The sequence below is a fragment of the Lissotriton helveticus genome, chromosome 3_1 (genome assembly GCF_964261635.1).
Source record: "Lissotriton helveticus chromosome 3_1, aLisHel1.1, whole genome shotgun sequence".
In the NCBI taxonomy this organism is placed as follows: domain Eukaryota; kingdom Metazoa; phylum Chordata; class Amphibia; order Caudata; family Salamandridae; genus Lissotriton; species Lissotriton helveticus.
The window spans coordinates 1,833,123,616-1,833,195,704 of record NC_136061.1 but is presented as its reverse complement, the minus strand read 5'-3'; positions in this window follow the sequence as shown (position 1 = coordinate 1,833,195,704).

The window sequence follows — 72,089 nt, the reverse complement described above, 5'->3', positions numbered from 1 at the left end:
GCTCCTGCTCTGGCACGAAACTGGACAAAGGACATGGGAGTAACCTCCCCACTGTCCTGACCCTCCCCTGGGAGGTCCCCATAATCTGTTCAACCCTCTCATGTGAGTAGAAAAGGGCTTACCTGACAGTAGGACCCTAGATTTGATGTGGACAAGATTCTCAAATATAAACCACTGAGCTTCGACCGTCTGGACACTGGACTTCGCAAGAATTCGACTGGGCCCGACTTAGTCTCCCTCTCCGTCCAAAGCATCACCTGTGCCTGTGCACCATACAGGCTCCATGCAGGACCTCTTGAGCATCAAGGACAACTGAAGTATCTCCCTTGGTGTGAAGGAGCCACTCCCCTGCATTTGCAGGCACCGTTACTCAACTGACCGGTCTGCTGATTCTGAGCTCCTGTGGACTCCGAAGGATCCAGCAACACAAAATGTGGGTTCCTACATTTCTTGAGGTTGAGCTGCCCTCTTAACAAGTCTGAGGCCAGTATTCCTCATGGGGACCACATAACTCGAACCCCTGTGCACATGATTGTTGGTGTTCCCCAACTAAGTGCATAGGGCTAATAATAGCCCCAACCTATGTGCATATTTCATACAAAGGACTTTGGCCTCCTCACACTCTGTGCCCTGCAAGCTGTGACTTTGTGAAAGTGCTAGAGGTCCCCTCACGACTCCTGTGCCTTCAGCGTGTGGGTCCACTTGAGGGACAACACTGCTTTTCTTGGGCTCCCCTGGAAGCTCCAGGCCTGCCCTGACTCCCCTTGCTGTGGTGAGTCCCCTGGTCCTTACTGGGCCAGACCGTAACCTTCTTTGACCTTGGCTTGCCGCTGCCAAGGCTTGTTGATGCTCCCACCAGACACCAACCCCTCAGTACTCGACATCCTTTGTGGGACAGCTCGTATCCGGCTACTGGTTCTTCACATCTGAAGCACCCGACATCAGTGGGCATTCGCCTACCAAGCCCCTGGTCACTTTTGAGTGACTCAGACCCTGTCCTTTCTTTTTTCAGGTTCCTTCCATCAAGAATCCACCTGTGGGTTCCACCGGACACTTTTCTTCTTACCAGCAGTGGCATTCCTTTGAAGGCTGCAATTGAGAACGACAGCGGTTTTCAATGCCACTTCAACCCTATGCACCCGTTTCCCTGGAATAGGTAACTCTCATACTTCTGTATCCACAGATGGGGTGACTCTCCAACCTTCTAAATTCCACGGGGTTTCTTTAAAGTCCACTCAGAAGGGTCCTTAAACTTAAAAACTGCAACCACGACTCTCCCATTGAATTGTACGTAGAACGCAGTCGTGTTCTCACACTGCACCCGTCCTCCGTGGGGTCCCTACTTACTCACCTTGGGGTCCTATTAATTCTACATCCTCTAGACTTTGTCTTGACTCAAGACGTGGTTCTTATACCACTATTTTAATATATGGTTTGGTCTCTCTCTGGAGTCCACTGTGTATTTGTGCTACTTACGATTGTTTCTGTGCTGCAGCATTGTGTGATTTGTGTTTATCTGTGTGTAGCAGATTCTGTGAGTATTTTAAGGTGTGTTAGAATATTAAATACATATTTTTATAACAACTGTGTGGTTCTCCTTTCATTTAACCAATACTATAAGGTTGCATTCTGGAAAAACAAGCTGCTTAACATTCCTTCAAGACTAAGCCTGAAGGCTGCTCTCCAAAGCTACCACTTGGATAGCTTTCTAATGTTATCTTTAACCTCTTAAATTACCATAAGGGTTGTTTGGACTGGTGCAAGGTGCCCACTTTAATTAGTGGACATCATATACCAGGCCAACGTCTCACAATACTCATCAATGAGTCCCTGCTCCAGCCAGATCTTCAAGTTGTAGTTCATCATACCTTTAATTTGTTTCATAGGATTAAAGTTGAGACACTGATAGCATTCTTTGTCCCTGAGATGTCTGTTCGCTTCTTGGATATAATCATTTTTGTTTAGAATTAGAATATTTCCACCCTTATCTACTGTTTTTATCTCTATGAAGTCATCCTCCTGAAGTTGTTGTAAAGCCTTTCTTTCCTTTGATGATAAATTGTCACTGTGTTTTGTGTTTTCCAGTTTTGTATAAGTCATGAATGATTGCTTCATGGAAGACATCTATTTTATTTCCGGGTCGTAAATTGGAGTAATTGTAGGATTTAGGTTTTATCCCACGTATTCCTGCACCTAAAGTGGGTGAGTCAGTCTCCAGATTTTCCAATTCCTATTCCCTTGATTCGTCCCCCATGGTCATTAGAATAATAAAAGTTGATTTATCTTCTGCCAATAATTCACTTCCGAGTTATGTTTTAATTTGATCTTTTTCTTGTGTTTACTCTGAAAAGATTTTAGCCAGCTTGATTTTCCGAATGTACTTATATAGATCAATTCGAGTTGGTGCTATTTCCAGGTGCACAATAGGACAGAAATGTAGGCCGTCCTTTTATGAATTTCTTTCCTCATCCATTATTGTGCTATCTGATAGATTTTTCACATCGACCTCATGAGTTGAATCTCTGCTTTTTTCCTGATCTGTTTTGATCTGCCCCTGGTTTGCACTCCAGGATTTGATTCTTCCTTGTCCCCCTTGGCCTCTCCTTATCTTTCTGAGGTGCCTATTCCCCATTCTCTTCCTGAGTGTTTTGTTTTGTTCCAATGTTGCTGTTGACGGGCCCTGCGCATATCTAACAAAAAAAGTCGTTTTCTGCTGTTGCTTACAAGGGCTGAAGCTACCCCTTCGTTTTCACTTAAATCTGTGTCCGTGAGGGATTCATAAGTGGAGTATACCCTGCCTGTTGTGTCCAGTTGTTCTTTTTCTTCTTGGTGCATCAAACCTTCTCGCAAATGTAAATTTCCTTTGTTTTTCATAATCTATCTGATGTCTCTGGAATTTAAATTGTTTTCTTTGTTTCACTCCTTCCTCATATTTTTCCAAATTTCTGATTATTTCTTCCTTTAACTTTTTTAGTTCTTCAGATAATTCAATTTTTCTAATGCCTCTTCTAACTCCTTTAGCTGTTGTTGAATTAGATTTAATGCATTTTCAGTGTGTTTTATCAGAATCACAATCCATTGAGGCACTAAGATGTCTTCTCCCCATTCTTGTAACAGCTCTCCACTTGTGTCATAATGACTGGGAATTAAGTGCGACTATTGCAACATCTTCGCGAATACTGGTGGAAATATAAAAAAAGTATTAGTTTGTACACACTCGCCGGTCACTGTCACATACTCATGTACGCACTCACAAACTCACTCGGACACTGATGCACCCATTCACAAATCCACTCACACACTTATACATACAGTCATATACCCATTCAGATACTCATGCATCTATTTACAGACTCACTCAGAGAGTGATGTGTCCATGTGCAGACCCTCTCTGAGACTCATGGACCTACTTAGAGACCCACTCATGCACACAGCCTCATACCCACTTAGAGACTCTTACACCCACTCAGACCCACCAGGGCACTCATGCACCCACTCACAGGCCCATTCAGATATTCATGGACCTACTTATAGATTCATTCACAGTCACATACCCATGTGCAGACCTACTCAGACTCATGCATCCACTTACAGATCCACTCACACACTGAATTATGTACTCACAGACCCACTGAGACACTCACAGACCCACTGAGGCACTCATACACCCACTAACAGATCCAATCACTCATACACCCAGTCACACACCCAGCCACCCACACACTCAGTCACAGACCCTCTCAGAGACATGCAATCACTCACTCATACACTAAAAACTCACACACCCACTCACATACTCACTCAGATATACACACTCCCACTCACACACACACTCATTGACTAACACAGACACGTGCCCTCCCAGTCACAGACCCACTCAGCCACTTATGCAGCCATTCACTCGCTCACAGACCCTTGAAGACACTCATACAACCAATTACAGACCCACTCAGACACACACACACCCATACAGTCACTCACACACCCACTCAGAGACGTACATACCCAGTCACTCATACACTCAGAGTCTCATGACCCACTCACTGTCCCACTCAGACACCCACAGACCCACTCACAGAACCACTCAGATGCTCATGCTTCCAGTCATAGACCCACTGAGACTCATACACTCACAGAACTACTCTGACACTCAGACACCCACTCAGACACCCACTTAGACACTAATGTATGCACTCGCAGATCCAGTCATACAGTCATATACTTACAAATATACAAAGGCACTCATGCACCTACTCACAGTTCGTCTTACAGATTCATGCAACCTATCGGACCGCTTGAGACACTGACTCATCCACTCAGATGCACTAAGACAGTCACCCAGTTCATTACAGAACCATTGATAGCCTGATGCACCATCTCACAGACTCACTCAAATGCTTATACAGTGAATGAGAGACTTAATGATACAGTGATGCATACAGTCACAGATTGTACTGTCGAAGAGCCAGGTCTTGAGAGATCCTTCTTGAATTGGTTCAGCAACAGGGGGTTTGCCTGAGGTGGAGGGGCAGGGTGTTTCAGGTCAGGAGCCCTGGGGCACTCCGCAGCTGATCTCTGTAGGTTCTGTGAGGAATGGGGGTGGTCTGCCTCTCTATGTTTGGTCAGTAAGGAAGAAGTGGATGCAGTCCAATGTCTTGTCGTGAATGCTTGTGTCGTGGAGTCTTGTGATTTAGGGTTCCGGTGGTAGATGCTGTTGAAGGGTGCCGAGAGGTCCAGTAGGATGAGGGCTGCGGTTTCACCCTAGTCATGGAGGGAACAGATGTCGTTGGTGGTAGCGAGGAGTGTGGCCTCAGTGCTGTGCTGTGGCTGCTTTGGAAGCCAGATTGGGTGGTGTCAAGGACGTGGTTTTCTTCGATGAACTCTGAGGGTTGGGTGTTGATGGCCTTTTCGATTACCTTGCCTGGGAAGGGGAGGAAAGAGATTAGTATGAAGTTCTTGAGGTCTGTTGAGTCGGCGGACCGCTTCTTCAGCAGGGGGTGATCTTGGTGTGTTTCCATTCGTCAGGGAAGGTGGCGGTTTCGATGGAGCAATTAATGTTGTGGCGAAGCTCGGGCGATTGAGGCGGCTGCTCTATGGAAGATATGATACAGGCAGGGATCCGATGGGGCTCCAGAGTGAATCTTCTTCACTGTCTTGAGTGTGTCATCAGCTGTGAGTGGAGTCCAGTTGAGCATTATCTGTTAGGGTGCGGCGTGGTTGCGTGCGGGAGTGGCAGACGATGTGGCAAGGTCTTGGGTTTTGAAGCTGTCGTAGATCTGCCTGATCTTGCAGTGGAGTAAGGTGCCAGGCTTCGTCCATAGGTCTTGGGAGGGTGGAACATCTGTGGTCTCGAAGTTGGGCCTGATGAACTCCTTGAACATGGAAAAGAGTTCTTTGCTGTTGTGTGAGTTGGTGCTGATTCTGTCATTGAGGGCAGTTTGCTTTGTGGTTTTTAGGAGTAGGTGGTGTGCGTTGATGGGGATATTGAAGGTTTATGGGTTTCCCGGGTTTTATTTTTCCACCATCCCTTCTTGAGTCATCTACAAGTGCCTCTGGACTCGTGGAGGGTGGGAGTGAAAGAGCTGTATTTCTTGGTGTATTGGTTTTCTGGTGTCTTCTTGAGGGGTGCCAGAGTGTCAGTGCAGTTGGAGATCCATTGGCGAAGGTTGTGTGCTGTGGTGTTGGCATCTGTTGATGTTGGTGGTGTGGTCGTACTGAGGAAGTTGACTAGAAGCTCTATGGTTAGTGTGTTCCAGCTATGATGGGGCGGTGAGGGCAGTGGTGAATGGTGGGAGTGACAAAGGCTAAATTCACGCATAGGTGGCTGCTCCAGAGGAGTTTGGTGGTGTAGCTGTAGGTGATGTATCCACTGGCAGAGAAGACGGGGTTGAGCGTGTGTCCAGCTGTGTGGGTCGGTGCAGTGACTAACTGCTTGAGTCTGATGTTGGCGAGGTTCTCCAATAAGGAGGCAGTGTTCTGGTCACTGGGGTTGTCCTGGTAGAAGTTGAGGTCTCCGAATAGGATGTAATTGGTGGATGCCAGAGCCTCGGGTGTGATGAGGTCTACAATGGAGTCTGTGAAGGGTGGGTGGGGGCTGAGGGGTCTCTAGAAGAGGGTACCATGTAGGGTGGTGTTGGCATTGGTCTGGTTCTCGATCTGGAAGTAGAGGTGTTCTATGGTTGTTGTTTGATCTTTCGAGTAAGTAGTCAGAGGGTGTTCTTGTGGCCGATGGCGATATCTCCTACTGTTTGGTCGGCGCGGTCCTTGTGGGTGATTTTGTAGCCGGCGGGGATGACGGTGGAAATGTCCGGTCCAGAGCAGAGGTTGGTACAAGTTTCCGTGAAGAAGGTGATGTCAGGAGAGGCAACATTGAGGAGGTCCTAGATTTCTGTGGCGTGTTTGTGGAGGGAGAGCGTGTTCAGGGGGATGTGGTTGAGCCAGTCAGTGCGCTGTTGGTTTGCAATTCTATGGCAGGACTGGAGGCTTCGGATTATGCCTTCTTCCTTCGCTTTATTTTCCATACAGCAGCGAAAAAACATCATTACAAAACTACATTTCCCATGAACACTTGGGAAAAAAAGAGTTTTAATGTGAGTCCTTCCAATATGTCTGCACTCCTGCCAGCTCCCATAATGCCTCAACGCTGGTTTCTCTTCCTCTTTCTTCGCTGCTCAGCAGCAAGATAAGTAGTTGTTCTTCTTTCTCCTGGGCTTTGGGGTTTCTGATGTGCTTTTGTCTGTGGCGATTTGGCGCTTGTACAGATCTTTGTTTCAGATTCCCTTGACGGTCGCGGGCCGCGTGTGTGCACGCCTAACGCGACTTTAGCCCGGTTTTTTAACGCGGTGTGGTGTGGTCCTCCCTCCGCCAGGGGGCAGTCTTTTGGCTCTATGGTTCGCGTGAGTGGGTGCCCTGACCGATGGAATTTCAGGCGCGCTTATCACAGACTGTTTGCTGCCCGTTTGTTACCCAGTGTGACAACCGGAGGGGTAGTGTACGCCCGGGTGGGTCTGTATTTCTGCTTTGACACCCTGCTGGGTCGTAATTCAGGTACCTTCTTGTGGTGCTGTGGGAATACTGTCCCGGGTGGCTGGCCCGTAAATAGTTGGGCTGGAGTGTTCTCCCCCAGGGCTCTGCCAGTGTATTGTGTGCCTCAGCGCCACCCATATAGGTCTGGGCCCCCTCCCAGCTTGAAATTAAGCCTGTTGGGCGTACTTAACTACTGCTGCCAGACGCTCTTGTACCCCTGCTGAGCCTAATTTCATTCATTATGCAGGAGGAGCGTGTCAAGTACGACGAGGAGGATCCTTTTAATTTCATCCCTTTGGATGATGATTTCTATCAGGCAGTAGACGATTCCATTTATAGGGCGGTAGATCAGGCCATGGCTCCCATTGAGCAGCGCCTCACAGCAAAGATGGAGGAGGCCTTTACCAAACTAGCAGCCCTTGTTCCTCAGGCCCCTCTCCCTACTCCCCTTCCGCGTCCCCCCTGCCAAGAAGCCCTGTACCGAGGGGGTGGACGCTGAAGCGTTTGCGCGTTTAAAACACGCGTTTTCGGCGACGGAGCCGTCCCAGCCCCCCCAGTTACCCCCAGTAGAGGATTATCCCTCCCAATGACTTCAAAGAAGTGGACCCTCCCCGTATGGTTGTAAGTAATCCATTTTGGAACTGTTTCGCATTGTTTACTGTTGATGCATTGTGATGGCATTCTTTGGTGTTTTGGAAATGGTGTAAGGAGGTTCAGTCATTGACACTCCCTATTTTGCAGGAAATGATGGTCCCAAACAGGATGCATGAAAACTGTTCAACGTGTGCTTTGCGTGAAGAAAGAGGAAGAGGAACCAGCGTTTAGGCATTATGGGAGCTGGCAGGAGTGCAAAAATAGTGAAAAGACTCACACTAAAACTCTTTCTTTACCAAGTGTTCATGGGAAATGTAGTTTTGTATTGTTGTTTTTTCGCTGCTGTATGGAAAATAAAGGTAAGGAAGAAGGCATAATCCTCACCTCCGAGTCCTTAATAGAATTGAAACTTACCAGCACGAAGGCTAGGCAAATTTTCATTACTGCTCTGAAATCTATTTAACCAATATTACGAAAACTATTAAATATACTATTCCCACACTAGTTTATGCGGCAGCAGGGAAAGTGTTAGACTTTGGAGGGGTGTTAGATTTTCTATTTCTACTCCACTCAGTGCAACAGTTGGAAAACCTTTGAACTTCAGGGAGGGGAAATTACCTATTCTCAGTAGGGAAAATATTGGATTTCGAAAAGGGTGAAATTTAGTATTTCCACTGCAGTCACCACAACAGTAGTGAAAGTGTTGAATTTTGGAGGGGTAAAATGTATTATTCCTACTACAGGCTCTGCAACAGCAGGGAAAATGTTGGATTTCAGATGGGTGAAATTCAACATTCCCATTACAGTCAGTGCAACAGTAGGGAAAATGGTGGACTTTGGATGGGTAATTACTATTCCTAATGCAGTCTAAGCAAGAGTAGAGAAAATGCTTCACTTCAAAAACATTACATATATGAATAACACCATGAATGTAGAAAGAATATTAAACTCCAAATACAAAAAATAATATATATACACCCACACAAAAAAAACTAAAAAATGAATCAGTTTACATAATTACTAGTCATTAATAGGTATTTAATTATTAGTTAACTTCCCATCCTGTGCCCGTACAAACCTAGCAGTGCTCACCTTATAGCACCACTATTCCAGAACAAATTTAAAATAAATCTAATAATTTACAATTAATAATTAATTGATAATTATGTATTGGTTAATTAGCTTTCCACCCTAGACCCCTACAAACCTATCATCCAGCAAATAAAATAACATTAAAGTAAGTATTTCACAATTTACCTATTTAAATCTCAATTAAATAATGAATTTGCAATTAATAATAGTTAAATATGTACCGATTAACTTCTCACCATGTAGCCCTACATGCCTAGAATCCTGCAACTAAACTATAACTAAAATAAATACGTTTTTTTACATTTACAGAATTAAAAATCATTTAAATGATTAATTAACAATTAATAATAAATTCGTAAATAATGATCGCTTAATTAACTTGTGACCATACACTCCTATAAACGTAGCAGCTCAAAACTAAAATATAAGTAAAATAAATAAGTATTCTGTAAATTACATAATTAAAACGAATGAAATTATGAATTAAAGATTATTTCTTAATTAATGCCCTGCAATATAGCCCTGCAAATCTTGTAGCCCACAAATAATGTGTAACAAAATTAAATCAGTAATTCATAAATTGCTTGGATATAAATCATATATGTAAATAAATGTATTAAATAAATGTATTAACTAATTCCTATTTGTTGCCTACTTAACATCCCACCCTATCCCCTTATAAATCCTACAAACTGCTACTTCAATATAGGTTACTATTAGAAATTAATTCAAATTTTGAATCTCATTAAATTACAAGGTATGTTTTAAAAACAATAACATTTATATAAAAAATAGTAACATAAAATTAATATATCAACTAAAACATATTAAAAAAATCAAAAAACAATATTTTTAACCACTATATTAGTGAAAACAATTTCAAAAACAGATATTGACAAAGATATTACTTACATCAAAAAACGATATTCTCGTCAACAAAATACTCCATTGGGACATTTGTGGGGCACGATATTTAATTTCTGTGCCTAATATTTTTTAATTTATATTTTGTCCACTCACCCTTAGGAAGGACTAATCAGCATTCACCTCTATAGAGGTCCTCGTAGATTTACAATGAGTAGCCCTGTCTCCATTCTCTTTCGCTTCAGTGTCTAGTTAGCCAACCATCAACTCCAGGAATGCAGGCGATACAATTCCTGTGAGGAGGAACTGTAGTTCATCTTCCTTCTTGTGGCATGTCAAACCAGGAGTGAATCAGAATGGTCCTCACTGACCGAGCAATGGAACTTTCAGCACTTCACGGAGTATTGCTACCATCTACATATTACAAACATACACTCGACATGAACATTTACATGCAATGTCTGCGCTTAGTTCTAGTTGTCACACCTAAGCAAAACTATACATTAGTGGTGCTGGTAAACTGCACTCCTTCTGAAACTGAAAAAAAGGTTGTTTAGTATCATTATCCGACAAATATCATCAAGCTGCCAGCTCTGCTTCATTTCAACATTCCAGGATGTGGCCAATAGTCTCATATCAGAAAAGAGAACATGATTGGTGTGCCTTCCCATATCGCAGAACAGTCTCTGGGGCTTAGAATCACTTAGGAAACACCTAGCTCTCAGTGCTATGAAATTTACATGCAGGTGGGTCACTCAGAGTAGGGGTACAGGTCTGTTTACTATGAAGGGAGAATTCCCATCCCAACAGTCTTTCTTACTCAACAGTGCTGGAAGGAGCCACCACTAACAGTCTTGGCAAATGGTGTGGACCTCGCTGGAGAAGGAGAGCATCACTGATCCATGTATAGGTCACATGTTAAATGGTACAATTTTTCAGAGTTGAGTTTCAATCATGGAATAGATTCTGTCGACAGATAGGAAAACAATGTGGTCAAAAAGACAGGTTAACAGACATTAGCTATTTCTTTTACCAATTGCACTTTAATGTTGGATTCATGATCTACTATACAGTACAGCAAACAATCAATTTAGTGAACATAATGACAGTTTAAACCTAGTAATCAAAATGCATGAATTTCAAACAGCATCATTGTTTATTTATAGAACTGGTAGCACAAAACACCCCACCATTGCCTCGGGATCCCATATGACTGACCATGTGACCAATAGCAGCCCTTTCCTGGCCACCCAGGGACATACAAGGGGAGTCTCATGGTGCATGTTTGTAAATGAGCTGGTGTTAAGTATGCAGTGTAAATTATGGAACTGCATAAGCCTAAAACATTTATTGAGATCGGGTGCACTTGTAAGGTCAGTTTTGTTCTGAGTTCCCCATCTAAATGTTCCTCCCATTTAACTTTAAGAGAAGTCAAGGTTTTGGATTTAGTGAATAATATAGATCTGTATGTCAGAATGATGAAGTGATAGCAATTTCCCATTTTCCACAGCATCTTGCCCACAGATCATGTATTAGTGTGCCCATCAATGACTTGGTTCTGCCACAACCCCAGGAAAGGGCATCGGACATGATAAACGCCACATTGGGCACAAATTAGGCAGAGGGCAGGTCATATGCACGAGCCAGTTCTTCGAAAGGCATGCGGAATCCAGAGTTGTATAGATCATCCAATGAGGTTATCTCTGCTTGAGACCACTGCGACTTGTCCACCCTCCTGGACAGTTAGGTAAAGTGTGGGAGCACCCACAAGGACACCTCAGCAGTCTACAGCATCCCACCGGGCCTCCTGCATAAATACTGATGTCAATTTCAGAGTGTTGCTTGCTAAAGGAGAGATAGCTAGGACCTTGACCCTCTTGTCCAGTACATATTCACAAGCATCTTATTTGCCTTGCAGGAATGCAAGATCAAAGGACACCCCTGGGGCAGACCATCTGGCCACAATCTGGAGTTGAGCATCCAGATAATAAGATTCAAGGTCTAGAAACACCAGAACTCCACCGTCTAACGGAAGGTATAAAGTGCCTAGCGCTACCACTTCTCCTGTTCATCCCGCATACTAACTCCATCAGTAGAGAGGAGAGTTTTTGAAATTAATGCAAATTAAGTTGGAGTGTAATGTGTGAGAAAAAGTAAAGCAGCCTAGGTAAAAGCCCAATTTTGGTGAGAGCAACCAGGCCAATGACCGACAGTGGTAGTTCAGTTTACATCAGAAGGCAATCAAGGCTCTCGCTGTCATCAGCACCTGTTCAAACTTACTCTGAAGCACATATTTCTGGTCTCTGAAAACTCAGAATCCTAAATATGTATGTGTGTTACAGTCCACTGGAAGACCCTCAGTCAATTGGGAGGTCATTCACACAGCTTCCCTCGCTGTCAGCAGTTATGGACAAATTTGGCCTTGTACATGTGGATATCAGAGTGTGCCCAAATCAACTAATCTCAGCAGACCGCTGGTGTAGTCAAGCATTAATATTAGGATGTCATCTTCATATAGTGAGATGAAGTGTGGGACAAGCAATAGAAACCGCCAACATCCTCGCTGTATTACAGATATCACACACCAAGGGCTCCATGGCCTGTGCGAACAGCGGAAGAGAAAAGCAACACTCCTTCACTTAGTCGGCCCTGGCACTCCAATATGCTCCCTCAGTGCGGCCTACCTGCTGGTGGCGATCCCCCGCCACAGTGACTGTGAGAGATGGACTGATAAGCTGCTGGAGCCTGGCTGCTGTGGTGTGGTGTGGTGTGCTGAATATGGGCCCACAGTGGCTGTGCTTGCTATTGGTGTGAGTGCCTGGCCCACTGATAAGAGCCTGAAGAAGCTGTGTACTGCCATTGGTTGGCCAATTCATCCATTCACTCGCCGTCCCCTACACTTGTGTGAGCTCGGACTCTCATGGGACGCCTATTAATTTTTTTCTCCCCCCCTATGAGGACAGGGGGCAGGAAAACCCACTGATTGGTGTGCCTGACTCCCCACTGCTCTCTGATTCTGACCCACCTTGCTGTGGTTCGGTGAGCAATTGTCGAGCCCTGCCTGGGCCTGTGGCGGCTGCAGTGCTTACAGTGCCCAGGTTGGCCCACTCATAATTTGGGGGACGCTTCGCCTCTTGTTGCCTCTGGCGGAGGTTCTGTAAGTCCCAGGGCTGCTGGTCTGAGGTTAAGGCTGCTGTCTGGAATATCATAGAGTGAACATGAATTGCAGGTTGGCCTCTGTCAGATACTGGTGCCCCCAGATGGCAGTGGAATCACCAATTTGGGCAGCAGAAGGCGCAACTGTGGCTGTACAAGTATCAGGCTCACTAAAGGTTATAAACCGCAGTGGTTCCCTGCTTCGATTCACACGCTGGAAGAGAACTGGTCCCACCGTCACCCATGTCCGTGGGTGCTATAGCACCTCCACCTATTTGCTTCTCCTGCCAAACAGCATCCCTATTGCACTACTGGTTGCTTTCCAACGTTTCTCCATTTTTGGAGCTATCACTGCGTTCAATATGAGAACTATGACTTAAAACAAGCAAAGCTTCATTTTGACAAGAGGCCCTCCATGGTGCAGGCAGAGGGTCATGATGTCACATCCCTTGCCACTCAGGATATGAACATTGCAGCAATACGGTAGGAAATGAAAGAAAGTTTGCACTCCATTGATTGTGAAATCGATACCCTTACTTCTAGAATAGACAGATACAAGGAGTAGGTTGATAAATATGACACCAGGTTAACAGAAGTAGAGGTGAAGGTCCCAGGTGTGGAGGGCTCCCAACAACAAGCAGAGGTCACGCAGGCTTTGTTTACGCACAATTTGAAAACTATAAAATCCAAAAATGAAGATTTGGAAGGCAGATCCAGCTGCAATAACATACAGATGATAGGTATCCCTGAATCTGCTACAATTGGAAACAGAACTATTTGTAGAAGAACTGTTGGGTAAGTTGTTCAGTCAGCAAACATTTTCTGACATCCTTATAGTAGAGAGGGCACACCGCACCCTGGCACCCTAGCATAAGCCCTGGCAAGATGGTTATTGTTGCCTGCACACTAGATGGCCTACTGTTTCTACTTGCTCACTTTGTCACTGGATTCAAACTAGCCTGGCTGATATGGGGTGTTACCCAGAAACTGGTCCAAGGATGCTTATTTCCGGTTCAGGGAAGACGTGGCTTGGCCGTTCGGGCTGGACTGTTCCCATGAGGCACAGGGTCAAGACTGATTTGCATATCGCTGGGTCTGAACTGAGGTGGCGAAGTGAGCTAAAGAACAATGATAGATTCAATCCAGATCTGTGACTGGGGGATGAGTGTCTGAAAAGTTTCAGCTCTCCGTCCATCATCTCCTTGTGTTTTCTTTTTGGATATATATGGCCACAATTTAGACTCCCCTGCCTTCTTTGACAAACTAGTACAGTTATGCTACAAAGCTGGCCGATGATATGGGGTGTAGATTTTACTTTAAAATTTTCTGACCCATTAGATGGAGCTTCTGAGCAGAAAAAGACGCACATTGGCACTTACCCGAAAAATTCAGCTGTGCAACTTAGTGGATGCTTGGAAGGTCCACATACAGGCCATTATCACTGTTAAATACGTATAATAATATCCTTGCCAAGTATTGGCACAATACCTCTAACCACTCATGCGCTGACTGGCACTGCTGGAGCAATCAAATTTATTCCCCAGAGATCCACAGCTTTATAACTAAGAACGCTTATGGTGGTCCTCCTTAGAGTGGATCCAGACCTCCCAGCTGAAGCGGTGCTCCTAGATGCTGAAAAACTGTTTGAAATGCAGGAATGGCCATTCATGAGGTAAGTCTTGTGCCATCTGGGGATAGCGAGCTACTTCCAGTCACTGAGAAATCTTTTGCGCACCTACCAAAGGCTGTAATCAGGATTAATAAGTTGCACTCTGATTCCTTCTTTCTCCGATGATATTTGAGCTCACCCTTGAGCTGTTGGCATGGTTGGTAAGAGGCATGCGGCCCGGGAACCACTGATACATTATTTTGCTATAAGTGGATGATGTGATCTTGTACATCCAGAGGCCTGAAGAGAATTGATCTCCCATTATTCAGGAAGACATGCATTTTTGAGGTTTCATGAACGCATACCAATTGACCCAAATCTGAAGTTTTCTCTCTTACCGACTTCTCCACGGCCCGACCATGGGCTGTCCTTTGCAATGGAGCTCGGAGGGAGTCAGGTACCTAGGCATCTGGGTCACCCAAAACTGCAATGAGCTTATAAGGGATAACTTTGACACAGCCATAGAAAGGCTGAAGACCTGCGCTGAGAGATGGATTCATCTACATCTCAGCATGATATGGCAAATATTTCTCATTACAATGGAAGTACTACCTAATTGTTTATATTTATTTGCTAATATACTGGTTTGCCTCTTCATGAGTGCAACAGTTCCTTCTGCTGCTTATACGTGTTCAGCTAAGACACTGGAATTTCTGTCTCAAATTTCTATTTATATTGTCTAGTAGAGCAGGCACACTATAACAAATCTTGGACCACATCCCAGAAAACTGCTGTGCATATCAGAGTCAAACGTGAAGTTGTTTGCTCCCAGTTACTGTTGCAGAATGTGTGCATCCAGCTGAGTCTGGTGCAGGAGGACGTGCACACTGTACTTATAACCTGTTGAGTCTGGTGGGACTTAGTTTCACGGACGGTGCTCGACATGCCATACTTCCCTCTATTACTTCTTACTCCTGCTACTCCCTCCTACAAATTTCTGAGACTGAGATGGACACTCGCCACCAGCACTGCTATCAAAGATTGAACTAAGTGGGCAAAGTTGGGTTTGCTACCTTTCCCTATATACCTCCCGAAATGCCAATACTGTCTATATACTCGGAGCTGATATGGCCCATTCAATTCCTAGTTATACTCCACAGTTTGGCCATGTTCCATTGACTCCCTCCGAGGTGCTAGATATGGATGGGAAGACTCCTCGAGTTACCTACTCTTATACAAATCCTGGGTGTCAAGGATGTGCTGTTCAACTACAATGTAAAATGATACATTTCAAATACATACATCAATACAAGTAACCTCCTGAATGACTGGTGGCAGAGTTGCTTATAAATGTTATGGCTTGGTAAATGCTAACTTTGAGTACGTCTTGGAACTATCTGAATGTGTTCTGTATTGGCAGGATATGTCTGACATACTAAGTAATATGCTTGAAACCCCAACTGACCCTTCTCCTCAGATTACTTTGTTGGTAGACATATCAGTTATTTCCACTACTATCTGACAGTTCGCTTTCATGGTTCTGGTGCCTGTCAAGAGATGTGTTGCACTGGTCTGTATGCTAAAGAGATTGCCCACGACAGATCACTAGCAGAAAGATATGTCATATTTAGCAACATTATTGAAAACTTTGAGGCAGAAGATCATTGTGTAACCCATCCAAAAGACATTCAGGACTCATTTTTCTCCTACTTACTGTGTTCCGCTAGCTAGCCCAGAATCCTAACCCCAGAAATTGCGTCCCCCTGGGTAGGTGCCCTGTGATGAACACTCGCCTAAGTCAATTTGTTACTCTAAGTTCCTTGATTGAATATCAACTTCCACACTGGTGCCATGTATCTATATGCAGGCAATATAACCTCTGACATGATGTGATGGAATGCTGTACACTGTGTGTGTATCATGAAAGGATAAATATAACACACAAATAAAATTGGAGTCGGGGAAGCTATGGTATACTTGAAATGTCTTGTAAAACTCCAAGGGCAACCCATGGCTGTCCAGTGTTTTACTAGTCTTCTGTTAAAATAGGTAGCTCTAACTCCACTCATTGCTCAGGAGACAGCTGAGGCAAGGACACCTCTTGTATGCATTGGTCCACCATTGCCCCATTTTGTATGTGATGCATATAGACCACAATAGTATGATGGAACAGAGTTGTTTATGTCTGTCATGAGGCAATATGTACATCATCGTTGTGCTAAAGTGAAATAGCCGGTCCTGGCACTTTAGCCTTAAACAATTGTGCCAACAAGCAAACAATCTTGTCTAGTTGTCACCTTCAGAATAAGTGCAAGCTAGGTATTTTTGGTTATCGTAGAGGCATAGTCTTTTCCTTAGTTCTTTGTGAGAGTGCTGTTGTTGCGCTAGCTTCTACAAGAAGTTCAGTTAATGTCATAGTCAATGTCTGTGAGCTAGGCATGCAACGCCTTGTGCACCACGGTCTTGGGTTTCAAGAATATCCCTCTGATGTATACATTGAAGGTGTCCCACAATAAAAAGGGATTATCTATAAGATCCAGTATTAGCTTTGAGGAAGTGGGTTATTTTGTCCTTGTCTGAACATTGTGTCCTCCAGCACTCTGGCTTGCTGTCTCCATGTCGATATCCTTGTGGTATACCTGCCCAATTTAGAGTCAGTATTAATTGGTTGTGATCAGACAAGATCTAACCTAAATGTTCTAACACCCCCCACCGGATGTGTGTCATCAGGGTTATCATGGTAAGGAACATGCCCATATGAGTGTAGCGCACCTGTAATGTAAGAAAGTATGAATATTCTAATTTTAGTGAGTTAAGCCCTCTCCAACAGTCTGCCAGTTCCCACCCTCTCACCCAAAGTGTCAGTCCTTCAGCTAATTTCTTGACTGGTGTGCATTGTGTTTGTGGGTGTCCATTTCAATATTAAGATCTCCAGCGATGATAAATTGATCTTGCAACAAGCGAGGAGTGCTCCCATCCTTTTAAAGTTTGCCATCTGTCTGCATCAGAGGCATGCAGACTGTTCATGTGTAGTGCTCCGACGTCCATTCTGCCATAAAGATAGACAATTTTCCCCTTATTATCAGTCTTGTGTTCATTTATGTGGTAGGGGACCACTGTGCGTACCATATGCAGAGAAGGCAGTACCATGTAACTGTCTCTTCCAAAATGTGAGGTAAATCTCCTGTAACAACGCCACATGTACTTTCCGTCATTTAAATCAAATCTGCACTGTGTGTCTCTTACCTGGGTTTCCCAAGCCTTGGATATTTGAAGCTATAAAAGTGTAGCTGCTGGGTCTCTGTTTTCCCAACCACTGTTAGCCCAGGTGGTCATGTTCCCTATCTTGATAGGGAAATCATAGATTATCAGCTATAGAGTACCAGTCTACAGTCGCAGCCATTTCTCCTATGGGATGTAATATGTAGAGGGAAAACCCCATTTATTGTACCTCCAACAAGCCCCAACTTGAACTTCCCACAAATAGCTGATTGTAGAACTGACCTGTGCTCATTGATGTTAATAAAAAATGGTCATCCTGCAGTACTTGCCCACTGGGCAATAAACAGTCATAGAACCATGGTTATTTTCAGGCAGGACTTCTCCATTCCCCCAAGTGGGGGAAAGCAAATGTGTACCTGACCACTGCCAATGCAGGTCACCCTACTGGGATGTCAAGGATCCAGAAATTGATGAACATATGAATCAGCTGAAACGTTCATAGGAAGATGTTTGGTGAGAGAAACAACTGTGCTGCATAAGGCCCACAAGGAGGGCACAAGGATGGAAATCAGTAAGTAGAAAAGAGCAGGAATCAGTGTCAGGGACAGTATCGGACCAAAGGAGAAAGAAATTCCTTGAAGAGGTTCCACCAGGATTGGCTGGAGCCTTAAGATGAACAAATGTGTGGCCGGTCATTAAGGGTTGCAGTAATTGGAGCAGCCAACGTCCTCGAATTAGGGCATCCCACGGAGGCGTTGGTACAAAGTATCACACGTACCAAAAACGGTGCCAGAAGTATAATTAACGAAGGCTGTTGAAAAAACATAACCAGCGGCTAGGGTAACAGGTGTCTAGCAACGTCCGCAGTAGCAGGGGAAAATAGTGTTCCCCTGGCAGCAGCTGGAACAAGGATCAGGAGCGGCGTGTGTCCGTGCTGCTCCGTTTGGCCCGGATCCCTCCATCTGTCTACTCACAGATTACTATCCTTGTGGCCTTCTGGTGGGCCTCATGCAGCACTTCGATTAAACTGAAACCTGGTCCTGATGATGACCTGTATTGATATCAGGTCAAAACGTCGTTGACTCCCTAGCCCAATTTATCAGGAGCATCTGTGTTTTGGTTTTTTCAATCCTGTGAATTGGTTCCTAATTATTGTTAAAAGAGATTCGACCATTACTAATGTTTTTTGTATATCTTATATCATTGTTTTTAGCACCGTTCCTCGCTGCTTCACACTTGTCACTTTGCGTCGTTCACTTTTTCACGAGCACAAACTTGCCCAAATGATACAGGTTGCATGCCATTAAATGTAATACAGAACTTTTTTCCTTGTTTTCATCTAGTTCTGAACATAAAACCCATTCTCAGCAATTCTTGCATAACCATTGATGTCTCCCTGCTTTCTTATCACCTTCTGTTTCTCTACAACTATTGTGTGCATATTTAACTTGCCTTTAATTGATACCTGTTGAGACATTATTTGTGGCATATAATACATCGAATACAGTTTTGCTATTAAAAGAATGTTCTACCAACCTGCAATGGCAAACTGGGAGTCTTGTTTTGTCATGTGGTGGCACACCAAGTGTGGCTGTCCACGAGAGACACATATTACAGGCCCTAGGTACCCTTGATACCATATACTAGGGCTTTGCAAGTAAGTTAGGTTATGCCAGCTGTGGATAAACCAATGAGAGCCATTCGTTTTGAGAGTCAGACCACTGGTGCACAGGTTTGGGCAGACTTTTTTATGTGCCTTTGGGAGTTGAAAAATCAGCAGCCTATGGTAAATAGGTGGGGGCAAAAGGTAGAGTTGAACTTGCATAAAGCCATTGTTTTACATAATCCTTCTGTGCCCAAAGCTCCTTTAATCCATTTCTCTAAGAAGGCTGCGGGGTACCTTCCTGAGCCTTCTTTTGGTACAACCACAAACCACAGACTACTGCACATGCTGTAGGCATCTTCAACTCTAAACTCAAGTATTCAAACCCTCACTAATATTTTAGAGGTCAATGCTTTCAGTTTGGCCACTGCAAGCTAAAGCACAGCAATGCTGGTTTCACTCCCAGTCACTCTGTCAGCGCATTTATTCTCTCAGCTCTTGGTTTCAAGGGCTGGTTTGGTATCCATCAATCTAGTAAACGTATCTAAACATGTTAATCCTTATGGTGCTGAGGTTGAGGCCTGTGAAAGGTTCAAGCTCTCTTGCGAGTACTCAGTTAATAAGACTGGGCATGTCAAGCATGTACCTTGCCTTTCTTGCCTTCAGTCTCACCCTCATGGGTCCCAGCACGGCTTGAGGAGAAAAATATGTATGTGCTCTAGCACCAGTTAGATATGGGTAGAGAAACAGGTTCTGAGTGTGGCTACTTCTTTATGCAATGTTGCACATGCAGGTTTTGTAGTCCAGGAGACCTTGATCGACTCTCAAGTCAATTCACATCGCTGTCTGCCCCCACTGATTGATGTCATCCCATTTACTTGTGAGTATCAGAGAGTCAGGGCTCCAAGTGCTTCGTGACACTCTAGCAGGAAGTGGTACGCCTTTCTTACCTCTGGGCATGCAGAATGGCTCCAGCGAAATATAAAATGCATCACATTGTCTCATGTTGGAAGGGGTTAGAGCTACTCACTATGACACCTTACTTCCTTTTGTGGCTGTCGCACCTATGGCGACTGGTCAGACAGGCCCTGCAGGCCTCTGCATCAACTAGAGGCAACCAGTCCTGTTTCGCATTCCGCTCGGAGCCCTCATGGGTGGGCAATGCAGCCAAACTCTTGGGGCCACGCTTGAAAATCCCTCTGTCTGGCTTCATCGCAGACTCTCCCAGCTCTCTCAGCTGCCTAGCCTGTCCAACATCTGGGTTGGATCTTCCTATCCTGGATTTGGGTATGTTGTTAAGCTGCCGTTGTTTGAGGAGACCTGCTTTGCTAAAGTAGTGATACTGATCCCATTTTGAGATGTTGAATTCAGGGTTTCTGAAGTGTACACCACCTCAGGGCAGTGCCTTCAATTCTCTGTTTCCAGGCCCAGCCTCACTAAACTTCGGAAGGGTTTCAGGCAACAGTCGTTAGTTATTACAATAACTTTGACTGCCATAATACGCGATTCCCAGTACCTGTTCGAGGTACAGTAACTGGCTGAAGACAATGTGATTATTGTTGCTTCACAAAGTCTTATCACCCCCTTTTTTGTGCTGCTGGGTTTGCACTTGAACACTGTTAATCAGGACCCAGTGAATGTCGTCTGACCCCTAAAGCATGTGAAAATTGGATCATTCCTCTGGACATGCTGTCCCTAGAACATCTGCATAATAATGAGGTGACCAAATTAGGTGGATTGGAGAAGCTGTTAACCTCAAAATCTGAGGCAATTTGTCCCAGAGAATAGATTTAAATAGCATTTCAAAAATACAATCAATAAGAAAAGACTGACTCAAAAAAAGGAGTTTGAGATAGGAACGTTTGAAAAACCATGAAGGCTTATTACAAATTAAAAAGGCAGAAAATGGTAAAAAGCAGATGCAGTCTTGATCTCATTAAAATATATAGAAGAAATTTGCCATGAAGGTTTTCAAATACATAATAATGCATTCATGTGTAAAAATAGGGAAAGGGTAAGTTCAGTGTGCTGCAAATTAGGCAGCATCTCTAGGGGCTTAGAAAGGAGTCTTAAAATATCTGGCTCATCCCTAAATAAAGGGATTTGTAAGGCTAATTCCAGCATAGACAATCATAGAAATCGCAAAGCAAGCATGATGTGCGCATTGAGGTAACAAACTAATTCATGTTTCTCAAACCTCACATGACCCTGGCATCTTAGCACAAACCGATTACATATCAAATCATCCCCTCTGACCTAATGTTATCTGGAGGTGCACCTTCCTGCACACAAACAATCACAAGAGGCATTTCCATCATTCTAGGTGTGCTGCAGAATGAGGCAAACGTGGAAAGAGGCAAATATTAGGAAATATGTAAACATTTCTCCTTTTAGTGCCCACTCTAGGGAGGAGCAAGGTTTTGGCGCTGCCCCAAGTTTACATGATGTAAATCTGGGGCACGAGTGGATTCCATGGATGTTGAGTTGGTACCCCCACAGTGACACTCAACTAACGCCTCTTTCATGCAGAGTAAGTCCAGGCAGGGACTTTGTTTACTCCGTATGTATGTGGCCATAAAGAGCCACACAAAGTGGCTTTTTGTGGCCTCGTAGATATTGGTCTGCAAACTGTGCCTCTGGAGCATCATAAAAGTGACACTCCAGCAGCGGAAATGTGCTGCAAGGGGCTTGTATTTAAGCCCCCAAGTATGATGATTAAAATCTTGACCCAGTGAAGGCATTGAGAGTATCCAACTGGCAAGAGGAAATCCCTGGGTGTGAAAATCAAATATTCAAGCCGTAGATTCCCCTCCAAAACTAAAGGCTTCATTTGAACCTTGTCCAATGCCTATCTGATGTCATGGGGTCCCCCCTTGGATAAAGTCTGCTGCCTTGCCCTGCTGAAGGATTTTGACATCCAGAACAAAGACAAAGTGCTTAGGCAAAACATCTGACAGGTTCAAATCAGACTGATGTATCTAACCTGTGCTCCATCGTGGTCAGCCTAAGAATGCACCAGGTAAGTTGTAGTGGGATTTGTATTGTGTTATGTTATTGACTTTAACAGTTTTTGTCGTACTAAATGCTTTACACACTTTCTAGAAGTTAAGCCTGCCTGTTCTGTGCCGAAACTACCAGGGGGTTGAACTCAGAGCCAATAAAATATTTCATTGATTAAATCTAACAGGAGTGCGCCTTTATTATTTGTGGTGCTTGTCCATCCACTTCAACTAATAAATTACTTTCTCACACCTTTCAATTTATTTAATTGATTTTTATTTGCATCCTTGATTCAAATTGCCATTCTTCAGTTTCTTTAGACACAACAGTTCTTTCATCACTACCCCTAATGTTCCTGTTAAATGTCCCTGTTCTGATAATTTCCAGTACATTTTTTTTATCACAACCAGTTCCTCACTTATCGCTATAGTCTGTTGATTAGAATAGTTGGTGTATTACAATATCTATGGGCCATATTATCAAGAAAGGGCAATACATTATCGCCGCTTTTATCGGCATAATGGGCTTGATAATATGCCCCTGTGAATTCTCATAGAAGCCCAGGTTAACACCAGAACCTAGGCTTCTATGAGAATTCACAAGGGCATATTATCAAGCCCATTGTCGCTGCTTTAACGGCAGTTTCCTGCCGATAAAAGCGACGATAATGTATCGCCCTTTCTTGATAATATGGCCCCATGTTCTTCGATTTTTGGGATAATAATACATTATCTCCTATTATATTTTTGTGTACTCGTGCATACAACTAACTTTCTGAAAGGCAAGCAAGCAGAAGTGGTCTTTAGTGCAGTTTGAGTACCAAAGCACACAGGATGGCTGCCACACCACAGTCTCACAAGAGGGCCCATAATCTCACTGTGTTCACTCAATACTTCCACAATCTACCGCTGGTTCTTAGGCAATACTGAAGCGTGCTGCCATTGTTGCCCATCTCAGAGAGGAGAAAGTCACTAGACGTTTGCCATCTCTTGGTTGTAAAGGAGATGAAGGTGGACATAAAACTACTGATGGGTTTCCTATGAGGTTTTAACTTAGCTGTCAGGATGGAAGACATTCCTCACACATGGATTTCTCCCAGACAAACATCACACATGTATTGCTCTTGTTGTTTTCCTTAGGGGTAGAGATGGGCTCTTTGCTACTCAGGTGTGTTGTGACCGTTACACATATGAATATGTGATTTTGTAAATGTGACACAGAGTAAAGGAGGAACTAAGCTCACCTTCAACAGAGAGTGCAGAGGTACCCAGAAAGAATTAAATGATCAGTTAAAAAAATTGCAAGAGGGGCCCATTAATATTTCTTATTTGGTAAGTGATAGGTAACAGGTGGAGTTAATGATGTGGCAAGAAAAATAGGTGATGCATGAGCATACCTCCATTGTTTAATGAACTTGCAAATGTTGCGTGACCTAGACTGTCAGGCGCCAGAGAGTGCAAAGATGCACATTTGGAGACAAAATCATGCTGTGTGCAAACTGTGGTACTCAAAGTAGTCTGGCTAGGCAGACATATTATTAGCTATTGTCTTCATTTGTACATTGTAGTTTACCTCTTGGCAAATAAAATAACTTCAGATTCTGGTCTGAAGTGTTAAAAAAAAATATATATCTGAAGGTCACTTATAATTAAAAAATCACTACAGCCACAAATAATATGCCTCCCACCCTTCGCTCATTAGATGCAATCTTTCACTTTCTATCTTTGAACGAATCAATTAAAGAAAGACAATTTGTAGAGCAAACAGCTAACTTAACAGAGTGCTTTGGCACTGATTTAATTATTAATAATCGGATGGTAATGATTCAACTGAATGATGATAATCTAGCTCAATTCGATTTTAAGGTATGACAGATTAACATTATGCAAATCTCCTTTATTGCCAGCTCACGGCAGCAACAATTTAAGAATATAAAACGTCAATAACATTCTAATAAGCTAGAAATTGCCCCCACATGCAGCCTTCTTCCTTCTTTGTTGCTGATGCTCAAATGATAAGTGCCATGTATTTTTTTCCTATACTAAATTCTCTTTTCTCTGTGATCCATATATATACGGATAGGTATTCCTACCTTTCTACTACCTCCAATTTCTATAATTGGGTGTCGGGGAGGTCTCCCCCCCTTTTCTTTCTACTTGTACTATGTCAATAGGGGTGTATGTACTAGGTTTACCCATACAATTATGGACCGGCATTCTCTGAAAGCCGGTTCCATAATACTCTTACCATAGACAGAGGCATTTACTGACCGCACTCGAGCTGCTCACAGACGGCACCAGCGGCTTTGCTTCCTCGTTACTATAGCAGCGGGAGACTCGTGAGCGACTTCAGTGTTCAACACGGCCTCTCCCCCCCTGCTATACACAGCTTAAACTTCATTCTCCTTCCATGACGGTGCGGCGCAACGCGACCGCACCGCTGAACATGTAAACAAAACAAAAAAAGGCCATAAAAACAAAAGACAGGAAACACTGGGCTACAGCTGTTTAACGAAAGACCCTCAGGATCAGGGGCGGCTGGTGACAGTTGAAAGTGGTGTGGCGTAAACTAATTTGCATATTGCACCGCAGCGAGCGAGCCCGAACCACCTTGCATTCATCCATACATCATTCATGCATCCACCCATCCATCCATCCACCCACCCACCCATCCATCCACCAATGCTGCATCCATCCTGCATCCATCATTCATTCATGCATCCACCCATCCATCCAGCATCCATCATTCATTCATGCATTCACCCATCCATCCTGCATCCATCATTCATTCATGCATCCACCCATCCATCCATCCACCCATCCTGCATCCATCATTCATTCATGCACCCATCCATCCACCCTGCATCCATCCTGCATCCATCATTCATTCATCTACCTATCCTGCATCCATCCTGCATCCATCATTCATGCATCCACCCATCCATTCATCCACCCATCATTCATCCTGCATCCATTCATGCATCCACCCATCCTGCATCCATCATTCATGTATTTTTATGACCATATAACTTGCACACAGCTTGTCAGTGTTTAATACCAGTCTCGAACCTTGTACTCCAGCACCAATGATACATGATTAATATTAATTGTTTTTAAAAACATGTATTTATTCGACACCAATTTCACACCTTAGTCGGAACATCATTTTTATTTGTTTTTTAAAATATCTATTTATTTAACACCAAAGTAAGTCATGTATACATTTTTATGGTTCGATAAGAGGCTCGAACCTGGTTTCCCAGCACCAAAGTCGGCCGTGCTATCCGTCAGGGGTTATGTAACCGGGCTATGCAGTGACCAGCCAATCCTGCGCCAGGATTGGCTGGGGGGGCACCATGACTCCTCGCCCAGTCGCCCTGTGTAACCCCGGGGGCTGCGGCCCGCCCCCTGGTCCTCTCTCTAAGGGGGAATTCACAAGAAAACGATCTGCGCATGCGCGGGCATGTTTGTGCCCAAAAATACACTTGCGCAGCTGCAGCAGCCCGATCCTTCTCCCCCACCCCCCTCTTGCGCACTCCGGGAAGGTCGGATGTCTCCCGGTTTCCCGGCCGGCAGATAGCGCGATTTTTAAAAATAATTGTGTTTGGCTTCTAGTGACGACGTGGTGGGTCCATGGGGCTTAGTGGGGCTTCGCCCCTACGCCCCAATGGACGCACCGCGCCTGCTCAGGATGCGGTCTGCCATTTTAACTAATTGGGAATTTGGAATCCAATATGAAGATGGCAGCCATTTTAGCCTGTTGGTCACTGCATTGAACAAATTCTGGCACTGTTCTAAATAGCGGATTTCTCAGGTTCCCAAATTCACTATCTTTCTTTAAGGGGCAAATTATTTTAATTCCTGGCAATTATTCATTGGATTTCTGCTTATTCCTAACCCATACACTCATGTCTGGAGTACCATTAGAGGTTAATAAGGAGGATACATTGGAGCAATTCGTAAATAAGGCACTGGATACATTAATAGTGTCTCTAGATGGGACCATAAATAAAAGTTTGGGAACCCTCTCTAAAAAGGGATGGGCCGTTGCAGGCGCTCACCAGTCTGAAGGAACAGATGGGGCAACTAAGGCCAGAGAAAGAGAGCTGCAGTAGGAACCCTGCCATAAGGAGCATAAAAGACAATAAACACCAAGAAGGGCTTACCACACATTTTAGGCGGTGACAAGATTGGTGCCTTGGGCACCACTGATAGGCAAGAAACAGGCACTGAAATTCCCATCCCCGTTGGGAGCGATGAGGCCCTTGAACTGAAGTTTGAACTTTCCTGCTCCTCTGAGTTTGATACAGATATTGAGGAGGTGGAAGTAAGGAGGATGTAAACCTCTGACGAAGCATGTAAAGCCTCAGGGTCTAAAATGGGAATTATTGACCCCTTCAGAGATGATATGTTCAACCCTTTACTCAAACACCCCCTGTCCCCAGAGTGGACACCATCTCAGCACGGTGCTGAGTACCTCTTGTTCTGGCTGAGGAAAGAGATCCCAAAGGAGGTCAGATCTTGCTTACAATCAGAATGCCAAAGACCCTCCCTTCCTCACAAGTTTTTGATGACCCTGGAGCTAGACCCAAGGTGGTAGCATTCATTGCGGAGGGTGGCAAGGACCCTAGAAAAGGGCCTCAAGTCTTGCCAGGACTGTCTGGTTCAAATCACTGGAGCCCTAACCAAAATCTTTGAGATGGCGGAGGTAGCCTACCTTGGAGACACATCAATTGACTCCAAGGAGTTACACAAATAGGTTCAAAGGACCATTTGTCTCCTAGGAAATGCAAACACTGATTTCGAATGAGAGAAGAATGGGCATTCTCCCTAAAATAGACCCCAAACTAGTCTAGCTGGCCAACAAGGATGGGGACCCCGTCTCGCTAGGGCTCTTCTTTAGAGAAGACTTCATAAGGGAAATGGCCAAATATGTAGGGGTGTTTTGCTCCATTTAGAAGTCTCAAAAGGACATTAAAAAAGTGTTGCTAGATAGGGTTTCAGGCAGGGCCAGGAAAATAAGGGGTTGGTTCCTCGGCTGTGACCAAACTTTAGCAAGACACTTCTTGGTCTGTGGCGCAAGATTCTCCCACCTAAACTTTGGCAGCCACCTAAACTTCTATACACAAAGGCAATGATTGCTTGGGAGATCCATCAGAGGTGATTGAAAGCAGAAAGGATTGGTAAGGATTTTGAAAGACCTTTCAGGTACCCCTATAAATGTGGGAGGCAGGCTGGCTCAATTGTGTGGGAATTGGAATTTAGCGACACAGGACCCTTCCGTTCTGAACACGGTCAAAGTATACAAGATAGAGTTTGTGAACACTCCTATCCAAGTGTAGGTACCCTGGGAAATGGTGTTCTCACAGGAGGACAAAAGCTTAGTGTCACAGGAGGTAGAAGACTTGCTAGCCAAGGAGGCAATCAGAGAAGGATCAGGTTTTGTCAGCAATATCTTTTTTTTAGAGAAGAAGGACAAAGGTTTAAGACCAGTGGTAACCCTGGTAGATCTAAACGATTGGGCAGTTTATAACCATTTCAAGATGGAAGGGGTTAACCTTCTAAGGGATGTGATGAGAAAAGGGGACTGGTTGACAAGGCTAGACCTCAAGGTTGCTTATTTCACCATTCCAATTCGTGCCCCACATCAGAAATGTCTCCAATGTATTTGGGAGGGCAAACTGGCAGTTTTAAAGACTGCCCTTTAAACTCTTGTTGGCTCCTTGGTGCTTTACCAAGGTCCTTTGACTGGTAGCAGCCTGGCTCCAGGAAAGGGAGTAAGAATTATAATATACCTGGACAATACTCTGTTAATTGCTCTGTCCAGGACTGTGGTCTCCTATCATACAGATCTCACCATACACATACTACAACACCTGGGTTTTGTCATAAACAAGTTAAAATCATGCTTGGTGCCGAGCCAGGAAACACAGTTCCTGTGCTTTGTTGTAGATAAAGTAAGGGCAGTACTAAAATTACCAGTGGAGAAGTTAGGAAAGCTTAGCAAGGAGTTGCGGAAAATACTAGGAAAAAATGAATTGTTTAGCACCGATCCTGGGTCTCTTTACTCAAAGATTCAAGCAATTTCCCCAGATCCCTTGTATTAACGGGCCCTCCAAAGACTCAAAGCAAGGACATTGAGAGCAACACAGTCTTATTCCCAAATGTTGTCTTTTGACCAGTTATCAAGGAAGGAACTTCTATGGTGGCTCAAGAATGCAGAAACATAATGACAGAACCATTTTTGGGGAAAAGCTGGAGATAATAATTGAATCGGATGCCAGTTTAGAAGTATGGGGTGCGAGATGTGGCAACTCAACAACAGGGGGACTCTGGACATATCAAGAGAAGTGGTTGCATATCAACTGCTGGGAATCATCAGCAGGTTCATTTTCAATTTGTTTCTTTACCCAGAAATTGATGAAGTGCTGAGTGATGCTGCGCACGGACTACGTATCAGCATTGAGGTGTGTCAACAAGTTTGGAGGCCCTCATTCCACGGGCTTGCAGATCCAGCAAAGGGTATCTGGGGCTATTGCTTGAGTAAAGGACGGTTGGTTGTAGCGGAACATATTCCTGGTTTAAGCAATGGCGTGGCAGATTGGTTTTCCAGGACTCCAGCAATTGGAGGTTAGACACTGACATATTCCTTATTAATCAAATGAAACTGGGTCCCTCTGAGCACGCAGCCAATGAGTTTCTTCAGCTGGAGACCGGACCCTCAGGCTCGAGGGGGGTAGATGCCTTCCTCCAATATTGGAGGGATTTAGCACCTTATGCTTTCTCTCTATTTGCTATGCTGCCAAGTCTACTGCGGCATGTACACCGGTGCAAGTTCTTGTAAGTCTGCACTACATTTACTGCTTTTACCATTTTTATTGTAACTCAGCATTTTTAAATCAAAATTTTAGCATTACTATTTGCCCTTTGCTCCACCTACCTGCACTGAGCTCCTCACTCTCCGGTCTGCCTCAGTGTTTCTGACTGAGCTGAGAGAGTGTCTCTTTTTTTCTTGTGATTGAGCTGTGACGGTTGCCATTTTTGTGGTTATTAATTCCCAGTCTCTACTTAAGCATAGGCTAGATATCGCTGAGTTGATTGAGGCTCAGCGATTAGATTTATTCTTTATTACCGAAACTTGAGGTGACAAGGCGGCACGTCAGGATTTCTGGTTGGCTGTTCCTCAAGGTTTTAAGGTATTTAGGCATGACATAACAGAAAAAAAGGGTGGATCTGCAATGATCTGCCGTGACACCTTAAAAGTATCCTGCAAGCCCATACCTAGCCCAGATTGTGAAGCTTTCTCTTTTAATTTAATAATAGTCAACTGCTTTGATTTTAAAGGGATCTTAAGCTATCGGCAACCAGGAAGTAAAACAGGATGTTGAAATACAATTGAATCTCTGCTTGAATCGTGCGCGCAAGAGAACCCAAAACATCTCTTCGTGATTTTAACTTTCATCTCGAAGATAGCTCGGACCCAAACACGGTCACCCTAATTGAACTCATGACAATTGCAGGTTTAAAACAAATAGTTAGAGGCCCTACACATTAAGCTGGGCATACCCTTGATGGCATCTTTACTAATAATGAATTCATTTCAGTCAAGGAGATTTTGCCTTAAACATGGACGATCACTCCGCTATTATTTTTGAGCTGCATAACCCTTCCACTGACAAAGTCACCTGTCCGAAGCACCTATGACCTACCGTAGATGGAAATGGGTTGTCGGTAATATGCTTAATGGTCAACTGTCGAAATGTCAAAATAAGCTTTCAGAAGATGTGGAAGCAGCCTCACAATAATTGGATGACTGTCTCTTACACGTGGCCGACAAGTTAGCCCCTTATAAAAAAACACAGACAAAAGAAAATCACCAACCAATCCATGGTTTTTGGAATCACTCAGGGCTTAGAAACAGGAATATAGGCAACAGGAAAGATGCTGGAGAAAGAATTATAACCCCAGCAAATTTTCCACCTACAAATCTCTATTGGCTGAATATAAAAGCCTGATCATGACAGAAAAGCGCTCCTACTTCACTAAACAAGTTGAGGAGGCAAAAAACTCTACCAGGGACCTCCTTCAAGTAATTTCGAAATTGACATGCCCTCTAGAAATAAATACAATTGAGCCATCACAAGAGTTTTGTGATTCCTTAGAGCAACACTTTTTGAAGAAAGTAGAGCAAATATATGTCATATTTGACACTAATAATTGCTCAGACAAATGTATTTCAGCCAATGTTGGCTCTTCTGATGTCTCGACCTTCTCCAAATTTGAACTAATCACAAACAAGAAGATCACCACTCTTATTCAGCAGGTCAAATCAGGCTCTCCCCATTATCCTCTTCCCCCCACAACAAGCTCCTGAGATGCTGGCTCCCAGTCGTACCATCATCTTTAGTGCCATGTTTTCTCAGGGTATATTTTCCACCATTTGGAAAATGGTATCCATCTTTCCACTACTGAAAAAACATAACCTCGATCCCACTGAACCTAATAATTACAGACCAATGTCGCGTCTTACTCTACCTACAAAATTGCTGGATGAAGTTATGAATGAATAGCTAACTCACTATCTGCAGAACACCAACTGTCTAAATGAAGCACAGTTTGGATTTAGGGCAGAACACAGTACAGAATCAGCCCTAATTAAAGCCACAGACGAAATCATAACAACTCTGGATACAGGGGAAGCTGCTGTTTTGATTTTGCTTGATTTATCTGCAGCTTTTGACACAGTCGATCATAATATCTTACTAAATCGTCTGAAATACATTGGCCTCTCTGACAAAGTGCTCACACTGGTTTCGTCCTTCCTGTCAGGCAGAATGCAATCAGTATCTTTGAGCAGCAACGAGTCTCCTCCCTTTGTCCTTCCGTGTGGAGTCCCACAGTCCTCATCTTTGAGACTCACACTCTTTAATATTTATATATTCATACTGGCGAAACTTAAAAGATCCTACAGACTGGCTCTAACATCTTATGCAGATGATACACAAATTATTGTGTCGGTATCAAAAAATACTTTACCATAAATTCAAAACTTTAAGGACTGCATGCTGGCGGTCAGCTCCAGAATAAGCTCTCATTGTCGCAGACTGAATTCAGACAATACTGAAGTAGTCATTTACGGCAAAGTTTCGCCATTCTGGTCACAGAGTTGGTGGCCTGACTAACGTGGGACGGCACCTATTCCAGTTAACAAGGCTAAGAACCCAGGCGTGATTATTGATAAAAAACTAAACTTCGAGGCACAGGTTAATGCTGTTTCATCAAGTTTTTTCTGCCTAAAACAATCAAAAAATACGACCTTTTATTCCCACGGATAAGAGGAAAACAGTTATTTCTTCTTTGATTCTTGCAAAACTAGACTACTGTAATCGTCTCTATCTTGACATGTCTGAGTAGCAACTTAACAAATTGCGAATGATTCAAAATGCGCCTGCTAGGCTTCTGTTGGGAATCCCTAGGCACCTTTCAGTTCCAGAACATTTGCATGAGCTGCATTGACTCCTGGTTAAGAACCGTATCATCATTAAGGCCCTCTGCATTACCTACAGAGCACTTCATGATTCCAGCCCCAAGTTCCTGAGACGCCAACTTTATTGGTATGTACCCAAAAAGGCATCTGCGCTCTGAAGGAGCTACACTGCTAGCAATTCGGAGATTTTTCAAATCTATCTGGGGTGGCAGAAGCTTTAGGGCAGCAGCCCCCAAGCTCTGGAATGCACTCCCTTTCTTCATTAGAACACATCCAAACGTATATGCTTTTAGGTAGGCCTTGAAAACTTGGCTGTTTAATAGATAGAGACCTGTGCCTTAAATGATCCTGCTTACTCCAACCCTCAATATCTGGTCTACTCAGATTTATCAGATTCTTAAAAAATATTGGTTCATGCTTACCTCAGATCCCTCCCTAAAAGAACATATACTATCCCACCCTTCGATTACCTACCGTAGGGGTGTAACAATTAGAAATATGATCAGTCCCAGTTACCCCAAAATCAATCACAAACCATCATGGTTGGATAACCTGAATAAGGGTTCTTTCAGATGTGGGAACTGTAGCATGTGCAGACTGTCCCTTCATGGCACCCGTTCATTTGAATACAATGACTCTGGTACTTATTATATCAGAACACACATAGATTGTAACACCACCTATGTTATTTATGCTATCCTATGTAAATGTGGCGAGGTTTACATAGGAAGTACCATCAGGAGACTTAAGGACAGGGTTGCCGAACACTTTAGAGCTCTAAAAAATAGGGATGATAGGGTCCCTATAGCAGCACATGCTTTAAAATGTATATCACAGACTGACCATTTATCAATGACATTTCATGGCATAGACATGGTTCCTAGGGATGACAGGGGTGGCAATCGTGAGTTGAAATTAAGGCAACAGGAAGCACGCTGGATCATGCGGGTTCATGCGGTGGAGAGGGGATTAAATTTTGATGAGGAAATGCAGTTTTTTCTAGGCTGATGAATCATCTGAATGCTTTCACAGGTTATTACTGATATCTGATGTCTAGCTAATGAAACCCTGTGGGTATATATAAATATGATTTTTTGTTTATTTACAGTCACCGAACAAATGCCATCTTGTTGTGTACTGTTTACCAAGGGACTGACCCTGTATTAACCAAATAATTGATATTTCCGAAGGATTGTATAAAATATTTTTTTATGCCAGGATGTACTAGACAAGTAACCTTGTTTTCTTTTGTAAATGCTTAATTGCTCAGATCAATAACATGCACTTAATGCCCTCTTACAGGTGGGGGGAACACCATTGGGATTTCTTTTCTTTCTTCTTGGTCTCTGATTTAGTTATTTAGGGATAACATGTTGCAATTTACCACATTGTTCTATTGTCTTTCCCTTCCAACCCAAGTATATTGGTTGTTTGGTTTTACACTGAACTTATATTATTATGGTATCTCAGACAGAATTTAGAGCCTTTATTATTGGCACGTTTTCTTGAATGGTTAGGATACCACGGGACTCCTTCAAAGAATCTAATACTGAAACAGGAGCGACTGTAATATTTTTTCTAGGTTTCTGAATCACGATAGTGATATGGCTGGCATGCATCTCAATTCTTATTTTTTAGCGAGTTTTTTAAATTTATAAATATTTTGACACAAATAGAAATTGTTTTTTAATTCATTTTCTATTTTTATTCTTACATTTGCCTTTAGTCGAATACTACATTATGTTACACTCTACAGGATATAATACTGATATACGGCACTAATACTGACTTTGACATCCACACTATAAGATGGTGGTTATATTAACTCAACATGCCGTGACCGACGGTTAGGGATAATGTTAGTCCGTCCTTCATGTCGACTATTCTGTCAACCTGAATAAAGAAGCTTTTCAGTATGGCGCGGATGTAAACCGCCGATAATTGCAGAGGAGTAATTGGCCCGTTCCCCGTACTCGGAGGTGAGTTATTTTCCTTTTAATAGTTGTTACTGCGCGGTATTTCTAAACTGGGATATTTATCCTGTTCTCGATATTTAACTGTTTGCCTCAGTAATATGGCTTACGTTATTTGTGCATTTTCTACCAGTTAAAATTGGAAGGTGACATCGTTATCGTGGGTGTCGGTCTTAAATCTTGTCTTGGGAGTATAATAATTGTTACCCTTTACGTAATTATTTGGAATTTAACTCCGGATCATGTAATAGCGATATATAAATACACGAGAACAACTGATATTGTGTGTCTTTATAGGTTGCTGGCCATACAGATTTTACACAGAACGCCTTTACACTAGGAGGCTGATGTTTAAATACATTATAGCATGGAAATATGAAGACCGTCATAACATATTGAAAGAATACTGACCCCTTATATCAAACTTGGAGTTTACATTTTAACAGTGAGTTCATTTTTTCTTATATTTACACTGATTTGAGATGGCTTTTATGGAGAATTGGCAGGCTCAGGATCCGTGAGGATAGATGTAATTTAGATTTGTTTTTGCATTCCTTTTGCTTTAGTCCGTTTTGTTACTTGGCGTGAACTTAAGAAGGCCCACCGTTTTTGTATCTCAACTCACTGAATCTAGCCTTAGGTGAGCCCTTCTTCTTCTTCATTATTTCTTTTTTCTTTTCTTTTTCTTTATTCTTTCTTCACTGGTTTCAACTTATTACGTGGTTTGAATTACTATCTGTACACTTAGCACCTCCTAATTTTGAATATTGAAAGTGTCTTCTCACATATCTTAGGGGTCTATGGTATTACTATCTTTATTTATTCACGTTGGTGGTTTGTGCACCACGTTAATAAATTCTGCATGTTGTTTTTGGTCACATTACTCAGGAATTTCTATATTTTTTTCACTTGGCCTCACACTTTGGCGTTCCGTTACGTAAATTGGCAATTGTACGAGTATAACTGCTTTATAGACTTAATATTTTATGCATTTGTGAGATATTATTGTTCTCTATAAATATGCCAATTCAATTAATGCTGATGCATTACTGATTGCTTAAACTGTATTACCAACTGGGTTATAAGGTAACAGTATGATCAGCTAATATTTTGTCCTCAAACTCAGGCCACTTTGTTTCTTGACGAAATTCAGTTTATGGGCACTTTGGTTTCACCTGTAACTTGCACTTTTTAGCAAATTTGACTCTAAATGAACAATTATTGTTTGGTTTTATACCTTTATGATCATGTGTATTGTAACTTTCTAGCCCTGAAGAAGTCTTTTGGTTACCATACCAGGACGAAACACGTGTTGGCAGCTAGTGTTTGTTCGTTTGAAGAGGATTGAAATAAACCAAGATGAAATTAGGACTAATCGTCTGATTTAATTGAATTGATGGACTCTAATACTTGGCTTGAAGCTCAGGATATACCCCTTGTTTTTTCTACTCCAACCCTCAGTGCCAAGACACCTTCGGGTATTCGTGCACTTAATACATTTATTAACAAAACATAACAGAGACCATGGTGGTGATAACACCCCTCTGGAAGTCACAGGCCTGGTTGCCAGTCAAGCTAGAAATGACCATAGATTTTTTCATCTTAATACCGTCATTCAAGAAAGTAACACCCTCTTGTAGAAAAAGGGCTACTAGTACTGATGGCCTGGAAGACTTCAGGAAACTGTGGCAAATCCCAGGCCTTTCGCCAGATGCTTTCTGACTCATATCAGAATCATGGGAATTTGGAACAAGGAAAGCATGTCGACTGGCTTGCAACAAATAGTTTTGTTGGAGTGTTCAACTGAATTATGATCCCATTTCAAATGATAAGGTTCATGTGGTCAATTACCTATCAGAATTATTCACCTCAGGTCTGTCCTATAGAACAGGTAATGTTTACAGATCAGCTATAGCTGCAGGACAGTGTCTCTGTAGGCCAGAGCTTATTGACTAAGAAAATAATAAGAAGTATGTGGGTACTGAACCCAGCTACTGAAAAATAGACTGCTTTATGGGATGTAAGAGGTTTCCTATAAATCCTAGTTTGTTGGGGTGATATCTCAGGCCAGTCACTCAAACATATCTCTTATAAACTTAGTGTTACTCTGCCTGGTGTCTTTTAGGTGTACTTTGGACGTGAAAGCCTTATATGTCACTAGCAGGGCCTATCAACCTGAAGGAGTTTGGTTTTACCTCAAAAAGAGGGCAAATACTATGTCATCTTCTGTTTTTTATCTGTTCTTTTCACAGAATGAAAGACTTTCTGCTGGGAAATGCTTTATGAAGAAGAAGAGGAGAACTGAATGTTTGAGAGGAAATGCAGCACAACTGTTAATTTCCCATAGATGGCCTCACAGGCCTGTCTCTTCATCCACCTTAGCGAGATGGGTAAAAGAGGTTATGAGTGAGGACGGTGTGGATGCCTCTATGTTTGGTGCACACTCCCTTTTAGGTGTGTCTGCTGCAGATTGGTCAAATGAAAATATATTAAAACATTGTACCTTAAGACTGATTGAAAATGCATTTGACAACATGTTTAATACACTTTAAACTTGCATAATGTTAGCCTTAGTGTCATGCAATAAAATATAGATTTTTCAGACTGGTGACCACAGAAGACACATAGGCTAAAATTATCCCTCCACGTTGATACAAATACACACCCTAGTGGAATTAGTTCTCACTTAGCTCAAATTTCTTGTTCTTTCTTTCTGAATAAGAAGTTGCCTCTGCTTGGGTTTTCTGTTGGCGAAATGTAGTGTACCAAAGAGTAGGTTTTTTTGGAGTTATCTTGTTCACAGCGCCGTAAGAAGACTGCATGTGGGGGACTTAGTAGCTTGTTAGAATGTTCTTGAAGTTCTATATTCTTCAATTGTTGCTACTGCGAGCTGGCCATAAAGGATATTTGCATAATCACAGCACCTGTGTGTTTGAAAAAAACAGATTTTCTGCCCAAGAGGTCGTTAAAAATCAAACTTTTCCGACTCTCTAAAAAGCCCTGGATAAATTATCCTTTATTTACCCTCTGCTCTGCTTGTCATCTCTGTTCTCTCTATACCCTCATCTGTTTACTATTCTTGCCTTCCTGTTCCTTCCCCACTTCCTACTCCCTTCCTGGTGGTTTGAAGGGTCACCACATGACTCCTGCTACACTGGCTTATGCCTCCTCTACCTTTGGCAATATTAACCATAATCCACTTAATTTCTCTTCAGCCATTTGTTCTCCATCCTTCATATTTGTACCAACCATCAGAAAAATCTCCCTGGCTTGATCTCAGCCATATTTATCTGAGCCCATCCAGCCTTCATCAAAAATAGTTTGCTCCTCTTTCTTTATCAAAATGTCCTCTGTTCTCCCTATATCTTCTCTCCAACAACAAAGGCCCCATGGGTTATTTCTGATACCCTATTTTGGTACTTTCTCTGGAGATCATTGCCTTCCTGTTCTAGCTTACTTGTATTTAACTAAATTAATTCCATCCTCCCAGGATTGTCAACAGCTCAGATTTTGTTGGATATCATCAAACCATCTGCCATAGTCCTTCAGATGTATCAGATCATGGGAAGCATGTTTTTCAGCAATGGCTCAAAGTTTGTTGGATGTCAATCAATCGCCTGATATTTTAAATCTTTAACATGCACTAGATCTATTTAAAGATGCAAGGAACTATCCTCTGAGTAGTCAAAGCCCTTCGCTATCAGATCCCGGGCCTAATAACCCTAACTTCCGGGCACTAACTAATCAACCCCTTCCCTCTGAGGAAACCTCTTCTGCTTACAATTTAAGGAATCATGGTTCGATTTATAATTTGTTAGTTTGTCTGTTTGTCTCTGTTTGTCCTTTGTGATGGAGGTTTCAATCCATCCACCATACTGGTGGACTTTCCTTCCTCCAAATATACAAATCGGGCAGCAGAATTCCATCAGCCTGCTCCATTGGCAGTACATACTCGTCTGCTGTCAGACATTACTCTTTCAGCATTGGAGTGGTGTTTCTTATTTTCTGATGAATTAACAGTCATGGTAGACAAGATTTTTAGGCTATAGCAACAATTGTTCCTGTGTTTTCATCCAGAATACCCTTGAGAATAACAAGGACCCCCTGATTATGAATCAAATTCCTGGGTCAGGGTAAGACAATTTATGTAAAGTAGCGAACCCAGGCAAATTATAGAAAAAGGCAAAGTAAACAAAAAAGGGAATACAAACTATGCACTTAAGATAACAAGAATATTCAGTTTAATAAATTCAATAAAAATTGATAAAAATGCCTTGTCATGTGTTTAAAATACATAGAATTAAGAGATTCTTTAAGTCAATGATCAGATACAACTTAATCAAACATATTGACGATAACCCAATTAATGTGGGACAAGAAATGGTTTCTTCGACGCGTTTCGACACAATCGTATCTTCATCAGGCAAATACCATCTCTGAGAATCAATCTAAAAATAAGCGAACAATTTTTTTAAAATAAATGTATATATCAAATATAAAGTGCATAGATACAGAACAAATTGTTCTATAATACATTGCCTTTAGACTGGATAAAATAACCTGATATACCGCTATTCAAGTTACTCTACAATGTCATGCCTATTGAGAAACCATACAATCATGCAGGAAGTAAAGTTCCATGTGCATATATTTGTATCAAAATAACACAATCATTATTCACTTCATCTACAGTAAAGTGAGGTGCAAAAGAGGAGCGAAAAAATAAAAACAAGGATGAAATAAGAGATATAATAGGTGTTAAAAGTGAGTCACTTATAAATAGTATGTTTTAAAGGAAGCAAGATAGACAAAAAAGGTAAATTGAGGAAATAGCAAAATGTAAAGAAATAAATTTGGCATATGTAGTCATAAGTTGTATGTGTGCATAGAGAAAGTGAAACATGGCCTGTTTATGAATTATTTACTGGCACAGAAATAAATAAAGACATGCCTGACTACGAATCATTTTTATTTAGAATTATCCGCAATGTGTCCTACTTCACAATAAATTACTAGTTATAGGTAAAGATGTTGAATCTGGATCATAAATCACAGTAAGGTGACCGGTCAGGATTTAGATTGCACCAACTGTGGATTTGTTTTTTTTTTATGCCAAACTCATTCATTGTGACCCCCAGGTCACATTGAATGAGTTTGGCATAAAAAACAAACAAATCCAACGTTTTATTCAAATTGAAAGAGACATAAACCTGTAAAACTTGTTTTGTCTTGATATTTTGTTTCATTCTATTTATGTGTTTTTTCACTGGGACCGTTATGTTGATGGGTGTTTGAGACTTGAGAGAGGATTGGATGGTGTTGGCGAAAGGTGTGAGACATGACAATTGTGTTAATGTGTTGGTTGTAAATGTGATGTATATATTTGCTTTGTATATAAACTGTTTGGTATATATTTTGTATGGAGTACTATGCACAAAAAAATCAAGTTTTTTGCAAAAGGAATAAAAGCAAAAAAGTTGAATAAAGCATTAGATGATGCAATTAAAAAAGCAGACTTTCATGTTTTGTTCATAAAGTTGGTGTAGAAGAATTTCGAGGAGTTTTTCTCAGTTCTGGCAATCGTTTTGTTCTATTAGTATTTGGCTCAGCCTGACTGAGTTAGAGTCACAGCCCTTTGCTGTTTTCCATATATTAGCAAGGCATCCAAGAACCACTTAATTTATCTATGTGAGAGTAAAAAAAACCACCAGCTTAGACCTATTGGAAAGTATTAACCCTGGCCGTAGTGGGCGTAGTGGGGCTATGCGAAGCACCACGAAGTGGGGGGAAATCTACACCCACCCACACACTTCGCGTAGCCCCACTACACGCCGCCCGCCTCCCTCCCACCCTCTTCTAAATGCCCAACATCAATTAAAACATTGTAAAACTAATTAAAATGACTTACCTGAGATGCGGCGTCCCGGGGCTCCCTTCCTAGTTTCTCGACGACTTCTTCCTGACAAATGCGCATGCGCCCGGGCATTTGTCAGGAAGAAGTCGGCGAGAAACCAGGAAGAGGGAGCTTCGGGACGCCGCATCTCAGGTAAGTTGTTTTAATTAGTTTTATATGTTTTAAATGATGTTGGGCATTTAGAAGAGGACGGGAGGGAGGCGGGTGGCAGGCAACTTCGCTCCGCCATGGCGTGTGTGTGGTGTTGCCTACTACGCCTACTTTGCGAATTGCGAAGTAGGCAACACTACGCACACTCCGTGGACGGAGCGGAGCGCTATGTCCATCCTTACAAGTATAAAAGGAACGTTTTGGTGAACTGACAAGAGTAATATGTCACACAATCCCAAGCAGCCAAGGAAGTCTGTGTTCATTTACTAAATTCTGAGGAAAAGAGAAAAACAACACAGACATACCCTGAATCCTTACATCTGTGTATTCCTAATCTGAAGTCCCTCAAGAAAAAAGGAAATGTTCTACACTTTACTCATAGATTTTATATTGCTTGTACAGGACTGCAGACACTTCTAAAATGATTTCTCTCAATAAAAGCACCTTCATTGTACGCTTAGGACCATGCTCTCATGTTATAGGAGCAACAGGAAAATCTAAAACTGATAATTTAACATAGATTACATTTTCTCCAGCAGACCATGTTGTGACAAACAATATTTTCTTCAAAGATGTTTGCTAAGGATCACATGGGCATCTTCCCTGCATTCTACTTTTCACAATCCAAACTACGCAACATCTGCTCTAATAAGGACTGCCAGTTTATTTACACAGGCTAGCTAATAGAAAACTAGCAATGCCCTTGCAAAACTAGGTAGCATGAGAATAACATACAATAATGGTGTTATCACCTAAGAATTGTAGAACTAAAACTACCCACATCTAGTTCCCTTTAAAGATCAAATAAGGGAACAGCAATCTCGACTACTCATCCTTTCATAATTTCATCAAACAGGATGGGCAATACCATAGCATATTTATATATTCATTTTACTAACAATGTTTAAAACAGTATTACTGAATAGCCAATTAAATGTCTAATTTCTATGTCATAGACAGCTTAGTCAGGCTAAAAAAATTGAGAAAAAGAGAGAGAAAACATAAATTTGCCTACCCTTAATTTGTAGAGGAGCTAGTCTCCTTCCCCCATTTTGACAGTAGGAAACCTGAAACAGGTTTCATTCTGTCAACACTATCAACCCCTATTTGTGGCAACTAGGGATAAACAAATTCTGAGGAGGTAAATAGTACATTGAACTAGCTAAAGAACATGAATACCCAACCACCAATACCCTTAACAAGTATACTAGTTTTAACATGAGGGCACATGAAGTCAAAATAAATCCCAGTGCCTCAGCCCTTGTACAGTAATCTTCAAACTAAAAGCATTAGTGCAGTATATATGACAACACTATCTGTTAATCAAAGCTCACATATACAATTATATTGCTGTTTTATCATATGAGTGCTTAACACCTTGCTTTTGCCAACAAAAAAGTTAAGCAAAACTTCTCCTTCTTTCCCTGCGATGCCATCTTGTCTTTCAAAAAATTTCAGAGGTCAAAATGTCAAAGAAAATCTTGCTCTGGGCCCTGCTAGGCTTCTAAATGTGGACCTTGACCTTTAACCCTTTACCAGCTGTCCTATTTTGTGTGCAATGCTTTCCATACTGCTTTTCCCCAACTCAAAGTGATCCTGGTGACTGATAGCTGACAAGCAAACCCACTCCATTCCTATCTACCAGCAATTCAGAGGTAAGCTTAATAACTTCTGCTGGTTTTGAAATATATTTTCAATTGTAAGCAGTGTGCGGTATAGTTTTCTAGCAGTATAGAGGTCAGCTATTTGTGTTATACCTAAATGTGTGCATTTACTGAAACCTGAGAGCATTATAAAAGCTGCTCTGAATGGCAGAACTGCTTTCAAATAGTGAATTTTACCCAATTTCAACTTTGATGTTTGGGGCACTTACAAATGAATATCCTACAATGTTTTTGCATACAAATAATCATCCCCAGAATGTCCCCTACACATTCCAGAGATGGTGCATCAGAAATATATAATGTATACCCTCATGAAAATGAGTTTTGTATGCCTGCGCAGAGTGACATTTCACATTTAAGTTTCCTCATGTTGACGTACAGCACTGCTTAAATTCAATTTTAATGCTAGGAGTCCACAGTATAAATATTAGGCTTTATAACATTTTAAAAACGAATTTAAAAGCACTTATTTTCAATAATATTTTTTTTTACATATAATAAAAAAATATTTTTAATAAAACCAATCATTTTGATAATTCCACATATGAAAAGCAAGCTTCATCCCTTGCCTTTCATATTTAGATGCATTCATTTATAACCCTAAGCACAGAAGCCTAACTTGATACATGAAAAATCTATGCCACTTTTTAAAGGACAGTCTTTATTTAACATCAGAACCACGGATGTGCTTAGGTAAAAAGGCATTAAGAGAGGAAATCCCTACTGTCAATCTGTTCTGTGCTATCCAAAATAATGGAACTGTATTTCCAACTTTTAAAACAGCAATGTGAAATACAGGGTTTTATACAGTGTTTGCACTGACTTAAGATTTAGTTGACTTCAGCAGTTTTTCTGTGGCCATGCAAACAGAAATAGCCAGATGCTATTCATGCAGCTGTTGGTTGAGCAGCAGGCGTCAAATTTTCACGCCTTTCTCAGAAGAGAAACCCCTTTTTCTGTATTTCTAATGTCTTGACAAAGTGTAATCTCCATTGGTTTATGTCAGACAGCTGCTTTTCAGTGAAACAGTTAAACACAGCTGTTGGAAAGCCTCTGTTTTTAGTGTTGAAATGTAAGCACGGTGACAGTCTATTTAAAACTGAGGCATTTCAATGCAGTCAAATCTATCATTCTATAATGTGTGTTTGGTTCAGCAACAACCAAACTCACTCATATGATGTGAATGCCTTTAAATATCTAATACAAATTATCTAAGGAAAATCCTGTAACATTTTGTATGTTAATCATAATTATTACAAAATACACAATTTCGTTTTTGAGGCCTATTTTATTCCTATTGAATGTAAATTCTAATTTTATCTTTAGCATTGTGGCAATTTGCACATGTATAGTTTCTGACTTTGTCAATTTAATAGTAACATGTAGCTATGTAGCATATGTTATATAATTAATTTCTGTATTTTTGATTTAATATTAATTAAATACCATTTTGCATAACAGACTGATGACAGCAAAAAACACAAACAAACACATTGAGCTCATTCCAGACATTTACGGAAGGGGGTCATTTTTTTTTTTTTCATTTTTTTAAAAAGTTTTATATAGCGCGAACTTGATCTCGAAGGATTTTAGAGTGCTTTACAATTTGAGGCAAAGGTAACAAATCAGAACATTAGTCTAACATTGGGAATCTCAATATATCTCAATATAACCTGATGATGTGGAGAGAGCATGTGGTATGTCTAACTGATGGGGAGAGAGCATGTGGTGTGTGTTATCAGATGATGTGGAGAGAGCATGTGGTATGTCTAACTGATGTGGAGAGAGCATGTGGTGTGTGTTATCAGATGATGTGGAGAGAGCATGTGGTATGTCTAACTGATGCGGAGAGAGCATGTGGTATGTCTAACTGATGTGGAGTGAGCATGTGGCGTGTGTTATCAGATGATGTGGAGAGAGCATGCGGTGTGTGTTATCAGATGATGTGGAGAGAGCATGTGGTGTGTGTTAATAGATGATGTGGAGAGAGCATGTGGTGTGTCTAACTGATGTGGAGAGAGCATGTGGTGTGCGTTATCAGATAATGTGGAGAGAGCATGTGGTGTGTGTTATCAGAAGAGGTGGAGAGAGCATGTGGCATGTCTAACTGATGTGAAGAGAGCATGTGGTATGTCTAACTGATGTGGAGAGAGCATGTGGTATGTCTAACTGATGTGAAGAGAGCATGTGGTGTGTGTTATCATATGTGGAGAGAGCATGTGGTATGTCTAACTGATGTGGAGAGAGCATGTTGTATGTCTAACTGATGTGGAGAGAGTATGTGGTATGTCTAACTGATGTGGAGAGAGCATGTGGTGTGTCTAACTGATATGGAGAGAGCATGTGGTATGTCTAACTGATGTGGAGAGAGCATGTGATGTGTGTTATCAGATGATGTGGAGAGAGCATGTGGTGTGTGCTATCAGATGATGTGGAGAGAGCATGTGGTGTGTGTTATCACATGATGTGGAGAGAGCATGTGGTGTTTGTTATCAGATTATGTGGAGAGAGCATGTGGTGTGTGTAATAAGATCATATGGAGAGAGCATATGGTGTGTGTTATCAGATGATGTGGAGAGAGCATGTGTTGTGTGTTAATAGATGATGTGGAGAGAGCATGTGGTGTGTGTTATCAGATGATGTGGAGGGAGCATTTGGTGTCTGTTATCAGATGATGTGGAGAGAGCATGTGGTATGTCTAACTGATGTGGAGAGAGCATGTGGTATGTCTAACTGATGTGGAGTGAGCATGTGGTGTGTGTTATCAGATGATGTGGAGAGAGCATGTGGTATGTCTAACTGATGTGGAGAGAGCATGTGGTGTGCGTTATCAGATGATGTGAAGAGGGCATGTGGTATATCTAACTGATGTGGAGAGAGCATGTGGTATGTCTAACTGATGTGGAGAGAGCATGTGGTGTGTCTGATGAGGAGAGAGCATGTGGTGTGTGTTATCAGATGATATGGAGAGAGCATGTGGTGTGTGTTATCAGATGATGTGGAGCGAGCAAGTGGTGTGTCTAACTGATGTGGAGAGAGCATGTGGTGTGTGTTATCAGATGATATGGAAAGAGCATGTGGTGTATCTAACTGATATGGAGAGAGCGGTATGTGTTAAGATGATGTGGAGAGAGCATGTGGTATGTCTAACTGATGTGGAGAGAGCATGTGGCGTGTGTTATCAGATGATGTGGATAGAGCATGTGGTGTGTGTTATCAGATGATGTGGAGAGAGCATGTGGTGTGTGTTAATAGATGATGTGGAGAGAGCATGTGGTGTGTCTAACTGATGTGGAGAGAGCATGTGGTGTGCGTTATCAGATAATGTGGAGAGAGCATGTGGTGTGTGTTATCAGAAGAGGTGGAGAGAGCATGTGGCATGTCTAACCGATGTGAAGAGAGCATGTGGTATGTCTAACTGATGTGGAGAGAGCATGTGGTATGTCTAACTGATGTGAAGAGAGCATGTGGTGTGTGTTATCATATGTGGAGAGAGCATGTGGTATGTCTAACTGATGTGGAGAGAGCATGTTGTATGTCTAACTGATGTGGAGAGAGTATGTGGTATGTCTAACTGATGTGGAGAGAGCATGTGGTGTGTCTAACTGATGTGGAGAGAGCATGTGGTATGTCTAACTGATGTGGAGAGAGCATGTGGTGTGTGTTATCAGATGATGTGGAGAGAGCATGTGGTGTGTGCTATCAGATGATGTGGAGAGAGCATGTGGTGTGTGTTATCACATGATGTGGAGAGAGCATGTGGTGTTTGTTATCAGATTATGTGGAGAGAGCATGTGGTGTGTGTAATAAGATCATATGGAGAGAGCATATGGTGTGTGTTATCAGATGATGTGGAGAGAGTATGTGCTGTGTGTTATCAGATTTGGAGAGAACATGTGGTTTGTCTAACTGATGTGGAGTCATTCTCCTCACATTGAAGGTTGGGGGGTTGTTTAGCCTCCTGAAGTCTACAATCAGAGTTGGGCTTCAGGCTGAAGGGAGGTGTCCATCCATAAGTAAATTTGAATAGAGCGCATCTCCTGCTCATCTCCATTAACCCCTTCGACGCTCATGACGAGCCCAGCTCGTCATGGAGTTTCCATTGATTTCAATGGAAATTGCATTAATGATCCAAAACAGCCTTAGCATCCAAGTGGTTAAACTACTTCCAGCATGCTGAGAAATCGCTACTGCTGCTTGTGAAGACTATCATATGTGTCTAGCTTTGGATTGGATGCCCTATCCCGCATGAGACAGTTGGAGACTGATGCGATTTATCTTTGGACCCATAGAGAATCTCAGGGAAACCTAATAGCTCGCTTAAGGCTAGCCATTCTTACACAAAGAGCACAATCGCTATTTACTCACACAAATACCACCAATGTGAAACCGCAAACCACATAGACATTTAAAAACACATTTAACCCACAGATCAACACTTAGGACAGAAACAAAGGACAGCCCACAGACTGTACTTAAACCAAACCATTTGTAAATACTAGTTGTAAGTCATATTTACAAGAAGAGCTTCTCAATAGTATTCCAAAAGACTGCACAAAAAACAGCCCAAAGATTGTTCCATTTTGAAGAAGCCAAAATACACCAAATTCACTAGTTTTGGCTGACAGAACACCCCCCAAAAAATTCTGCATATATCCATTTATAAAAGTGCGCAAAATAGGATCAATCAATCAATCATGACACTTGTATAGCGCGCTACTCACCCGGAAGGGTCTCAAGGCGCTGGGGTGGGGAGGGGTACGTTACTGCTCGAAGAGCCAGGTCTTGAGTTGCTTCCTGAAGAAGAGATGGTCCTGGGTTAGCCGGAGGTAGATGGGGAGGGAGTTCCATGTCTTGGCTGCCAGGTAGGAGAAGGATCTTCCACCGGCGGTGGCTCTGCGGATGCGTGGAACGGCGGCGAGGGTGAGGCTGGTCGACCGTGGCTGGCGGGTGGGCATGAAGAAGGTCAGGCGGTTGTTGAGGTAATTGGGGCCCAGGTTGTGGAGAGCCTTGTGTGCGTGGGTGAGGAGTCTGAACGTGATCCTCTTGCTGATGGGGAGCCAGTGCAGATCTCTCAGGTGGTCGGAGATGTGGCTGTGTCGGGGGATGTCCAGGACGAGTCGTGCGGAGGCATTCTGGATGCGTTGGAGTCTTTTCTGAAGTTTGGGTGTGGTTCCGCGTAGAGGGTGTTTCCGTAGTCCAGTCCGCTGGTGACGAGCGCCTGGGTGACCGTCTTCCTAGTTTCGGTGGGGATCCATCGGAAGATCTTCCGGAGCATGCGCAGGGTGTTGAAGCACGATGATGAGACGGCGTTGACTTGTCTGGTCATCGAGAGGGAGGAATCCAGGATGAAGCCCAGGTTACGTGCGTGGTCCGTTGGCTTGGGAGTGGTGCTCAGGGCAGGGGGCCACCAGGAGTCGTCCCAGGCGGAGGGGGATGATCCTAGGATGAGAACATCCGTCTTGTCTGAGTTCAGTTTCAGGCGGCTGTTCTTCATACACTCGGCGACGTCTTTCATCCCTTCGTGTAGGCTGGTTCCGGCGGTGGCTGGGTCGTTGGTGAGGGAGAGGATCAGCTGTGTGTCGTCGGCATAGGAGATGATGTCGAGGTTGTGTTTGCGTGCGATGGCTGCGAGGGGGCTCATGTAGACGTTGAAGAGGGTGGGGCTGAGTGATGATCCCTGTGGTACGCCGCAGATGACTTCGGTGGCCTTGGATCTGAACGGGGGGAGGTGGACTCTCTGGGTTCTTCCGGTGAGGAACGAGATGATCCACTCCAGTGCCTTCTCTTGGATTCCGATGTTGCTGAGGCGTTGCACTAGGGTGCGGTGGCAGACAGTGTCGAACGCTGCGGAGAGGTCCAGGAGGATGAGGGCCGCTGTTTCCCCGTTGTCGAGCAGGGATCTGATGTCGTCAGTGGCTGCGATGCGGGCGGTCTCGGTGCTGTGGTTGGCGCGGAAGTCGGATTGCGAGTGGTCGAGGGATCCGTTCGTCTCGAGGAAGGCGGCAAGCTGTCTGTTGACGGTCTTCTCGATGACTTTGGCAGGAAAGGGGAGGAGCGGGATGGGGCGGAAGTTCTTGAGGTCGGTGGGGTCCACTGTTGGTTTCTTCAGGAGGACGCTGAGCTCGGCCTGCTTCCAGCTTTCCGGGAAGGTGGCGGTGTTGAAGGATGCGTTGATGATGTCCCGGAGATGGGGTGCGATGATGGAGTCGGCCTTGTTGAAGACGTGGTGGGGGCAGGGGTCGTTTGGGGATCCGGAGTGGATGGTGTTCATCGTGCGGGTGGTGTCTTCAGTGCTGATCGGGGTCCAGGCGCAGAGGGTGGTGGTGGGGGGCGTGGGTTCGGTGGTTGGGTGCGTGGTTGTTGCGCCGAAGCTGTTGTGTATTTCGGCGATCTTGCGGTGGAAGAACGAGGCGAGGGAGTCGCAGAGGTCTTGCGAGGGAGTGATGTCGTTGTTCCCGGCGCTGGGGTTAGAGAGCTCTTTGATGATGCTGAAGAGTTCCTTGCTGTTGTGGGCGTTGTTGTCCAGTCGTTCTTTGAATGCTGTCTTCTTGGTGGAGCGGATCAGCTGGTGGTGTTTGCGGGTGGTGTGCTTGAGGGCAGTCATGTTGTCTGTGGTTTGGTTGTTGCGCCAGGCTTTCTTGAGGGTGCGGCAGTTTTTCTTGGAGTTCTTGAGTTCGTCAGTGAACCAAGAGGCTTTCTTGCTGCTGTGTTTGCTGGGAGGGGTCTTCAGTGGTGCGAGGTCATCTGCGCAGTTGGTGACCCATTGTGTGAGGTTGCTGGCTGCTTCGTTGGGGGTCCGTTGTGCTGGCGGGAGGGTTCTGGCTGAGGGAGGTGGTGAGCTGGTCGGCGGTGATTTTGTTCCAGTTCCTGCGAGGAGCCATTTGCGGGTGGTGGTGGGTCGTGTTTTTTCTGAAGCTGAAGTGGGCGCAGCTGTGGTCAGTCCAATGAAGTCCAGTGGAGTGGCTGAAGGAGATGTACTTGCTGGAGGAGAAGACTGGGTCCAGCGTGTGGCCGGCGTAGTGGGTGGGGGTGTTCACCAGTTGCTTGAGCCCGAGGTTGGCGAGGTTGTCCTGCAGGGTGGTGGTGTTGCTGTCCTTAGTACTGCTTTTGGCCGCCATAAGTGTGGCAGGGTATGCTCAGACGTGAGTCCCTTGCTCACTTTGCCACTGGATTCAAGCAAGCCGGGCTGAAGACAGCTGGAATGCCAGAAACCGGTCCTCGGAAGCTTGTTTCCGGTCCAGGGATGACATGGCGTGGCTGTTCAGGCTGGACTGTTCCCATGTGGCACAGGGTCAGACTGATTTGCATACAGCCATGTCTGAACTGGGGTGGCAGAGTGGGCTAAAGAACGGTGATGGATTAAACCCAGATCTTTTGACTGGGTGTGAGTGTTTGATTGATTCAGATGCTCCGTCCATCACCACCCCCTTTTGTACTCCTTTTGGCCACCATAAGTGTGGCAGGGTATGCTCAGACATGAGTCCCTTGCTCACTTTGCCACTGGATTCAAGCATGCCGGGCTGAAGACGGCTGAAATGCCAGAAACCGGTCCTCGGAAGCTTGTTTCCGGTCCAGGGAAGACATGGCTTGGCAGTTCGGGCTGGACTGTTCCCATGAGGCACAGGGTCAGACTGATTTGCATATAGCCATGTCTGAACTGGGGTGGCAGAGTGGGCTAAAGAACAGTGATGGATTAAACCCAGATCTTTTGACTGGGTGTGAGTGTTTGATTGATTCAGATGCTCCGTCCATCACCACCCCCTTTTATACTGCTTTTGGCCGCCATAAGTGTGGCAGGGTATGCTCAGACGTGAGTCCCTTGCTCACTTTGCCACTGGATTCAAGCAAACCGGGCTGAAGATGACTGGAATGCCAGAAACCGGTCCTCGGAAGCTTGTTTCTGGTCCAGGGAAGACATGGCTTGGCAGTTCGGGGTGGACTGTTCCCATGAGGCACAGGGTCAGACTGATTTGCATATAGCCATGTCTGAACTGGGGTGGCAGAGTGGGCTAAAGAACGGTGATGAATTAAACCCAGATCTTTTGACTGGGTGTGAGTGTTTGATTGATTCAGATGCTCCGTCTATCACCACCCCCTTTTGTACTGCTTTTGGCTGCCATAAGTGTGGCAGGGTATGCTCAGACGTGAGTCCCTTGCTCACTTTGCCCCTGGATTCAAGCAAAGGGCTGAAGACGGCTGGAATGCCAGAAACCGGTCCTCGGAAGCTTGTTTCCGGTCCAGGGAAGACATGGCTTGGCAGCTCGGGCTGGACTGTTCCCATGAGGCACAGGGTCAGACTGATTTGCATATAGCAATGTCTGAACTGGGGTGGCGGAGTGGGCTAAAGAACGGTGATGGATTAAACCCAGATCTTTTGACTGGGTGTGAGTGTTTGATTGATTCAGATGCTCCGTCCATCACCACCCCCTTTTGTACTGTCCTTGTTGTTCTCCAGGTGGAAGTTGAGGTCCCCTAGGAGGATGTAGTCAGAGGGGAGGGCGTGCGGGCTGATGAAGTCTGTGATGTCTAAGCTGAATTGCGCGAGTGGTCCCGGGGGTCTGTAGATGAGGGTGCCTCTGAGGGTGGTCTTGGGGTTGGTGTGTATCGGAGGCGGTGAAGGTGTTGGTGGAGCTGGTCGTGATGCGGATGGTGTTCCTGTGGACGATGGTGATGCCACCTCCAGTCTGGTTGAGGCGGTCCCTCCAGGTGATCTTGTATCCGTCCGGGATGGCGATGTCGGGTGCTGAGGAGGCGTTCATCCAGGTTTCCGTGAGGAAGGCGACGTCTGGTGATGTTGTGTCGAGCAGGTTCCAGAGTTCGACGGCGTGTCTGTGGATGTAGCGGGTGTTGAGCAGGTTGCACTTGAGGTGGTTGCTGCTGGTGCTCGACCTGGTGGGTGCGGTGCGGGTCCGGAGGCAGGTGTATTTGCAGGCTTGGCAGGTGAAGGGTCCGTGGGTGCGCCTCGGGGTGGCTTGGTAGCAGGCGGGGGTTCGGCCGGCGTTGAGTGCGTTGAGGGTGGCGGCGTCGTAGGTTAGTCGTGGGGCCAGGCGACGGCGGGGGCCAGGGGTCCTGGCGTGGGCGCAGTTCAGGCGTAGACGGACTTGCCTTTGGCGCGCCATTGACGCGCCCGCTGCGCGTGCGCACGGACTCCGCCATAAATGGCATAGTGGGAGGGGTGGAGTGGGAGGGAGGAGCAGCTGGGAGGCGGGAGCGGGGTGGCGCGGGGAGGGGATCGGGGTACAGAAGGCAAAAGGGGGGGCGGGGCTGCAGGGGAGCAGCGGCAGGGAGCGCGGAGGGCGAGAAAAGACGGCGAGAACGAAACAAAAACAAGCACTGGTAGCGAGCAGGTAGAGGCAGGTAGGAAGACCGGGCACACTCACGGAGAGCCGCGAGGCGGGTGGAGCGACCCTCACCGACAAGGGTAAGGTCAGGTCACAGCTCCCCGTCGCGCTGGAACACCTTAAGTATCCGGAGGGAGGGAGGAGCAGCTGGGAGGTGGGAGCGGGGTGGCGCGGGTACAGAAGGCAAAAGGGGGGGCGAGGCCGCAGGGGAGCAGCGGCAGGGAGCGGGGAGGGCGAGAAAAGACGGCGAGAACGAAACAAAAACAAGCACTGGTAGCGAGCAGGTAGAGGCAGGTAGGGAGACCGGGCACACTCACAGAGAGCCGCGCGGCGGGTGGAGCGACCGTCACCGACCTGGGTCATATCAGGTCACACCTGACCCTATACATATTTTAATTCAAAGGAGTACTTTATCACCAAGGAAGAAATACGTTTTTTATACCTAAACCTATTTAGGTATCCCCTCTAGGGATGCAGGAACTCGCCACGTGGATGACCGAGAACTGCCTTAAATTGAACGGAAATAAAACGGAGGTGCTGATCGTGGGCAGGGCCCCCTCAGTATGGACCTCGGCATGGTGGCCTTCCATGCTGGGCAATCTACCCATTCCCAGCAATCCAGTAAAAAACCTTGGTATCTGGCTGGACAATAAAATATCGTTCGAGCACCAGACCAAACAAGTGGCAGGCACTTGCTTTGGAATGCTGAGGATCCTTAGAAAAACCCTGAATCTCCTACCACAGTCGGCTAGACAGACTCTAATCCATGCCGTAATCACATCTAGACTGGATTATGGAAATGTCTTGTACTTGGGAGCCAGCGCCAAGTGCTTACAGAGGTTGCAGCACGTTCAAAACGCGGCGGCCCACCTGATTCTGATCTCCCTAAGAGAGCGTCAGCTAAGAAAGCACTTACAACCTTGCACTGGCAGCCAATTAAGGAACGGGTGGTTTTTAAAGCACTCTGTGTAGGACACCGGATCCTACAGAGGAAGGGCCCTACGTACCTTCACAATATGCTCGAACCTTACCTCCCGACGCGCCAACTGAGATCTAGTGGAACTGGGCGAGTCCAGGTCCCAAAGTTCACCAGAGCTAGAATGGGGGGAAGATCCTTCAGAGTCATGGCTGCTACCCACTGGAACAAACTCCCACAGAGATTACGACTTGAAACATCTGAAGCGGTTTTCCGCAAAGAGCTTAAAACCAGCTTGTTTGCCACTAGCTAACTTACGCGCCAGGGGCCTCCCAGAACTCTGCTCTCCAGTCCGTCACTCAGTTTGTTCTCTCAGCGCGGGGACACACTAGCTAGTGTAACCAGGCGCTTTATAAGCTTCATATAAATAAATAAATAAATATTCACATCACATTATGGTACCTTCAAAAAGCAACACATTTTTTGATGTGTGCTTGAAACAGGCATGCCCAAGAATATTGTAAGATATACAATACTATACACCAGTGGTAATTAACATAAAGTGTGCCATTACATATTTTATAAAAAGTAGAGAAAAGTCTCCTCATTACCAGCCTACACAAACTGCAATTCATATATTTCCATATTCCATAATTTTGGGCAATTCCATTTCCCTATCACTATATATCACTGTATCACTTTGTATCACTTTATATTGCTCTATATCACTTTTTATATCTTACTTTATATCACTTATCTCACTTTATATCACTTTAAATCTCACTTTACCGCCGGCACACTTCTCTGTCAAGTTCTGAATGACCTAACAGTCCTTTTTAGAATACTCACGCCAAAAAGGTTCTCAGTCAGGAGCGGTAAACATTTGGAGGATCAAAATCAGGAAGACAAGAAATATACTGAGCTGAAAAGGCAGAGAATCTCAGTACTCAGGGTACCTCCTTAGTAGATTCCTGTCCTGTCCTCCTCAGTACATTCCTGTCTCCTGTCAAGATCACGCCGCTTCTGATGAGGTCCACGTTGAGCCGCCATTTGTAGAAAATAGAAACCTTCTCAGGGGTCTCACTGATACACCTGGTTCTTTAAACCAACAAAGAAGAGATTGGCACAGAAGCTGTAATATAAAAGACATATTTTATTCACCTCAGATGAGGGAGACTACGTCAAACGGTACCCTCAGGAACTGTAGGAGGCATTCTAAAGAGTAGAGAAAACAGGGACCTTATATTTGCTTAGGTTACATCAGTCAGCATAAAAACAAGGGGAGGTCCTGGCACATGTAAGCATGCAAAATTACTAAAATGGGTATACAAGATCTGCTTGCTCAACAAAGTGGGAGGAGAGTCCAAACTGAGCAAATTAGTAAGAATAGTCTGACAGTTCTATACTAGGAGCAGGTGCATTCTACTAGCAAGGCCCCTCTGAGCATGTGCAATGCTCTTCGGGAGCGAAAAAGCACATGGCGAGCACATGGCTAACTAAAATGACTGCCAAGTACAAAATGGCTGTCAGTTCATGCTAACAGATCCCTGCAATCTTTAACAGAGGGAGCACGGTGATGTCCAGATGGCCACAAATGACTCACATCTCAATCATGTGTTCCTTTTCTTTTTTGGTGCAGTAGGGTTCCATGACATTTGCAGGACTATAAGGGAAACATCTACCTCTTTATGTGGAGAATGATCAGGATCCAATATCCAGCTACGTTCCTCCATAGAAATGGAGGCTGAGGAAACTACTGTAACACCTGGCATCACCTTTCAGTCTGCAACTCAGGAGACCTCTGTCCCCCTTAGAGGGGCCGCTCATCTGTACTATTGGAAAAGGATTCAAAATTAGAACATTGCCTAGAAGTACAATCACTAATTACTTTCTGTGAGGCACCAGCATTCCTTGTTGGACAATATCTATAAACATTTGCTTTTTCAAGAATGTGTTATTTATGGACATGAACTTCAAAACACTGAACTCATCCTCCTAATCTCATTCAAAACTATTAGTTAGTTCTACCTCTAGATTTTTTTTGTTTATTTCATTGTTCTTATTTGATTAGAAAATAAAACCATCCTCTTTGTGAATATTTCTTTCTATGGTGTGGTTTCACTGTGCTGTCTTTTGAGAAAGCAGTACACTGTGTCAACATACTGAATGCACCATTTCAAATAATACTAAATGAAAGTATTATATGTATTTTCTCTTCAGAGAATTTTATTTATTTTCAAAGAAACAAACAAGCAGAGAAGCAAAAGTTGCAGTGACAAAGCAAATAAACCAGACTAGTCTTCTCTAACGAGTAGCTCGTGAGCTACTGGTAGCTGTCTGCCTAGTTGAAAGTAGATTTCCTGTGTGCGGCCCAGCCAGCTAAATTAGAAGCTTTTGCTTGTTGGAATTAATATATGTCTATCAAAATTGAAAAGTGTGTCTTCGAGACAAAAATGTGTTTAATTTTAGAACGGATAACCTGATGTCTGGAGATACATGGCTGCATTTCTAAAACATGTTTAAAGCTGATATTTGAGTGATCATGTGGCGTGAAGAACTATTACAAGTATTATTAACTTGGTACCCGGGCATTGCAGATATGCCTGTTATGTATTATCCGGGTAGAGGCATTCCACATTTTTAAAGCATTTTTCACTTTACTGCTGGCAATCATGCCTAATGCACTGAGGTGAGGCAAACACAAAGAGATGATGGACGGAGCACTGAAACATTTCAGATACTCACTCCCAGTCACAGATCTGGGTAGAATCCATCATCTTTCTTTAGCTCACTTCGCCAAACCAGTTCAGAACCAGCCATATGCAAATCGGTTTTGACCCTGTTCCTCGTTGGAACAGTTCAGTCTGAACAGCTTAGCCAGGTAACAAGCATCCTGAAACCGGTTTTGGGGTAACATCCCTCATCAGCCAGGTAAGCTTGAATCCAGGGGGCAAAGTGAGCAAGGGACCAGCGTCTGGACATACCATGCCAACTTAGGGTGAACAAAACAAACACAAAGAGTTGATGGACAGCGCTATAAAACTTTTCAGACACTCACCACCAGTCACAGATCATCATCGTTCTTTAGCTCACTTCCCCACCCCAGTTCAGTCCCAGCCATGTGCAAATCAGTATTGGCCCTGTTCATCGTGGGGAAAATTCAGCCCAAAAACCGGTCCCAGCAACCTGGGACCGGTTTTGGGGTAACACCCCTCATCAGCCAGGCTAGCTTGAATCCAGTTTCAAAGTTAGCACTGAGGTGATCACTGCTGGTGATAAACGTGCTTATGAAGGGCGCTTATTGAATCTTATCTGATGTCACTATTACAACACAAATAATATTAGCAGTTCATGATAGTTTTCATTGAACATAAGTAGTTCCTATTACAGAAAAGGTTGGAGATCCCTGAACCAGACACTTCAAATTTACTGAAGGGAAAGTGGAGGGATATTGATCTACACAATACATATTACTGGTTACCCTGTCATTATAACAGTTGGTATTATAGCATAAACATCAGGGTAGCTCATCCTGCAGGTAGTAGAGGAAGTCACATATCAGTGGGTTATTCCAGCAGGAGTGTAGTCAAACCAGGCCCTATGGCCAAAACTTGGAAGTGCAGAGAGAGAAAGATAAAAGAGAAAAAAGGGGGACTTGGGGATAGAGGGCTATGGCTACACTGGGGAGAGGTAGTGTAGTAGCCAAGGGTAGAAACTTGGGCAGGTTGCCACTCAACTGGGAGTCGCACATAAGGCATGTTATGGTGCTTTATTCATACTCGTCAAAGGCATCCCATAAGTGTTGGGGGATGAGGGGCCATTAGATTTACAGCATAGGATAGTGAAGGTGCCCCTAACTGAGCATAATAATTATTTATTTATTTTATTAGTATTTTGTAAAGCGCCTGGTTACACTAGCAAGTGTGTCCCCCCGCTGTAAATGCTAATAGTAGAGATTCGTTGCTGACGCTTCATTTGATTTTAGTTGCTAGGGAAGAGTATTGTTGTCAGGTCTTTCCTGAATTTTGTTTCTGATGGTTCGGTGCGCAGTTCCACTGGCAGTTGGTTCCATTTCTTGGCCGTTTGGACTCTGAAGGATTTTCCACCCATTTTGGCTGTTTGGACCCTCGGGACAAGAACCTGCCCCGTCCCCCATGATCTCAGTTGGCGGGTGGGTTCGTACCATTTCAGAAGACCACGTAGGTATATAGGACCTTTGTCATGCAGTATGCGATGACCTGTACACAGGGCTTTGAAAGTCACCCGTTCCCTGATCGGGAGCCAGTGGAGGGATCTCAGAGCTATTTTAGATGAGGCTCTCCTGGGTAGTTGTAGGATGAGACGGGCCGCTGTGTTCTGTATTCGTTGAAGTCTGGAAAGACTTTTTTCGTTGGCTCCTAGATATAGAACGTTCCCATAGTCTAGTCTAGATGTTATCAGGCTATGGACTATGGTCTGGCGCACTGGTACGGGCATAAGGTCGAGCGTTTTCCTAAGGACCCGTAGTATCCCGAAACAGGTTCCTGCTACCTGTTTGGTCTGGTGGTCGAACGTAAGATTTTTGTCTAACCAGACCCCTAGGTTCTTTACTAAATGGCTTGGAGTGGGCAGTTCACCCAACTCTTCCGGCCACCATGCTGAAGCCCATACTGATGGAGCTTTACCTATGATCAGTACCTCCGTTTTGTTACCGTTCAGGCGGAGGCAATTGTCTGCCATCCAGAGTGCCACCTTCTGCATACAAGCCGCAAAGTTGGTTGCACTTTGCTTCTCTGGTTGCGTTAGGGTTACAGTCAATTGCGTATCGTCAGCATACGATACTATCTCAACCCCAAATGTGTCTGTAATTCTGCCTACGGGGGCCACGTATAGATTGAAAAGAGTGGGGCTGAGACTGGAGCCCTGTGGCACTCCCTGATTGAGTTTTATTTCCTTGGACTTGAACTGGCCCTGGGCGACCTGGAAGGTTCGGTCGGTTAGGAAGGATTTCATCCATTCCCAGGCTTTTCCTCTCACTCCTCCCTTTTTCAGACACTGTAGCAGTGTGTGGTGGGCTACAGTGTCGAAGGCGGCACTAAGATCAAGGAGAATTAGTGCCGCCGTTTGGCCCTTATCAGCATATCCTCGTAGGGCTTCTGTTGAAGACAGCAGGGCCGACTCGGTCGAGTGAAGGGCTCGAAATCCCGACTGAGAGGATGGAGAAGTCCATTGGCTTCAGCAAATGCTGAGAGCTGTATGTTCACAGCTTTCTCAGCGATTTTTGCGAAGTAGGGAAGAAGGGAGATGGGTCTGAGGTTGTCCAGCTTTTCTATACTGATATTAGGTTTTTTCCTCAGAGGCAGGACAGTCGCTTTTTTCCATGGGATGGGGACTTGTCCTGTACTAAAAGAAAGAGCCAGGAGGTGACTAATATGGGGTTCCAGGGTGGTGATGCTACCATGGAGTCTTTTGGGGGTTGCTGGATCGCTCAGTGATCCAGATTTAATGCTGTTTGCTATACAGCATAGGGTTTCCTTGGGCGGAACTGTGAATACTGAGAGACATTTATCCTCCTGTGCCTGTATGTGGTTGTCTACCTGTTCCCTGCCTGCTCTGGCCTTGTCTGGGAAGCCAGCGTAGATTTTGTCCACTTTGTTCCACCATTTGTCACAAAATGAGGAGGTAGATGCTTTCAAATCAGAGAGGACGGTTTTGGTACCTAGGGACAAAAGAAGATCTGTCAGTAAGGAGGTGAAATGTTCCTTTTCCTTTGCACGTGAGTTGGCCTGTAGACCTAAGGTTGCCGTCAGGAAGTCTATTTCTATCGGGATGTTAGTGATCCGATATTATAAATCATGAATTTTGGTCCATAGTGGAGATGCCTTCTTGCATGTAAAAAAACATGTTTTGAGGTTCCCCAGGGGCCTACCCACACCACCAGAATGTGTAAGAATCCCTTAGTCCCAGTTTGGGTAGTCCGGAATGGATTCAGTATGTTTTGTGATTAGACCACAAACTAGACTGTGCAAGGATAGGAGTAATTTTTTCTTCAAACTGGGAGGTGCCGGTTTTGCGCCAAGTCGTTTAGTCAAAGGGTTGAGTACCTACTGTCTGGAAGAGTGGTACCCATTTTTGTTAAATCATTTTTGAGTTTGCTTTTCATGTGTGTCCAGTATTTTATATTGCTGGGAGGCTGAGTGCCCTCTTTTCCAATGGATACTAAACGAGCCAGCTGGTCTGGTGTGAGGGGACTTCAATTTGCTTCGAACATTTTTGATTCATAGAAATGAATTGAAGTCGAAATTAGGTAGGTTAAATTTCATTTGCAGAGTAGAGAAGGGTACTGGGTTGTTGGATGATCCTAGGCTAAGGATGTTGTTTATACCCTTTTGGGCCTACGTCTCCCAGAGTAGAGTTTTCCCGTCCAGATTAACAGCACGATTATACTACAGTGAAGTAAGTGTTGAGCACTGTGTACGATGGTCATAGCCATGGTCTAACAGGGGGAGTAATGTTACAGAATCCTTTATGATTTGATGTGAGTGAAGGAGAGGGAGTCTCAAGATGTTGTGGATTGTATGGGTGGAGCTGAGGGGGAGTGGTGAATTAAGACTATCCTCAATTGTGAGCCATATGGGGGTGGATTGGTTTCCTGTGTGTTGAGCCACCTAGCGCTCTGGGCACTAAAGTGGGCTCTTTGGTAGCGAAGGAAATCAGATACTTATCCCCCTAAAGGTTTTATTTCTGTTTGAGACTGTCAAGGATGGATGCTACTTCAAGCCAAACTTGCCAATAAAATCAGATGTGCAGTGTAAAGTTAGGGGTAAAACATCTGTTTTATCTATATTTAAGTATTATCTCACGACTTGTAAATGTCTACTTATTTCTTCTAAAATAATTGGTATAGCTACTGGGTAATTTTCAGAAAACAGTAGTACATCATAAGCATTTGCGGCAACTACTTGTCTACCAGAGAGAAGTTGGATAAATGGAATTTTTAGGTTGTCTGTAAATACGGCAATGAGAGGTTCAATAAATAGTAGGAAGAGCAGTGGGGAGAGGGCACCCCTGCCGTGTGCCCTCTGGGGAGGTTAAAGAAATGGTAGAGGTGTCCGTTTACTTTCACCCTCGCTGTTGGGCAGGAGTAGAGGTTCATGGTCATGCGTATACAATTTTCACCTAGGTCATATTTAGGTAGGGTGGCTTGCAGGAAGGCTAATGAGACCTTGTTTAAGGCTTTTTCTCTGTCAAGGGCTAATGCCGCAGTTGAGGAAAGGCAACGTTTCACCCTTTCTAGGACATGGCAGAAGGGGCTGATGTTGTCAGCTGCCAATCTGCCCTCATGGAAGCCTGTTTGAGTGTTAGGGATAGGTTTTTGGATGACTGCTTCCATCTGGCTGGCCATAATCTTTGCATATATCTCGCAGTCAATGTTAATTAGTGAGATCAGCCAATAATTTGACACTGATTGTCCTTCCCCTCTTTTAGTATCACTACATTAATGGCTTCATTAACTGAGCCTGTGACCTGACCTTGGGCGGCATATTCAGTGAATAATACATGAAGAGGATAGTACAGTATATCAGTGAATGTTTTATAGAATTTAGCTGAGTAGCCATCTCAGGGGCTTTTCCCGTTTTGAGGGAGCGGATAGCCCTGGAAATTTCCTCGGACCTTATTGGCTTATTGATCTCTAGTTGATGTTGCAGGGATATTTTGGAAGGTTATAAGAATGGAGATAATCAAGAGATTTTTTGGGGGGCCGGGTGTTTTCGAGTTGTATAGCAACCTGCAGAACTTTTTGAAGGAGTCAAATATGCCTGGGGTGGAGGTGACGTCAAACCCATTATCACTTAGGCCATAATGAGGGAGCTATTTTTTATGTACTTGAACTTGCAAGAGATTTGCCAGCTCTGTTGTCACATAAATCGTCAGCTTTAACTACATCTACCAATTTGTGGGCTCTGTTGCTTGGTATTCTAATATATTCGTACTGCTCAGCAGGCAGTTTGGCTAAGAATGATAGCCCTTGGAATTTATGAGATCAGTGCAGATCTTTTGAAAGATGCCTTCAAGTTGTTTAAGGCAAGAGCACCTGGCTTTATTTTTAGTGGAAGCCATATTTATTAGTATTCCCCTCAGTGTTGCTTTAAGAGCAGCCCAGCGTGTTGTCTGAGAGGTGTCATTCGTCACGTTTTCCTTAGGAAGTTCGTAATGGACATCTCTATCTGGGCTTTACACCTGGGGTCTTCCAGCAGGTCATCATTCATACGCCACTGGTGGGGAGGTGGTGTGGGGTCGTTGAAGTTTTAATTGAAACACAAGCCTTGTCAGATATCACTATAGGATCAGTTTTGGGGAGTGGGCATTGTGAAGTGAAGTACTGCTGACCATAATACAGTACATATAAGTGAAGGAGTAATGAGCCAAAGACTAAAAGGTGTAATCATTTCCTGTGAGGATATGAAGACGCCAGATGTCTATTAAGATGTTTTTACAGCATATTTTCATTTGTTAATGAGCTCTGCTTCCTATAAATTTATGGGCTGATAACCTATCAAGATTGCCATCCATGGGAAGAATAACATAGCCTCCCAGAATAATGGCAAGATTCTCCGTAAGGACCAATATTTATGGATCAAGGTCGTTTCAGAAGTCTGAGGCGTTGTTAGGTGCATAGATATTTACAATGAAGAATTCAAGATCTTTTTTTCTCATTTTGATTATGAGTCACCTAACTGCTTCATCATGGATATGTGAAATGGATACACTCAATTTTTTTGAGATAAAGGTAATGACCCCATTTGTCTGTTTGGGGCCAGTGATATACCTAGATCGGCAATCGAGGGGCTATAAAATTTGGCATCATGGACGTATTTTAGATGGGTCTCTTTTAGTAGAATCATGTCCTCCTACAATTTATGGCAGTAATCTCCCTTTGACAGGTTGGTTAAGCCCTTTAGTCTTTAGTGAAATAATGTTCAGACATAGTGACATCAAGGTATGTCTGTGTCTCTTTGAATGTCTAGTGGCAGTATAGGGAAATGAGGGGTGAAGGAAGACGGTGCAATCTATTCAAGACTCAGTGAGGATGAACCACATCTTGTGGTTAGGGTATAAGTGGATCTAGATAGACAGAGGGAGAGTAGAGGCCCATACTGTCAAGGTAGGCTTAGGAAGGAGGGATGGATAGAGTGGAGAAGAGAGTAGCGAAGAAGCAGAAAATCCAGGAATACAAACAACCTTTAGAAATAACCATAGATAAACCCACCCACCATTAACCCACCCCTGAAATGCGCGGTTGGCACATTCCCCCACTCATATTTTATACAGTGAAATTAGAGCCACAAGTCTCCTACTTGCCAGGTGATTACCCAGACCTGCAGTTGTGTATGATGTTACTAGGTTAAGGGAAGAGGTATAGAGGGAATGTTATGGTAATGAGGGATGGAGGGAGTGGGGCATGTAGGGATAATCTGGACTAGATTGAGTCCTGACTCTGGGAAAAGGAGGGAGTGTCAGTATAACATGCGGGTATCTGTGTGTGATGGGTATGTTTGATAGGTAGATAGAATAGCTTGGCAGTATGCAGTTCAGTACATGTAAAAGAAATGCATTACAGACTATGTAAGGTATGTGTTCAGGATATGGTTTCGCACAAGCTTTGTGCAATGCAGGCAGTAATATGTCAAAGTGCGACTAGCGGGGTCTAGTGGAGACAATGGCTGTCCATAGGTCAGGGCCAAGTCAGTGTATGGGCACAGATACAAGTATGCATATACTCTAACATGATCGCTGAGAAACAAATATGGAGCGACAATATGAGGGAAAGGATCTTGTGTTAAAAAATTAAACCTTAACCTCCTATGACAAGGATGCAATTACACAATATTTGCATGCAGACTCTGAGTTCATACTGATGGAGCGAGGGTGAAAACAAAACATTTTTGTATACCCCTCGTAAAGTTGGCTTCCCATAACTGTAATATGCATTAATCGTGTGGTTTTAAAGTTAACCAACGTAGAATAGAAAGCACACACACAAACATACGTGGGATACTAATATGCTTGTGTTGCAAACGTAATCCATTAATTATGTGAAGCCGTCTTATAGTGCGGAAATGCTATAATCTAATGAAAAGCTATGCATGTATGTTTCCTAAATGTATTATTGTGGCAGAAATGATGGAGAATGGTAAGAAAACGATGCATAATTGTTGCTTAAAAAGCTAGGTAACCACCAGGGTTTGCGAGACTCCGAGACAATGATTATTACGCATGCGCGACTATGCTCGAGAGATGTGGAAGCAGTCTGTGCCTGTGCAGCGTGGGTCAAGGTCAACGTGGCCTGAAGAGCAGAATGGTGCCAAGATTGAGATATCCGAGACATGAGCCTGGGAAAGTTTGGTGAAGTGACAAGTTAAAGGACACGAGTGAAAAAATGTAATAATAAACAATCAGAACTTTTATTAAGATGATGATGTCGGACTGATTGATTTTTCCATGGCGCAAAGACTTTGACATTTTCTTGACTTTAACTTTTGATGGGGCTGGAGTCCTGATGGGAGGTGAACATCGAGAAAGAATAGAGAGGCTGTATTTGGGAACCATTCTTCGTTAACTCGGTTTTCCATTGCCGATGTCATTGGTAATATGACTTTGACTTATTTTTCTGAACTATTCTGCTAATAAATGTAAACTGTTTGAATTTAATCTTCTTTTTCTTTACGTGAATTTAAATGTTTAATGGTGTTCGACTTAGGGTTAAATAAAATAAGGTGATGCTAGGAGATCTAAAAATTTTAAAATAAAAATTAAATAATAGGAGAATTAAGCTGGTCTTGTTGTCCATTAGTTAACTTTTACTAGCTGATCCATTGGCCAAACAGTTGGGTGTCTTAAATGTTTTCTCGAGAATTAAAACTATGGTAAAATCTAATAAAATGCATATGTATATAATGTATAGAATTTAGATTAAATAGATGAAGTAGGACACTCCGGTATTCCAGCAGCTCATCCTCTGGTTTTCACTGATCCTGGGAGCAGGGTGATTTGTGTGAATGAGTAACTTGCGGTGTTATGGGCCCTACCGACAAGTAAAATGTGATAGCTCTTACGATATATAGTGATGGTTTGGAGGTTTGTTTTAGAGCAGCGCTAGATAAATACACACCAGAATGTCGAGGGTGAGTGCGTAAGTACCAGGATTCATACAGCACCAGATGGCATGGGTAGAGAAACATTGTATGAGTAACCAGTGTGATAACTTCCCTTGATGGGGAGGCCCTGCCATCCCTGGAAAGGCAAGGCTTCTGTAAGGGACAGAGTTCTCTGGATACTTGTGGGAGTGGAGCCACACCTGCAGAGTAAGTTCAAACAACATTAGGCCCTTTACATGAGCAGTCCCACAGGAGTGGCCTATCATTGCAGCCATTATCTCAAAACAATCTGTATTTACATCATGTGAGCGAGTGAGAATGTCTAGTAAGATACCTTGATGACAGATTATCATTGTGAAGAGACGTGGGACCATCAATGATGATGCTAATGCTGTCCTGAGCGGTAGTGTGTTTGGACACCTAGTTTTAGGCTAGGACAGCTGTGGGGTCACCAAAACGCCAACATAACGAAAAGGCTTAGGCTGGAAACTCTCCAATTGAGGTGAGACAGGTGCATGAATTGGACATTACATTGTGAAAAAATAATACATGTTGTTTCACATATCTTGCTCATCTGTCTGATACTGGATAAAACGGCAGAAGCATTAAGGACCAATTCAAAGGGCTATCCCTGGTGGGCAACTGACTCATTAGACCTCAATCTTATCTTTTTAGAGAAGAGATGATCTTGAGGTCTAGCCATTGAAGGTGTGAATACTTCAGGATTTAGCCACTGTAGGAGTCTGGGCGCATGTTTTCAGTTCTTATCCAATGTTGGTCTCCTGATGCTTCTTTTTGGCAGCATAAAAGCGTGGAGTGGAGTAAAATGCTGTAAATCAATTGAAACACAAAATAGCTACATAAGAATCCAACCTACAACCAAAGTAAGGTCAGTCGAATGTATTACAAATTAAAAAATAGTTGAACATACATAAACCTTAACATGAGTACAAAAATACAGAGGAAACAGGAGACCGCACCTTTTAAAAGTTTCACTCTGTGGAGCATGAAGAGAATAATAAGTTCTATAACGATTAGGCATGAGATGAGGAAACAAAAGTTCAAGTCCCACTGCTTCAGCACTTCTCCTGTTTACAGCATTTAGTTTTAAATGTCCCTATTCCAACTATAAAAGTGGCATCCCTAAATTAGCATGCAAGTAAAGGATCTTCAATAGGAAAAAAGGGGTGAGCTGACAGAGTCTTCCTAAGAAGTCACTCCGCCATATGATGAGTCTGGGGCAAGAAGGTACAAACAAAAGAAAAAAAACGTGTTAGCACACAGGTGCCTTGTCAGGATGGCAAGCAGGAATGGGGGTTTCTATCCCGCTCTACAATACATCATATACTCAAAGTTGTGTTCAGCAAATCCCATAATGCTTTTTTTTTTTCGTAGGCTCTACAATGGGCTCAGTCAAAACATGTCCATGACGCTGACTCCCTTCATGGCCTTCTCCACACACACACCACTGTAGAGCCGTCCTCGACCTTCTCTCCTTCTCCCATGTAAAAACACTTCCCTCCACCTTATCTTCTCCGGGCCAAGCTAACTGTAATTCCTTCACTTCGCAACCTTGTCTAATAGAATATCTCTACTCTTTACTAGTAAACGTTGTTCACATGCAATGCAAACATGAGCCAGAAAGCATTCCACAAAACGTATAAGAATTTAAACGTTAGCTTCTGAAATGAGGACATTTCAATGTGCTGCAAATTCAGGGCTACGGGCTAAGTTCAATTAATGAATTTACCATACTGTATGTTAAAAATTACATAAGCCATTAACGTTTGATAGGAACAATTCTCTTAGCTTCATTAATACATTTCTTGCATCTACGCCATTAGCCTACAAAAGCTTTCAACACAATACAGCACTGAATCACATTCACTAATGAGGCCTTTATAAACGAATCGCATTGGTTAAAATTTCTAGGGCAAGTTCTGTGCGTCAATTATTAGGCTCTACATTGGAATGCATTAATTTCATAGGAACATGTTACTTGATTCACGTTTCCTCTGGCATCCAATTCTCTCATAACATTGGATAATGTGATTGTATTCTACAAGCAACTACATTGCACTCCTAAGGGGTACCTGATGTAGGATACAAATCTTCCACTCTATCGCCCCGCCCTCTGATGACGTTAAGTCATCACAAAATCATGCTCTCTCATTAGATAAGCTTGTCAATGATCATTTAGGAGGGTAATCAGAAGGACTAATCTAAGCAGATGTAGTGAATATTCTTGCTTGCCTAAACTTCTCAAAACACCTCAATTTATTGTAGTAGCTGTCCATCAGACTCTATTCTTTTGTCTTTTTTCCTTCTAATACCTCTCCCTTTGTCTCACTCTGTACCATTTGTACCCTCTCAACATACCAATCAAGATAAAGACACAGATGGTGAGAATCAGTATAGGCCAAACAATACAGCCAAACAATTCACTTCCCAGAATTGCAAACCATCTTCTGCCTTGTCCCAGACAGACATCTTTAATAGCTAGGTTCCTCAATTCCTGATGCAAGTCTGTTATGTCACTAATGTACCTCTGCAAGTACAACACTGTTGGACCTTCAGCATTTGTCAGACTCCTCCTTCTTTTGTGAGCAAAACAATTAAAGCAAGCCGGTTCTGCATCACCATAGCCCTGATTGAAACCCTCTCACCATCTATGAGCAACAAAGATCTAGCAGTGTCTATAGATAGCTTATCAACTATGGTCGCTGCTCTTGCCTTTCTCCCCCGTTACGAGGTCCAAGCTATTATGCCTGCATCTTGACTTGCTTGGGGACACTCGGGGGCTCATTAACTGATGATAACTCTCCTATGGGGACGCCTCCACTCCTATTTTGATTAACTGTAGGTACTCCGTGACCTATTTTAGTACGGACATATTCTACACTTGGAAAGGATCTTATTTACTAGCCCGACGGTGCCATTCTAGATCTTACACGGGAGAGGTAGTATCTGACCATCCCCCAATAGATACTCATACTATACGTAGATGATGCTATATGAAGTAGACCTGATATATTAAGGATCGCCAGGAAATAGATTGTACTTGACGGTGAACGACGTCCAGTAAGATAGCATACGCCCTACCGAATACATCTGGAGGGGCTTGTCCTACTCTAATCCTATGCCCTGAAGAAGTCCTGTATATGGACGAAACGTGTCCGCTGTCCATTGTGTTGTTTGCACTGTTTTCTCTGGAATAATAACAAAGAGAGAGAAAAAGAAAAAAAGAATCATCAAAGAAATGTTGAATATGGACATTTCATTTGTCTTTGCTGGTAGAACTCCTTGGTGGTGCACCTTTACTTTGCTTTGAAAATTGACTGTGGTCCCATCTGGGATCTAGTACTGTGGCGGTGGGTACTATACAGTGTGCACATCTTCCCCACCAGAAATAGTGGGTAATTATTAATAGAGTAGATAATCCGGGTAAGGTGCTGTCAGACAAGAGGATCCACTGTCTGTTCTTTTTTCTCTTAGCTTGTCAACTATGGTAGACAATTTCCTAATTTTTATATAATTTAACACCCCCCCAGACTTGGTATTATGGTTTCAAAGATGCCTCCTAGGACCTCTCCAGCACTCAGTCCACATTTTGATTAAGGTTTACCTCTCCACTTAAGGCCTCCAAATCCTCCACATGGTGTATCTTATGAAAAACCATGGCTAGATAACAAGTGCCATACTATTTACAGGGCAATCTTAAATACGCCTTCTTTTCACACACAAAATAGACTCCTAGTATAATGTGGGCAGTGTAATCCAAAAACATTTTCCATGGGCCATGGACCAGAAACATATGACCACACTCACTCTTTCCCACAAACATAGAACTATACCCATTCTCAGCCTGTCGAACATACAGTCTCCCCCTGTGTTGCCAGGCCAAAGCTAACGGTCGTGAACTGCCTGCAGCACGATGATCTAACTCCACCTTCATCTAGTGCGATTTGTAAGCTTTATTCCCTTCACTCACTAAAACCCTATATCTATCTTCTCCTTGATCTGTAAATTTCTTCTCTACATCAATTAATGTACAAGTTAAACTGGGTCTATGAGCGTAAGCAATGTCTAGTGTAGCAGTGGGCACAAAATAATTTCCTATCATCTCAAGTGTCTTCCTTCTATCATAATTGTTCCAATGCTTGTATACTGGTACATCAGAGAATACTACATCATAAATAGAAAAGTAATATACGTATTGGCTCTTCTTATAAAACATGCTAAGGACCAACCATTGCCATAAATCACAGGTAAATCAACCAATCAATCAGCGTACTCTTAAAGCGCGCTACTTACCCATCAGGGTCCCAAGGCGCTGAGGGAGGGGCGGGGGATGCTGCTACTGCTCAAAGAGCCAGGTCTTGAGGAGCCTTCTGAAGGCGAGAAGGTCTTGGGTCTGCCATATGTGGGTAGGGAGGGTGTTCCAGGTCTTGGGGGCGAGGTAGGAGAAGGATCTGCTGCCGGAGGTCGTTCGTTTGATGCGGGGGACAGCTGCGAGGGCGAGGCTGGTGCAGCGGAGCTGGCGGGTGGGGGTTGTGGAAGCTTAGTCTGCAGTTCAGGTAGGCTGGTCCGGCGTTGTGGAGTGCTTTGTGTGTGTGAGTGAGGAGCTTGAAGGTGATCCTCTTGTCGACGGGGAGGCGGTGTAGGTCTCTCAGGTGGGGGGTGATGTGGCTGCGGCGGGGGACATTGACGATCAGTCGGGCAGAAGCATTTTGGATGTGTTGTAGTCGTAGTAGGTGTTTGGCTGGAATTCCTGGGTAGGGTGCGTTGCCGTAGTCCAGTCTGCTGCTGACGAGGGTCTGCGTCACCATTCTTCTTGTTTCGGTGGGGATCCACTTGTAGATCCTGTGGGGCATGCAGAGGGTGTTGTAGCAGGAGGAGGAGACAGCGTTGACTTGCTTCGACATGGAGAGGGAGGAGTTGAGGATGAATCCTAGGTTGCGTGCATGGTCCGTGGGTGTTGGTGCTGTTCCCGGTGTGGTCGGCCACCAGGAGTTGTCCCAGGCTGAGGGGGTTGGTCCGAGGATGAGGACCTCCATCTTGTCTGAGTTCAGCTTCAGGCGGCTGCTCCTCATCCAGTCGGCGACGGCCCTCATTCCCTCGTGGAGGTTGGGTTTGGCAGTGTGTTGGTGAGGGATAGGATGAGCTGGGTATCGTCGGCGTAGGAGATGATGTTGAGGTCGTGATGGCGGGTCACTTGTGTGAGGGGGGCCATGTAGACGTTGAACAGCGTTGGGTTGAGGGATGAGCCCCGGGGGACACCACAGATGATGTCGGTGGCTTCGGATCGGAAGGGTGGGAGGCCGACGCTCTGGGTTCTTCCAGAGAGGAAGGACGTGGTCCAGTCAAGAGCCTTCTCTTGGATTCCGGCTTCTAGGAGGCGTGTCTTAAGAGTGCGATGGTAGACCGTGTCGAAGGCGACTGACAGGTCCAGGAGGATGGGGGCTGATGTTTGGCCGTTGTCTAGTTGGCGCCTGATGTCGTCTGTGGCTGCGATGAGGGCAGTCATGGTGCTGTGGTTTCGTCTGAATCTGGACTGGGACGGGTCCAAGATGTTGTTGTCTTCCAGGTGGCGGGCCAGTTGCATGTTGATGATTTTTTCGATGACCTTTGCCGGGAACGGGAGCAGGGTGATGGGCCGGAAGTTCTTGAGGTCCTTGGGGTCCGCTTTGGGCTTCTTGTGGAGGGTGTTGATTTCGGCGTGCTTACAGCTTTACGGGAATGTTGCTGATTCAAAGGAAATGTTGATGACCTTCCGTAGTTGGGGTGCGATGGCAGCGTCTGCTTTGTTGAAATCGTGGTGTGGGCATGGGTCAGACGGAGATCCTGAGGGGATGGAGTTCATGACCTTGCGTGTCTCTTCGTCGTTGACGTTGGACCAGGAGGTCAGGTGGTTGGAGCTGGTGGTGTTCACAGGGGGAATGGTGTCTGGCGCAGTCGGGGCGGTCGTGGTGTTGAAGCTGTCGTGGATGTCAGCGATCTTGCGGTGGAAGAAGATGGCTAGTGAGTCGCACAGTTCTTGTGAGCGCGGGATGTCGTTGGCATTGGCGCTCGGGTTGGAGAGTTCCTTTACGATGCTGAAGAGCTCTTTGCTGTTGTGTACGTTGTGATCCAAGAGGTCTCTGAAGGAGGATCCTTTGGCTAATCTGATGAGGTGGTTGTGTCTGCGGGTGGCGTCCTTGTGGGCTGCGTGGTTGTCGGGTGTGCTTTCTTGGAGCCATGTCTTCTCCAGTTTCCGGCATGCACGTTTGGAGGCCTGGAGCTCGTTGGTGAACCAGGTGGCTCTCTTGTTGGCATGGCTGTTGGAGGGTTTCTTGTGCGGGGCGAGGGTGTTGGCGCAGTCGTCAATCCACTCAGGCGGTCGGCGGCGTCTCGGTTGGTGGGGTCGGTGGGTGGAATCTTGGCAAGGGAGGTGGTCAGCTGGTCTTCGGTGACTTTGCTCCAGCAGCTGCGAGGCAGCTGTTGAGTGCGGTGGTGCGTGGTTGGTTTCTTGAAGGTGAAATGGATGCAGCGGTGGTCGATCCAGTGGGGTTTGGAGGTGTGGTTGAAGGCGACGTGGGAGCCTGTGGAGAAGATGGGGTCAAGCGTGTGGCGGGCGGCGTGGGTGGGTGCTGTGACGAGTTGTCTGAGGCCGAGGTTGGCGAGGTTGTCAATCAGGGTGGCGGAGTTGGCATCGTTGTTGTTCTCGAGGTGGAAGTTCTGGTCCCCGAGGAGGATGTAGTCCATGGAAGTGAGTGTGTGGGTGCTGGCGAGGTCGGCGATGGAGTCGCTGAACTGAGCTCGGGGTCCGGGGGGTCTGTAGATAAGTGTTCCTCTCAGGGTGGTGTTGGGGTCGGTGTGGATCCGGAAGTGTAGGTGTTCGGCGGTGTTGAGGGTGTCGTCCGCGTGGGTGGCGACCTTGAGGGTGGACTTGTAGACGATGGCTATTCCTCCTCCGATTCCGTTGGCACGGTCCCTGTGGGTGATCTTGTAGCCGTCCGGGATGGCTATGTGGATGTCGGGCGCCAATTATTATTATTATTATTTTTTTTTTTATTATAGCATTTGTAGAGCGCTCTATAACCCTACGGGCATCCTGGCGCTTAGGTACATAGCTAAGAGCTCTGTGGGGACAGGAACGAGGACGAGATGCTGAACAGAGTAGGTTTATTATTGTGGTGGGTTTTAGGAGGATTTTTAGGAAAAAGCCAGGTTTTCACCTTTTTTCCGAAAGGTCAGAAGATCATTAGTTTTTCTGATATCGGTGGGGAGATTATTCCATAAGTGGGCTGCAGCTATACTGAAGGCTCGTCCTCCACAGGTGGCTTTCTTGATCCTAGGAATGCTGATGAAGTTCAAGGATGAAGATCGAAGAGACCGGGTGGGCTCGTACCACTTGAATTTGTTCTGGAGTGGTCGAGGACCTAGCCCATGAACTGCCCTGAAAACAATACATAGGGATTTAAAGCAAATCCTTTGGTGTATGGGCAGCCAATGTAGGTCAGCCAGGGCAAGAGTGGTAGAAGATCTTCGCTCACGGGAAAGTGCCAGTTTGGCTGCAGCTGCCTGGACACTTTGGAGTCTGGAGGTGAGATATGCAGGGGATTCCAGCAAGAGAGCATTACAGTAATCCAGGCGGCTGAGGATAGTGCTCATGACTATGTCGGCTCTGGTCTGTGGGGGCAGGAGAGGTAGCAGCCTTCGGAGTCCTCTTAATAGGACAAAACAGCAGCTAACCTGCTTGTTGACGTTAGTCTCTAGGCTTAGTTTGTTATTAATAGTGACTCCAAGATTTTTTACTGAGCTCACTGGGGTGGGTGAGTCCCCTAACGACTGAGGCCAGAAATCTGATGGTAAACTTTTGGGTATTTTTCCTACTGTGCAATGCAGTATTTCAGTTTTCTCACTGTTGAATTTTAGTGAGTTCTGATTGAGCCAGAGAGACATTTCCAGCATACAGGTGTGGAAAGTTTCCATTGAGCTTGCTCAAACTCCGTCAAGCGAGATTATCAGCTGAGTATCATCTGCGTAGTTTGTCACGCAGATGCTGTGGCTTTTGATGATCCGCATCAGGGGTTGCATATAAATATTAAAAAAGTATGGGACTGATAGCAGACCCCTGTGGGACCCCGTGCGGGACTTTGATGAACACTGATTGAAAGGGAGGGATGGCTACTGCCTGCCACCTGTCCGTCAAGTAAGAGCGGAACCAGTCGAGCGCGACACCTCCAACTCCGATGTTCCTTAATCTTTCTATCAGAATGCCGTGGTTCACCGTATCGAACGCGGCGGACAGGTCAAGCAGAATCAGAGTTGCTGATTCTCCCCTGTCCGCCCTCATTCTTAGGTCATCCATGACTGTCAGCAAAGCTGACTCCGTTCCATGAACTGGTCTGAAGCCAAACTGCTCCTCTTCCAGGATGTTGTTGGTTTCTAGGAAAAGGGCTAGAGATCTGCTGACCCATCTCTCTATGATCTTTATTGGATATGGTAAGAGGGATATGGGTCGGTAGTTCTTTTGGCAGTTTGGGTCCAGATTTGGTTTTTTTAATAGCGGGGTGACGATCGCCAGTTTCCAGTCTTTGGGCACGGAGCCTGTACACAGAGATTGATTACATAGTTGATGCAGAGCTGGAAGAATATCATCCTCGAATTTCTTGGCTATTCTATGGGGAAGAGGGTCTAGAGGAGAGCCTGAGGACGTGTTGAGGGCTGTTGTAAGGAATTCCTGTTCCGAGGGAATCATGAAGTTTTCCAGGGTAGCATTTGAAAAGGGGTATGTATCAAGTTCCACCTTCTCGTCTTTGTTCGCTTGAATGCTGTTGTCTTGCATTGAGGAGATGGGATTATTATTCATTCCCTCTACAATTTTGCTGATTTTGTCTTGGAAGAACACTGCTAGGCCGTCGCAGAGTTCTTGTGAGGGCTTGATTTGGCTATCAGCACAAGCGGGATGGGAGAGCTCTTTGATGAGCCTGAATGTATCCCGGGATTTATTAGAGCTTTTGAGGATTACCTCAGCAAAATAGTTGGATTTGGCTGTAATTATTTCCTTTTTATATTGTGAGATAGTGAGCCTCCATCGTACTTTCTCCTGGTCTGAGTAGTTTTTCCTCCAGAGCTTCTCCGCCTTTTTACAGGTATTTTTTAGTACTTTCAGTATATCCGTGTACCAGGGGGTGGAGGGTTTTCCCCTTTTTATGATTGTTTTCAGCGGGATGACAGCGTCGAGTTTTTTTGTAATCTCGTGGCAAAAGGAAAGATAATTTGTAGTGACATCATTCTCTATTTTGAACGAGGCCCCAACCTGGCGTAGATCGAGCTTTCCCTCCTCTTTCCTC